Source organism: Ctenopharyngodon idella, chromosome 4, assembly GCF_019924925.1.
Source record: "Ctenopharyngodon idella isolate HZGC_01 chromosome 4, HZGC01, whole genome shotgun sequence".
Classification (NCBI taxonomy): domain Eukaryota; kingdom Metazoa; phylum Chordata; class Actinopteri; order Cypriniformes; family Xenocyprididae; genus Ctenopharyngodon; species Ctenopharyngodon idella.
Genome location: NC_067223.1, coordinates 28,692,255 through 28,764,343, shown reverse-complemented (window position 1 = coordinate 28,764,343; position 72,089 = coordinate 28,692,255). Strand labels below are relative to the sequence as shown.

The window sequence follows — 72,089 nt, the reverse complement described above, 5'->3', positions numbered from 1 at the left end:
GAATTGAAAAATGCATTCTGTGTGAACGGCCTTGTTATATCCACCAGCTGGAGTGCCCATGATCTCCACCAGAGGGCACTCCTCCAGTCTCATTTGCTTTCCCATCATGAACTACACTTCCCATAACCTTTTGGGGGTGGGCCCCCACCATGGTTGCCAGTACATCCAGGTCTGATGGTCGCTAGTCCAGGGCTCTCAGCGCTTTCCAGTCTGGTGGTCCCAAAACCAGAGCCTCTTCATGTCATGGCCGCCACGCCAGAGTCTCCAGCCATCATAGAAGCTGCACCTGAAGCTATTAAAGCAGTCCCTAGGCATTTGAGACTGGCTTCCAGTTTGGTGGACCCACCGTTGATGTCTATGCAAGCAGCTGGCATCTCAGTGGTCCTGACATCGTCTTTGAGTCCCGTGTGAATCTGGTGGTATTGAGTCTGGGGGTTTCAGAGGTTCTTCCACCATCGATTGCACTCCCTGTTACGACAATGGCCATTCTGTGTGTCTGGACCGCGTATGCTTCTTCAGTTTCTCTCGAGGCGGCGGCACCTGATCTAGTTTTTACAACAGAGGTCATCAATTAAATCTCTGCCTGTTCTGTGTTGGCCAAGGAGGCCTTCTCTGAACCCTGTGTTTTCCTTGTGATGGCCAAAGAGTCTGTTTCTGTTACCTCTCTGTTACCACGGTGCTCAGCTCCACCGTGGTGGTTTCTAGCCCCATCTGAACCGCCATGGAGGTCTTCGGTTCCGCCTGATCTGTCCTGGTGGTCTTCTGCTCCGCCGTGGTAGTCACCATCTCTGCCTGCTCCGCTGTGGTGGTCATGACCTCCGACTGTGGTGGTCTTCTGCTTCTGTGCCATGGGGATCTTTAGTCCCGTCTACTCTGTTGTGTTGGTCATCAGTGCTGCTTAGATGGTCTACAGTCCCACAAGCTCTACCCTGGACACCTTTCCTGCCAACTCCATTCTGGCCACCTGCTCAGTTTTCTCTGCCCTGGCTCCCCAATCTGCCTTAATCTCCAGTCCTGCTTCCACTCCACGGACCTCACCCTCTGTCCCAGCCCCCGGGTCCGCCTCCACTCCAACTCTCTCCTGGTTTTCTGTAACTGTTTGTGGAGCATTACATCCGCCAGCTGGAGTGCCCATGATCTCCACTAGAGGGCACTCCTTCCATATCCTTTGCTTTTCCCATCATGCCATACACACTTCCCATAACCCTTTGACTCATTATGCTTCATTACTTTCAGCTGTGTCTCAGAATCATTTAAGAAGCTATAATGCTATATCATCAGTTAGTTGACTAATTATTATTTTAGTGTTGCCAATTGTTATATCCTTTAAATGACTACTATTGATATGTGAGGTAAGGAACTGTGTTGCAATTAAGAATAGATGAGAAGAAATTGGACATCCTTGTCTAACTCCTCAATTTAAAATGAATCTAGGTGAAGTACCATTACTTAGTTTGACTGAGCTATTTCCATTTATGTATAGTATTTTAACCATCCTGCAGAAGTTGCCAAAGCCAATGTTTTGAAAAAGTGTTGATCTAAATCACTCAACTGATTTCTTTTAGGTGAAGATTCAAAGAAATTTGATTCATGTGTTGTTAGGATTATTTAGAATTATACAAATCACTATAAAATTTGGCACAGAACTTTGCAATGTTTTTGGGGTCATGACTAATATTACCATTAATCATGAGTTTTTGAAATTGGTTGTTTTTTGTTTTCTCTTTCCAATCTGAAAAAAAAAAAACGGCAGACAACCTCATTCCATTTTCTGCGTGATCTAATAAATGGCCCTTCATCTTTGTTTATATATGTTGTATAACTTCTGCTTTTTCACAATCAAGTAAATCTACATTTTTAGATAAAAGATTAGTGATTTTGCATATAATGGTATTTTCATCAGTTTTTTTTTTTTTTTTTGCCAAATCACTACTACATTTTGCAAGATATTTGCCAATTTCATATTTAGTAAATTCCAATTTGTTGCTATAACTGTTCTCCTAACTGTTCTCTCTTGCTTTATTTCCATTTTTGTTTGTGAATTATCTTATTGATTTCATCTTTTACTTCACTATAAGAGAGAAAATTGAGTTGTTAGGTTTCCAGTTAGAGGAGAATCCATGCACATTATCAGAAGCTAGAAGATGGGTGCGAATAAAGATGCTCTCATGGTCAGAAAATGGTGATGGCAAAATGTCAGTATAATTCTTTAGAAATAAGCCACAGGTCAATTGACCCTTCGCCGGGTGTTTGATTGACAAGCGATCTAACCAATCATAACGCCGAATCCGCCATTTTGTCCGACAAAGCAGTCAGGAGATAGAAGATTAACCTTGGTGGACATGAACTTGAAAAATGGTGTGTACTGACATCTTTCCGCGTTTGAAACAACATTCCTTCTTATGTTCATTCATGTTTATTTGATGCTAAAAAATTAACTAGTAGGAAGAGATGATCGGTTCATGAACCGCTTGAGCTGAGGCGCTACAGCGATCTGTCACGACACATTAAAGAGCCACAAAACAGTTTTTATTGTTCGAATTTCTTAAAAAATTACACAATTTGAAAGCTGGGACTTTGTTTAATATCATAAGTAACCTGCTCTGTCTTGTCTGTTGACGTGTTGTCAGTGTCCTCTTTGCTCCACAATGTATTTTTCACTCTGTGTGGCAAGACAGCGCCATGGCTTGTCGGTCAAAGCAACAGTAACTAAGGGGGTCGGGTCTTTGTGAAGGGTCAATTCGGGACTGGGAGGAGAGAGAGTTATTGCTCCATGTGAACATCTTTTGAAAGGGATGCAAATCCCTCCAATTATCAGGAGAATATTAAGGAGAATCTTTGCATAAACGTTTTCAAGTATAGACTAGTATTTTCAGGGAATTTTGGAGGCCATCTGTCTATGCTATCTAAAGCCACATTAAAATCTCCACAAATATAGCCTATTATTAGCCTTATTTTCTGGTCAGTTAGAAGAGCTACATGTGCAGATATTGTATGTACATTTATACAAAAAAACAAAACAAAAAAACAACATGTAACTATAAAATACTTGAATAACCACTACACTGAACTAGTGTGATGGTACCAGCACATGTTCAGAGATCTTCCTGTGCCCTTGTTTCTGCTGGCTGTGTTTATAAAGCCCTTGTCACAACACGTTACTGTTCATACCCTGGTGGTCTCGCAATGAATTTCCAGCAGCTGATAAGAGCTATCTCCATATCACATAATACATTTACACCAAAACACACACAAAGCCATTTTTGCTTATCTATAAGACTAAATATGACTCCTTGCCTTTCCACAATTACGTGTGGCTACCTGCTGTAGTGTTGAATCAAACAGCTCACGGTCTAGACTGGCCTCAGAAAGTTTTTGAACATACAAATCAAACAAAGCGGTAGCTGCAAACAGATTAAATAATTCTTAGAACTAACCTCTCTTCTAGGAGCCATTTTTTATGACAAGGCAATGACTTAAGGAAGCAACTGGTTTCAAGGTGATTCTTCTTTTTTTAAATTTTAAACAATAGCCTATATCTATTGTTGTGTTATTTCAAAGCTAAAACAAATTAGTACCTATTTTTTTTGCAAATTATTTTGTTTAAAACTGCGACATTTTGTAATGCATTGTCTTTTAGTTTGTATTTTGCTTTGTTCAAGCCTGTTTCCTTATTGTTCTTTACAGCTTCATTGTCTGGTTTTGTTTTTGATTTTGTGTAACATTTCCTTAAAATAATCTTTAAAACAATTTTTAAAATTACTTTCACCTGCTCAATATTTTGTTTGTAATAAGTAACTGTTTATGTGACAAGTCTCATAAAATAAAATGATGACCACCTAACACCCCAGATTTCTTTATAGGACCTTGTTCAATGTTCATGTTATCAGTCCTGACTTGAGCTACCAATGTTTTATGTTCTGTACTTACACTCACCGGCCACTCTATTAGACACACCTGTTCAACTGCTCGATAACCCAAATATCTAATCAGCCAATCAAATGGCAGCAACTCAATGAATTTAGGCATGTAGACATGGTCAAGGCGATCTGCTGAAGTTCAAACGGAGAATCAATCATCAAAGTTCAAACCCGGAGCGGTGATTTAAGTGACTTTGAACGTGGAATAGTTGTTGCCAGACAGGCTGGTCTGAGTATTTCAGAAACTAGAAAAGAGAAAATATCCAGTGAGCGGCAGTTCTGCAGGCGTAATTCAAATAAGCACTGGTTACAACCGAGGTCTGCAGAAGAGCATCTCTGAATGCACAACAGCAGCAGAAGACCACACCAATGCCACTCCTGTCAGATAAGAACAGGAAACTGAGGCTAAAATTCACAAGCTCACCAAAATTGGACAATTGGGGATTGGAAAAATGTTGCCTGGTCTGATGACTCTTGATTTCTGCTGTGGCATTCAAAGAATTTGGCGTAAACAACATGAAAGCATGGATCCATCCTGTCTTGTATCGGAGGTTCAGGCTGCTGGTGGTGCAATTTTCTTGGCACACTTTGGGCCCCTTTAGTACCATTTAAATGCCACAGCCTATCTGAGTATTTTTGCTGACCATCTCCAACCCTTTATTACCACAGTGTACCCATCTTCTGATGGCTACTTCCAGCAGGATAACATGCCAAGTCACAAAGCTCAAATCATCTCAAACTGGTTTCTTGAACCAGTGAGTTCACTAAACTCAAATAACCTCTACAGTCAGCAGATCACAATCCAGTAGAGCACCTTTTAGGATGTGGTGGAACGGGAGATTCATGGATCTGTAGCCGACAAATCTTCACCAACTGCGTGATGCTATCATGTCAGTATATGGACCAAAATCTCTGAGGAATGTTTCCTGCACCTTGTTGAATCTTTGCCATGAAGAATTAAGGCAGTTCTGAAGGCAAAAGTGGGTCCAATTAGGTACGAAAAAGGTCACTTATAAAGTGGCCAGACTACTTATTTATACTGCTAGTCTGCTACTGATGAATGAATAAGTTGACTTTTCATTTCCCAAGAACAGATAAGCACTATGATAACTGTGATTGAAAAACATACTTTTAGCTTAGAAACCTTAACTTATCTAGAAAAACCTAAATGAGCCACCTGTTTGCTAGTTAAGATATTGGACCAAACAAATAGGTACACTTAAATTAAATGAGTTTGTTTCACTCGAATAATAATGAAAGTTCATTGTACTTAATAGAAAAAAGTTGCGTGAACTTAAAATTTCATTGTAGTAAGCTGAACTTAATATGATTGAGTTGAGTTGCAGCAGATTTCTAATTCCCAGCATGCTTTGCATCATACTATATAAACTGTTGAAATTAAGTGTTATTTTGTGTGTTTTTGCACAAGATTAATATAGGGAGACATACGTTTAATGTTGTGTTATGTTGGGATTTACAGGGGGTTCTGTTATGTTAGTTTTGTAAGGTTACTATTATGGTGAAGAGTAGAGCCTGTGGTTAGGTTGAGGATGGGCTGCAAAACTTTTAAGACCACATATACTGTATGTTGTTTGATTTGTATATAATCAAACAACATACAGTATATGTGGTCTTAAAAGTAAAAGTAAAAGCAAGTATATAATGACAGTCTCTTTGATATATATAATAGCATGTGTTATTTGCTGTCTAACATTTAACCAAGATCTGAATGTAATGTTAATGTAAATTAACTGTATGTAATTAACATTATGATAAGTTGAGCGTTTCTGAGAACTGTGGGAGTGAAGGGATGCCAGTGACGTGATTGTTAATGAGAGACACATGCACCACACTGGCCTTGCTCCGCTTCCACGGCTCTCGGCACCGCCCCACTTTTCACATAAATTTTAGCTTCTACAAACTTAAAAAAATGAGTTAGTTTACTTAAATGTTTTGAGGTAATAATTTTCCTCAAAAGTTTTGAGTATTCTGAGCTTATTTGAGGATTCTGAACTTAACAATCAGTTAACTCATCAAATTGTGGGCCACTTAAAATCCTTCAAGGACCACCAGTTTGAGAACCACTGCGGTAGGATAATTATGTGACAAACTATTTAACATGCTGCATACTTGTAGAGGCTATATTTAAAGACTGAGGAAGTCATGTCAAGTCACTTTTATTTATATAGCACTTTTTACAATGCAGATTGTGTCAAAGCAGCTTTACAGTGATAACTGGCAAATAATTTTGGCTGCACAGCACCTCTAGAAGAAAATGGTGTCATTGTCAAGTAAATTCAGTATTGATTCATTCCATTGTAAAAATTATTAGTTATTATTTTAGTTCATTTATCTATACATCGGCTCTGGAGAAAACAGTGATGTCATCATCCAGCTTAGTTCAGTTCACATACAATCGTGTCAATGCAGGCAGATCAAAAACATTTTCGAATATCAAGTGTCCCCAACTAAGCAAGTCAAAGGCGACAGCGGCAAGGAACCCAAACTCCATCAGGTGACAAAAATGGAGAAAAAAACCTTGGGAGAAACCAGGCTCAGTCAGGGGGCTAGTTTTCCTCTGGCCAACAACGAACAATGCATGATTATGATTCAGGCAGCGTTACAGTTCATAAGTCAAATTGGGATTGCAACAGTCAAAATATTTAATCCAGTTCCATCTGGTTGAAGATCGGATTCATCACGCCGGTATGGAAATGGTTTGTTGGGGATCTGTGCCACTGTCTTGTTGAAATTGTTAACTGTAGCCCAGAGGCTTCTTTTAGCCAAAATTTGTTCACACTTGGATCACATTTCATCTAATAGATCTTATGCACTCATGCACTTCTATTTTAAAAACAAAATGCAATGACATTTTTGGGAGGGAGGAGAGGGGGGTGTTTCTAGCTTGGTGGTGTTTGTGATTGTGATCTTGTCTTGGTGGAAGGCTATTATTGTGCTAGTGATGTGATTTAACTTCCTCCCGCTGCTTGCCACTGAACCATTACAGTCAGGGTACCAGCAACTCTGTTAATTACCAGCTCCTATTCACACGGATGCTGTGAAAGAGCTTTGTTGACACTCTCATTCCTCCTTGACAGAGAGCGTTCTTCCAGCTTTCATGGTTCATTGGTTTTCCCCTTTGCTGGTTTTCTGTCTCTCACTGATTCCTGGTCAGTTACGGTGGTTAAGAGTTTGCTGGTACATTAGCAAGAAAAGGGCATGCATACCACTTCCCCGTGGTTTAGCTAAAGCGTGAAGAATAAGCAGAGATGAAGAGGGTATTTTGTGGCTTGATGTGGTTTATACTTCCTCCATTTCCTTTTGCAAAGTAAAGAATACATTCCAGAACACATTATGGTGAGGGGTTTGCATGTCCACAGAGGGAGTGGGTGTTAAATCTTTGCGTACTTATTGATAGTGAATATGATGTATAATAATATTACATGCTTAAATGAAAGCAATTTCAATCCTTAACCTTATTTAGTACAATGTAGAGAATGACTTATTCTTTTAGAAGATAGTGAAATTAATTTGGCCATAGCATAATAAAAGCAATACAGCATACGCATACAGTATGTGCACAGTATTAAAATTGTACCAATTTCTTCTAGAAGATATTAGAATGAAAGCTGGAAATATACAACCACCTCCCAAAGCATATCATAGCATTAGGAGTGTTGTCTTTCATAAGTAAGGCCCGATATTGTTATGGATATATCCGCATGAGAGTCGTTCACAAGCTTCATGCGGAATACAGAGCTGTCTGATAAAGTATCCCATTTCTATTTCAATGTGAGAAACCCCTGAAAACGATTCAGTGTGTAAATAATCTGTCTGAATGAATCAAACTAAGGGAACGTTTAGACGACAAAGTATGCATTTTTATCATACAGAAGATAATTCCCCATTCACACGGATCCACGAAAAAAAGAGTAAAAATGCTGTATTATGCATGCCAGGCCAGTAGTTGGCGACATCACGGTTTTCACAAATTTGCATTTTTTTGTATTTACACAAAAAATATACATGATAATGGTACTGTTTTCAAAAACTTGCACTTTTGGGGGTGTTTACACAACACTGTTTTCAGAATACTTTTTTTTACGTTTTGGTTTCAAATTGCAAGTTTTTGAAAACAATACTGTTATCATCTCCGTGTAAACTACAACACGCGAATTTGTGAAAACGGTGACGTCATGCGCATGTGTATTATGTGTTCAGCCTATAGGCGTGTTGTTTTTTTACAAAGCACTTTGTTTCTTTACAAAGTGACATCGCCAACTACTGGTCTGGCATGAATAATACAGCGTTTTTAGTCATTTTTGCAGATCAGTATGTCACGTTTTGACAACGTTGTCATCTGTACGCAAAAAACTTTTCTGCTTTTAGTTCATCGTAGTCAGGTAAACATACCTTTTAAAACTCATTGTCAAAAGTTTGCGTTTTCAAGCCCCCAAAACGCCGTTGTCGTGTAAATGAATGGCCAAAATGCATAAAAAGTGTTCCACTTTTAGTTGAAAACGGTGTCGTGCAAACGGCCCCTCAATCATGAAAATTTCTTTTTGCCAACCCATTTGACCAATTAGATCAAAAGAGTAATTTATTTGGAAATCTTGCATCGCTAGATTCAATTCTAAACACAATATTGTCAGGGATAATAACTTTCAGGTAATCTCCTTTGACAGATAAGGATTTATCACTAATATTTTACTGGGCACAGCATTATTATTTCACTGATACTCTTGCCATTGGATAGTATCTTGATAGCATCTTTGCATCTCCCAAGAACTTCAGTCCTTCATTGTGTAAAGGCTGACTCAATGTAAATCCCACTGCCATGACTGCATCACCTGAAGGCCTCAGTCACAACATCAGCTGAAGATGTTATTAGGATTTTGTGGCTATTTCTGCCCATCTTCTCTTTTGTAGTACTGGGTCTTATTGATTGTTTATGTGCACCGCAGATATTTCAGTTGCAGTTGCTATTGATTTAATATTCAATTGCTGTAGATCTCATATACACTACAAGTGAGTAATTTACAACACCATTAGTGAGATTTCAGACTATTCTTGTACTTTAACTGTGGTTTCAAAAAGTTCACTCTGTGCTTGCACTGTAGACTATAATGGGAGCACTGTATTTGTCACATTATGTCGCTAGCAGTGTAGATAGACAATACACTTAAATATATAGTTTCATCAGATGTGAAATTTCAAGTATTCTTTAAGGATATCATTAATTTTTTTATTAACATTTTGGTAACACTCACAATAAGGTCCATTTGTTAACATTAGTTAATGCATTAACTAACATGAATTAACAATGAACAATATGTTTTCACTGCATTTATTAACCTTTCTTAATGTTAGTTAATACAAATGTTCATGTTAGTTCACAGTGCATTAACTAATGTTAACAGATGCAACTTTTGATCTTAAAAATGTATTGGTAAACGCCGAGATCAACATTAACTAAGATTAATAAATGCTGTAGAAGTGTTGCTCCTTTGTTTGTTCACATTAACGAATGAAACCTTATTGTAAAGTGTTACCAACATTTTTTTAAATAATTTGTTTAAAATTGTAGCCTATCCATCCATTGTGTTTAATGAAAATATGACACAGCCGTGAAGTTTTGTGCTAGAACAAAGTATGGAAAAGGAGAAAATAAAATGAAAACTAATTATATGATTAAATGAACAATTATACATTATATTTAGAAACTTCATTTATATATTTAAAATAATTTAATTTATATTTTTTAAAGTGTTTATTTTTAAAAACATATTACATATTTAAACCAGTGTTTTACTTTTAAATTAAACTGTTTAAATACCCTTTTTATCTTTGACATTTTATAACATTTTGTGATGTTTTTGAGCAAAGGACTTCATAATCTCAAAAAGTTAAGATAAACAGATTTAAAATGACGTTAGAGGCATAGTTTTCTAAATGTCAAGAGAGTATAATTAATTTAGGGCCATTTAACCTTTTTTATTTGTTTGTTCCAACATTCACTTACATTTTATGCACACCTGTACATGCTCCTGAGAGGAAACTATGAACATTTTAAGGACCATAACCAGTACGCATACAAACACCTCTAAAACATTGGTTAAAGAGTGTATCATGTGGAAAGCATTACATTTGTTTACAATCATCTCAAGTTTCATCAACTCAATGTTTCAAAAGTGACGAAACAATGAAGAATTTAATGGCAAGTATATAGTATACAATACTTAGTAGCCCAGATCAATGCTGCCACTCACACTAGTCCTTGAGTTCCTCTGCCCTTCTCTGAAGACAGTCCTGTCATTCCCTGAGGTAGACTGACCTCCAGAAGGTTCTGCAGGTGTTTAATGTAGCTTATGGCCGCCCGCAGTGTCTCTACCTTGCTGAGTCTTTTATCCTCAAATTCCTGTGGCAAATGTTCACGGAGTCTCGCATATCCCTCATTGACACATCGGACTCTCTGCCGCTCTCTCTCGTTCCGTTTGTGGATGAACGCAGGTTCCAAGGAGTAGTCGTGCACACTGAAGTTCCCATGGTAGGACAGGTAGGAAAAGCATCCGATGTACCGTTGACTGTTGACTTGCTCTTGGTAATTCTGGGGATTTTTCAGTGCATCTTTGAAGGGGAAATAGTGGTGGTTGAAAGACGAGCCAAACGTCAAGGGATGAGCATATGACACTCGGTCCACGACTCCGTGATCAGATCCCATTTTTCTGGAAAAAACAAAAAACATATAAACATCACATTTCCTTAAGTTTATTAAACTGTTTTGAATTAGGACAAATAAGCTGAGAGTTAGTACTTTGCTGATCACCTTTGAACTGATGTGGTCTGTCTCTGCTCTTGACATTAAACATGGATGTCAAAGCTGAAGTTTATTATTGGGTTCAGTCAGCATATTATCATCTTCATCTTCTTTCTGCAAGTAAATACTTCTTCCTTCCTTCCTTTCTCTTATGAGGGCTGGTAAATGAAGGGATGTAACTTAAGGAGGACGTCCTCAGTTCCTTTAAGCGTCAATCATCTCATGGTAAGTATGCTTCTGGGAGGGACAGAGACACGCCTCTCCTGTTGAATTTGGTTTTGAAGAATAGGGGTAGACCGTGGCGTGTACAGTTGGAACAGAGGGACAGTTGAAACACTAAATAACTTGCAAGTGAATCATACCCGACCAATGATTTTTGCTCCACACATGCATCGTAGTGTCCTCTTCAACTGGGAAAAATTTAAATGATGGTTCTCTAATCTGAAGATATAGAAGTCTTTTTTTCATGGTAAATTTTTCACTTCATTACGTAAGGGATAATGTACATCCATCCGGTTGTTATCGCAGAATAAACCCCGACAGGGTGATCAGGACCCCGACATGAAGCGGGAGGGTCTTGCATCAGCCTGAAGGGGTTTATTCTGCAATAACAACCGGATGGATGTACATTATCCCACTTATTACACGGCAAGCTTACAGTCACACCACTTATTAAACGCCATTTCACCACATAAATAATTATGGGGATAAGAGATATTGATCTGAGATGAAACTGAATTAAAATCGTACCTGTTTGTTATCTTATAATCCATTACAGTGAACAAAATAGTCGCAAAATGGCAGCAGCTGCGTTTGTAAGAGAGAACGAGTCTGCGATATCGGATAATAAATAACTGTAATAACTGTACACAAAATATTGATTTGACTGCGTTTTAATACTTTATTAGCTCACCAACACAAAACTTCCAGGAGGAAAAACTGTTCCTAGCAAGCTTATAGCGCTGTAGATTTCAGTTACCCAGATGAGCCTGTGTTATCTGTTTTCAGCGGTTGTTATCGGGGAATAACATACCACTGGATGGCGCGATTGATCAATCAGAATTAAGTATTCCACGCTACCTGTAAAGCAACAGTTTTTTATGTTCAAAATTTATTTATATAATGAGCAAGTACATCATGAATTCATTTTCCAAACCGTGTTTTTTTTTCTTATCCTGAATCACTACCTTACACCTATAATAAGTGTTTATATTTGGACTATTTCAGACTGGTCGTGTCAGCACCGCTGCGGAGTAGCACAGTACCTGTGTAATGATGGGTCGGCAGAGCGGGGATCCATTTGCAGCTTTTATTAAGAACAGTATTTACACAGGTAGACAGGGGCAAAGGCAGGAACATAAACAAGGACAGGCAATGGTCAAGGCAGGCGGCAGACAAACAGAATCAGGGTACAGGCAAGGATCAGGGCAGGCAGCAAACAATCACAGTCCAGGAAACAGGCAAAGATCAGGGCAGGCAGCAAGGGTCACAGAGAAGAAACAATCCAACGGTAACAGGGTAAACAGTCCACAAGAAAACGCTCAGAGTTGATCACCGGGGCAAATCAAGACTTCGCAATGAGGTGGTGTGTGTGTGAGTCCTTTATAGTCCAGGTAGTGTGCTAAGCTGTATGTGGCAGCTGGTGATTGGTGTGGAGTGTGCATGTGATTGGCAAGGAGGATTATGGGAAATGGAGTCCAGGAACTGACAGGAACAGACAGTGATCGTGACATAACGCCCCCCTTCCGGAAGGCGCGTCCTCGCGGCGTAAATGGCACAGATAGGGAGGGGGGGTGGGTACATTGGAGACCTGTTGGCAGACGGGAACGGGGTCTCCAATGCAGGTCCAGGAACTCGGGCAGCCATGGCGGGTCAGGTGCCATGGGCAGCCACGGCGGGTCAGGTGCCACGGGCGGCCACGGCGGGTCAGGTGCCACGGGCGGCCACGGCGGGTCAGGTGCCACGGGCGGCCACGGCGGGTCAGGAGTGCTCGGGAGGCCACGGCGGGTCAGGTGGCTTGGGCGCCCACGGCAGGTCAGGTGGCTTGGGCAACCACGGCAGGTCAGGTGGCTTGGGCAACCACGGCAGGTCAGGTGGCTTGGGCGGCCACGGTAGGTCAGGTGGCTTGGGCGACCATGGCAGGTCAGGTGGCTTGGGCGACCACGGCAGGTCAGGGTCCGTAGCTGGCCACAGCAGTTCACAGGCGGTTGAAGGCCGTGGGCGTGTAAGGTCCCCACCCGCAAGCTCAAGCAATTCGGAGGCCGCTGATGATCGCGGCCGTGCAGGGTCCCCACCCACAAGCTCCCCACCCTCAGGTATATGGCCCCCCCCCAAAAAGTTCTTGGGGAATTCACCGGAGGCCGTGGCGGTTTCGTGGGTAAGGAGCTCGGGTGGCGCCGGCAGGGCGAGGAGCTCGGGTGGCGCCGGCAGGGCGAGGAGCTCGGGTGGCGCCGGCAGGGCGAGGAGCTCAGTGCCGGCCTCCGTGGCTGTATCAGGAAGAGCGGATTGCTCTGGGACGGCAGCGGACTGCTCTGGAACGGCAGCGGGCTGCTCTGGGACGGCAGCGGGCTGCTCTGGGACGGCCTCTGGGCCTACAGCGGGCTCTGGGAAGGCCTCCGGGCCTTGAGGGCTGGAGGAAGCCTTCTTCTTCCTCCTCCTCCGTTTACGTGGTTGAGGCGGTGGCTCTGTGCCTACCTCCTCTGTGGGCGCTGCAGCGGGCTCACGGGTTGAAGCAGACTCACGGGCTGGAGCTGGTTCTGGTTCTGGAGTGGACTCACTGGCTGGAACGACCCCTATGTTGCCAGACACTGGCGGGGCGGCCATCTTGCCCGTGGGCACTGGCAAAGCGGCCATCTTGTCCATAGCATCCAGAGAGTTTGAGTGCGTAGCAACCGGCGAGCTTGAGTGCGTAGCATGAGTGCGTAGCAACCGGCGAGCTTGAGTGCGTAGCAACCGGCGAGCTTGAGGGCGTAGCAACCGGCGAGCTTGAGGGCGTAGCAACCGGCGAGCTTGAGGGCGTAGCGGCCGGCGAGCTTGAGGGCGTAGCGGCCGGCGGGCTTGAGTGTGAAGCGGCCGGCGGAGGCTTAGGAATGCCAGCCGCTCGTACTGAAGTCAGCGCTGGATCAGCCACACTGGAACGCAACCCACTCCGCTCCCAAACAGATCCAGAGACGTGATGTAATTCTAGAAGATCAACGGAGACTTGACTTGGCTCTGGAAGATCAGCGGAGACATGATGTGATGATGTTGTGGCCGCCATTTTGTGAATGCTCTCTTTAGAGGCAGCCATTACATGGGGGGACGAGGTGTCGCGTTCCTCCGCGACACCCACAGTAAAAAGTGAACCAACAGTGAGCAGGGCAAAGTCCAGAAATTCCACGAACGACCCTCGGGGACCATTAATAAGTAAGTAGTCCTTCAATGGTTCGTTTAATCCATAGCCAAAGAAGTCAATGAGGGCACAGTCAGGCAGGTCAGATAAATAGGCAATGTCTAGAAACTTCTGAATGTGGTCCTCGAGTGTACAATTACCTTGCCGAAGGCGGACGAGACGTATTGCTGGGTCCATGCTAAGGCTGGAAGCGCTCGTAGAAGCTGCTGGATCTTGATATGGCGAAGTCTTCTGTAATGATGGGTCGGCAGAGTGGGGATCCATTTGCAACTTTTATTAAGAACAGTATTTACACAGGTAGACAGGGGCAAAGGCAGGAACATAAACAAGGACAGGCAATGGTCAAGGCAGGCGGCAGACAAACAGAATCAGGGTACAGGCAAGGATCAGGGCAGGCAGCAAACAATCACAGTCCAGGAAACAGGCAAAGATCAGGGCAGGCAGCAAGGGTCACAGAGAAGAAACAATCCAACGGTAACAGGGTAAACAGTCCACAAGAAAACGCTCAGAGTTGATCACCGGGGCAAATCAAGACTTCGCAATGAGGTGGTGTGTGTGTGAGTCCTTTATAGTCCAGGTAGTGTGCTAAGCTGTATGTGGCAGCTGGTGATTGGTGTGGAGTGTGCATGTGATTGGCAAGGAGGATTATGGGAAATGGAGTCCAGGAACTGACAGGAACAGACAGTGATCGTGACAACCTGCATGATTCGTCATAGACATAAACAGAGAGAAGTATCTCCGGCTACAGTGTTCTTCCGCAAGACGCATGCAGTTCTGTTTATTAACCGATAGAGTGCCAAAAGTTCCATGGTGTTGCTTTAACATTTAATAGTTAAATTTATGATTGTAAAACATTGATATTTGTGATCTTTAGTCTGTCCTCTAAAAACAGCACATAATTCATAACCAGTGTTGGGGGTAACGCATCACACGTAATTTAATCAGTAAAGTAATGTAATCAGATTACTTTTCTCAAGTAACTAGTAAAATTAAAACATTACTTTTAATTACAACAAAATATTGAAGTTAGTTACTTTTTAAAATAAGTTACCTAAGTTACTTATGGATTTCGGTAAGTTGTTCTGTATCTTTTTACATACCTTTAGGTGTTCATTCATGTTTATTTTGCACTGTAACTGGTTTTAAAGCGGAGGAGAGGATCAGTTCACGTACCCGTCAGGCTGCCGCTTCCCTTTAACTGAGGCAACAGCGATCTGTCACGACACATTAAAGAGCGCCAGATCCTCAACGCTTTTTTAAGTGGATATATCCCCATGTTCAGAGAAAGTGGGAGTAAGTGCAGAGGCATCTACATCCCCTCCAGACGCCTGCGGTCAGTAAATGAGCGTTCGATTCGTTCACTGTTCCTTGCTGGTGGAATGATCTTCCCAACCCCATCCAGACAGCTGAAAACTCATCTCTTAACTTCTGCTAAACAAAACAAAAAAACTTTTCACAATTTCCTTTGTCTATGCTCTCATTGTTCCTTAATCCCTCCCTTATACTATCTTGACCGATGACTGAAACTTTGTATTACTGGCACTTCTCGTATTTATTGCCTTCTTAAAATGAATCGCTTGTTGTATTCCTTAACTGTAAGTTGCTTTGGATAAAAGAATAAATGCAAATGTAATTGCGCTGTGTAAACATTTGCATTTACTCATTTCACTTGTACAAAAACAGAATTGATATTCCTCAAAAATAATAAAATCAGTGAAATGCAAACTCAGAATATTATGCAAACCTGCAATAATTAAGTATGTTAAATACCACAAATATACTTTATATATTTAATCTCACTTTATTAAATGTCTTTGCTGCTGGCCTTCGATGCTCCAATTTATTAATTCATAAGGAAAAAAACTGTAAATAATAAATCAGCTCCATATCCGATTCCAAGTGATCAAGGGCTTAGGGTGTTCCATTTAAACACATTACAGCTGTTCCGCCAATAGTGGGTACTCGTGCAAAGTAAGCAATTACGTACATCCGGAGTTTTCGAGGGAAGGGCATAAAAAATTGGACTTAAAGGATTAGTTCACTTTCAAATGAAAATTACCCCAAGCTTTACTCAGCCTTAAGCCATCCTAGGTGTATATGACTTTCTTCTTTCAGATGAACACAATCTGAGTTATATTAATAAATATCATGATGCATCTGAGCTTTATAGTGGCGGTGAATGGGACCAATGAGTTTGAAGCTCAAGAAAGTGCATCCATCCATCATAAACATACTCCACACGGCTCCAGGGGGTTAATAAAGGCTTTCTGAAGCGATGCGTTTGTGTAAGAAAAATATCCATATTTAACAAGTTATTAAGTAAAATATCTAGTTTCCGCCAGACCGCCTTCCATATTCAACTTACGAAGAAAGTGTAATTATGTCTATATCTTGTGTGCACAAAGTCCAAACTTCTCAAAACTTTGTACATACGGAGAACAAGTCATTCTGAGCAAACATGCTTAGTTTCATGAATTTATGATGCTCTCAGGAGGCTAACAACAAATTCTAAACTATCAGCCATTTCAACTGAAAGATGAAGTCTGTGATATTAATGTTGTCCACCAGAGGGAGCCACAGAATCTTTTAAGATAATTTTTTTTACTATCGGTTTCCATCCCTTTGAACGGAAATAAATGTATTGATCTAGTATAACTATGGTGTGACAGTATAGTTTTATATAATTAGTGTGCATAGAAATCTGTGAAATGCTTATTGTTCATTAAATGTTTAACTTTTTAGACCCCAATAAAACACATTTTCAAGTTGCCAGACACGATTAAATATATTGCTGTTCATTAAAAATGAAGAGACAATTTTATGTTTTTTACTAACGATATTATGTTTTTATTAGATTTTTATTAGACAAAATTATGTTTTTATTAACGATAATATACTATACAATTTCTACAAAGACCTTTATTGTTGTGGTATGAATAATAAAACAAACTCTTATGTGTTAAACAGCAAGCATAAGGTTAGGAGGCAACAGAGAAATAAATGATAAAAATGTAAAGGACCTTAAGATAAATGCTTCAGATAAACAAGAGTTTGAGCTGCAAACGATATCTTCACATTCATCTGAAATTGTACATCTTATGATCCTCATTCATCTAAATTTAAATGTTGAATATGAGTCCACACATACAACATATTATGATCAAACTTTCAGTGAAGATTCGAGATGGACTTTGCTATAAAAACCACATCATTAGAACCTAGAAAACAGTGTCTAAACTATTGTTAGCTATGTTTAATTGAATATAAAACAAATTGTATTGCAGCATATTTGCAGTCTATGGTGTCACATATTTTCCTTCATGAATTTTTTTTTTAGTATAATCAGTTCATTTCTTTTTAAAAGAATCTTTGTTGATGACCACATTTAAATATAATTGTACAAATTAAGGGGTACTACAAATTTCAAAGCTATCAAAAGAAATACTGCTCTAAAGGAAAGCTGTTTAGTTTTAGCTCTCCCATATAAGCCGAGCAGAATCCAATTCTTCCCAGGTCTTAGTGGAAACACAGTCGCCTGGACTGGATTGTGGATTGTGGATTGAAGCAGTGATTGGAGGATATGTTGGGAATGAGGACTGAAGGAGGATGGGAAACAAACAGGGAGTGTTAAGAGAGGCCGCAGTGTTCATATTAAACGCAACCATATCACAAAATTGATCGAATAAACGGCGCGTTTTACGGAATGTGAGGTGTAACTCGCGTGCAGGGAAGCAGAAGACAATATTTCCAGCAGATTTTTTACTAAAAACACACCGCATCTATCAAATCCAGCATGCGGCATTTTCACGCGCTAATCTTGGATCTGAAATGGACACAAATGCGTCCTGAGACACTGACATATCTGTGATATCTCCTCACGGTGATTCTGACTGGATTGGTGAAGACGATTGGCATAAAGCCGTTAGCTCTTCATTCATGCACATATCATACGGATACTGAAGATCGTTTGTTCTTCTTTTTTTGGGTTTATTTTATTGACAATAAAGGACTAGTCCAGTCACAGTGATTTCAGCATCACAGGTGAGATGGCATGTATATAACAGCCCTACAATTTGTCACCATAATTAGCTACAGTTAGCCTAGTGTTTCAACTGTAAAATCATAATACATCAATGGTTGTTTCTTCATGCCACTTTGGCCTTTATGCTCAATAAGTCTCTTAAAACACTTCTCACACTCTCGTTAGTTAATTTTTTTTAACAATGTTCAACAACATAATTACGTGCGTCATTTTCCCTGAACCGTAAAAAGCAAATGTAATTTCCATCACACCTCAAATCACCATTAATTATGCAAATGAACTGATATTTTAAACATTTTTGTAATAAAATGGCCGGCTCCTTTATCTTGCTACGGCTAATTTCACTGTCATACCTGAGCGAGGGACATTGTCTAAATTTTATGTCAATACATAAAAGTCATTTGATAAAAAGTATAGCCCGTTTTAATGCGACCTTCATATAACAAAAGAAAATGTTAAGTAGAAAATAAGGGCTGTCATTCAAACGGTGTCAGAAGTTTTCAAAATATTTGTTTATTACAGTGATAATACTAATTTACCACAGCTTTACTGCACTAACAATTAGTATCTGTGGTATTTACAGTGAAACTATCGTTACTATAGACTTTTTTTTTTTTTTTTTAGTTCAAGACACCGTGGGTATCATGTTAATTCTTTAGATTGTAATTAAAGTCAGTCACCTGCGCTATTCATGCTTATTTTCATTGATTTATGATAGTTTAATTACCCACAGAAGTCTGTTGGTGTCACTGTAAATGTTTGCATTGAAGGGCTCTTCAAACTGTCAACTCTGAGAGGGCTTTACGGAGCCAGCCATGTCTGATTTTTTAGCAAAGTATATCTAAGGAATTCAATTGCTTTATTAATTTATTATATAAGATGCTTCTTCTAATTATATATATAGGTCTATAATTTTGCTATATAATGTATCACAGATTTAACTTTTCAATGAAAATATAAGGCACATAGACTTTTAAACTGAATTGCATACTTTGGTCAAAAAATAATAAATATGGGTCAATGACATGACAGGTTTTTTTTTTTTTTTTCTCCAAAGGCCTAAATAATATTAATAAAAAACAAAGATATGACATCCAAAGTATGCAAGGTTGTACAACTAGATCTCTTTTATTGAATCTCAAAGGTTTTAATTATATTTTCCTACATATAAAGGTATTTTAAGGATTTTGAAGTGTCAAAAGGTCATTCGGTTTAACCGTCCAAAGGCCAATACAGCCATTTCATTTGTGATTAAAATATATACATTTATTACATTTTAAGATTTTTTTTATCCTGGCATGATATTATAACATCATATATCAACATAGTGCAAAATGGTATTAAAATTATGTGTAGAAGTCGCTTTGTTATGAGAAAGAATGTCTGGAAAAATGAATTTCATTGATGTCATTCGGTGTAACCAATGTAAAGGGACGATTTTGGATCAAGTCATGCGGTCAATATCATATGACAGGATGTGACATCATTCAGACGCCTGCAAAGGACCACATGGTCATGAAGCAAAGTAACTAACTCTCTCTTAACTATTTAAAAAATGTATGTTTTCACTTGCTCATACGCATGTCCCGAAACATCAGGTCATTCGGTACAACCGCTATAAAACATGGAAAATGTTGTAATATTTAAAAAAACTTGTGCTAAAATAAAATGTTTGATTGTCCTTTTGCTAGTTAGCTAGCAAGCTAGCTAGATATCAGCCTGTTAGCATTGTTTGAAAATATCGTCAGTCGGTATAATCAAAAGTGTCATTCGGTAAAACTGAAATTTTAGTTAAACTGAATGACTTTTTTGGTGACAAATTTTGTCCATCTTGTAAAAAATAACAAAAGCAGTGTTAATTGATTATAAAAACCACATAATCTCATTGTTAACACTTAATAAAACTTCAAAATCAATTATCTCCATTATGTCTTTTACACTTTTAAAAACTTTATTTGTCAATGACCCATATATTTAATTCTTGAAAACACTGTTTAATATAGGGTAATAATTGTTAAAGTTAATTTAGATGCCAAAATTTAGGTTCCCTTGACATTATTTTGATAAAAAGTATTGCTAAAATAAAAGCTAAAATTGCTAAAAAAGTGTTAAAAGCTGATTATTGTCATAATAAACTACCGTAGGCCGAGTTACTGAGTAACTTTACGGTGTTCATTAGTGGTATATGGGCATATTGGAAGGAAAGATGCCATCAGTAACAGCATTGATCTGTATTTCTGTTCTTAAAGGGACAGTTCACCTAAAAATGAAAATTCTGTCATCATTTACTCACCCTCATGTTGTTCCAGACTAGTATAAATTTCTTTGTTCTGTTGAAAACAAAGGAAGATATTTTGAATAAAGTTTGTAACCAGGCTGCTTTGGGCCACCATTAACTTCCATAGTATTTTTTTTCCTACTATGGTAGTCAAAGGTGCCTCAAAGCGGCCTGGTTACAAACTTTCTGTAAAATATCTTCTTTTGCGTTCAGCAGTTTAAAGAAATTTATACTGGTCTGCAACAACCTGAGGGTGAGTAAATGATGACAGAATTTTTATTTTTGGGTGAACTATCCCTTTAAGTGGGGAATATGAAGATCTGAATGTAGTCAGATTATTCTGACTACCTGACTTATTTCTGACTTATGATCATATGATGCTTTGCATTGCCACAGCTTGATTGTTGTCTTAAGTGCTGACACAGCAGCTGCTGAATCTGAGGCAAAACCAACCTCATGATGAATGTTCCAGCCTGATGTTTAGCACTGCAGTAAGAGATCTGAACATACACTTGAGACGGTGCTGTGGTGTAGTGGTACAGATCTTGGCTAGTGACTGAAAGGTTTTAGGTTTGAATTTTGTAAAGGTAACCTGAGTGGCTTTTATCACAGTATGAGTAATTTTATATCACAATAACTTTTTTTTTTTTCTCTGGAAATGCATTAAAACTTGATTTGTATATTAAATATGTGGCAACCATGTGGTAATACATGTTGTTGGATAATACAATGAATAAATTACTTGACAAATGATAGGTGCTTCATCTCATTTGATTATTTTCTCTTTTATTTGGAACCTGTCCCAAATGACACACTTCATGTGCACTTAGTCTTACAATGGCTTGACAAAAAATCTTCACATTATCAAATACTTGAGCTCAAAGGAAAAGATGCAAAACAGTCAAATTAATATAATGCTGATAGTTCAGACTCTAAAATCTATTTGGGTTGCCAATATTTGAAGTCTTTTTGGTGTTTTATGCTGGTAGATGAGCATTATCAATAAATTCATGCTATGGCTAACAATTGTTCTTTTTTTTTTTGTTGTATTTTTACTGATCAGTGCCATGTACCCTCCAACCAAACAGCTGATGCCCACATAGAGGTCTCTGAACAGACACCCTCTGGCTGCAGAGGATGCTGGGAATGTGTCGTGGGCGCAGGAAGTTTGTGGCTGCCTCCCTCGCCCTGATCTTTATTCCGGCCCTCACCTGGCTCTATCTGTCATCCGCAAACTTCACAGGTACGACACCACACAGCACAGACGGATTCTCTCTGACTGGGCTCTCAAACTCAAATGACCTGAAACAAATATTACAGTATATAGTAATCATTTCACACATGATTTTTTGTAATAAAATTATATTACCAAACTGAATCAACACTGAACTGACTTAAGCTGACCAATGACATGACTGTCTTTTTAGAGCTGCTTTAATCTGTATTGTATAAAGTGCTATATAAATAAAAATGGCTTGATTTGACTGTTAGATGAATGGGCAGAATAATGAGGGAATTCATGACCATGAACCTTGGTGGTGAGAACTTCTAAAGAAAAATTTCTGGTTAATTTGTCATTACTAACATGTCCAGCTGTAAGAAAAATTGCTTTTAACTCTTAAATGTAATATAAAAATAAATACAAATTACATTCCAAACGTCATTATCTGTAAATCATTTTATTTTTTGTGAAATAAAGAGTTATTTTGTCATGATATATGCACAAGATACATTTTTAAATACCCAAATGTGGGGCGGGATTTGGTTTTGTCCTTGGCGAATCAGGGGTGGGCAATATGACCACATTCTTATTTCATGATATGAGAAATTTTGTTTCACGATATATATCACAATGTAGTTATTTTGTTTTATTTGATCTAATTTCTGTTATTAAAAATAAGAAAAAAGAAGCCAATTACAAACAAGAGGACAAATACAAAATAGCAAAAATATGAATTAAACAAATTAAAGGGTTAGTTCACTCAAAAACGAAAATAATGTCATTTATTACTCACCCTCATGTCGTTCCACACCCGCAAGACCTTCGTTCATCTTCGGAACACAAATTAAGATATTTTTGATTAAATCCAATGTCTCAGTGAGGCCTGCATTCACAGCAATGACATTTCTTCTCTCAAGATCCATAAAGGTACTAAAAACATATTTAAAACAGTTCATTCAGTGGTTTTACCTTAATATTATAACGACGAGAATACTTTTTGTGCGCCAAAAAAAACAAAATAACGACTTTTCAACAATATAGTGATGGGCCGATTTCAAAATTGATGGGAGATCCGAATCACTGATTCGATTCGTAAAGCTCCAAAGCAGTGTTTTGAAATCGGCCTATCACTATATTGTTAAAGTCATAATTTTGTTTTTTTGGCGCACAAAAAATATTCTTGTCGCTTTATAATATTAAGGTAGAACTACTGAAATGTCATTGCTTTGAATGCAGGCCTCACTGAGCCATCGGATTTAATCAAAATATCTTAATTTGTGTTCTGAAGATGAACGAAGGTCTTACGAGTGTAGAACGACATGAGGGTGAGTAATAAATGACATTATTTTCATTTTTGGGTGAACTAACCCTTTAAGTTTTTCAGGTACAATAGATTTGTTTAACATGTAGTTAGAATTAGAACAGAAATTATACACTGATAAAGAAAAGCACAACTAAATGTTGACATGTAATCTGTTAGCATCTCAGATTTTGTCCAACTTTTTGTGTAATGTGTCGCAAAGTGTGGTGATGTAAAAATGCACAGAATTTTCTTGTTCTAGTTCATTCCGCTCGTCTTGTACTTTATAAGTTCAGCGCAGTAAAAACTCCAGGCCTGTTGAAGTGTATTTTCACTGTGTGCTGAATGGAGTCACTGTAGCCTGTCTAAAACTGATGATTTACTCCAGTGGCTTTTAATGACTTTTTGGCTGAAAGTTAAATGTTTTTCTGTCACTTTATTAACTGTGAATTTAATTATTATGCTCACTGATGTTGAACAGCTCAGATAATGTGTTGAAATCTGACGTGAATGTGTTCTTGCAAAACATTCTACATCTTCGCTGCTCAAGGGATAGTTCACCCAAAAATGAAAATTCTGTCATCATTTACTCACCCTCAGGTTGTTCCAAACTTGTATACATTTTTTTGTTATGTTGAACACAAAGTTGCGGTAGTCTTTTCTTATCTATTGTAGCGTGTATATATGCAAGTGAAATGGCTTCTTGATCAATAAAATAAAATAAAATATAAATATTAGATGAAAAACCTATAAATGTTGCTTTGGAAACTAACTGAAGTGAGTTTGTGTACAGTAGAAGACTAAAATTATTAATGGGAAATAAATAAAAACTAAAACTGAAATAAAAATAAATAGTAATATTTAAAAACTGAAAACGTATTTAAAAACTGAAAATATAAAAATAAAAGCAAATTCAAAATATTAATTAAAACTATAATAGTATAAACAATACTAAAATAGTGTGAAAAAAGGTTGAAAAATAGTTAAAATAGGTTGTCCCGCTCTCGTGCCTAAGACAGGATAAATTATTATTATTATTATTATTACATTATGGTTTCTCCCAAGGTTTTTTGCTCCATTTTAACACCTGTTTGCCACCTGATGTCACCTGTTGGAGTTTGGGTTCCTTGCTCCTGTCGCCTTTGGCTTGCTTAGTTGGGGACACTTGACATTTGATATTCAACAGTGTTTTGATCTGCCTGCATTGACACCATTGTATGCAAACTGAACTGAGCTGGATGTTGACATCACTGTTTACTCCAGTACTGATATAGATAAATTAACTAAATTAATAACTATTGATTCTTACATTGGAATGAATCAATACTGAATTTACTTAAGATGGATAATGACACCATTTTCTTTAAGAGCTGCTGTGCAGCCAAAATTATATACCAGTTATCACAGTAAAGCTGCTTTGACACAATCTGCATTGTTAAAAGTGCTATATAAATAAAGGTGACTTGACTTGACTTGACATCTGTTAGTGTTTAATGTTATTTTGGCATTTATAGAGGATTCGGCAACACAACTTGACATTTGACATGATATAAAAGTTTGTCAAAACCATTTGAAACCAACACAAATTAGAGCTGTACAATTCTAGATAAACTGAGTCACCATTTTTTGTTTAAAATAGAGATCGATTCTGAACAGACAACAAAACAACATAACATGCAATTTACTAAAGGTTCTGACAAAATGTTAATAGTCTATTTAAAGGGTTAGTTCACCCAAAAATGAAAATAATGTCATTTATTACTCACCCTCATGTCGTTCCACACCCGTAAGACCTTCGTTAATCTTCGGAACACAAATTAAGATATTTTGATTAAATCCGATGGCTCAGTGAGGCCTGCATTCACAGCAGTGACATTTCCTCTCTCAAGATCCATAAAGCAGTGTTTTGAAATAGGCCCATCACTATATTGTTGAAAAGTCGTTATTTTGTTTTTTTGGTGCACAAAAATATTCTCGTCGCTTTATACTATTAAGGTAGAACTACTGAACTCGCATGAACTGATTTAAATATATTTTTAGTACCTTTATGGATCTCGAGAGAGGAAATCATTGCTTTGAATGCAGGCCCCACTGAGCCATCGGATTTAATCAAAATATCTTAAATTGTGTTCCAAAGATGAATGAAGGTCTTACGGGTGTGGAACAACATGAGGGTGAGTAAATAAATGACATTATTTTCATTTTTGGGTGAACTAACCCTTTAAGAAATATTTCATTAAGTTGAATTTATTTTTATTGGTTTGAATGAATGATTCATTGACTCACTCAAAGACTTCACTTGTTTCATTACTGGCTGAATCAGCATTTTTGAATGAATCTCTTGAATTAATTATTCAACGAATACATTTTTTAACACTTGTCGCCACCTACTGGTGTAATGATGTAATTGATACAATCTTTATTTGAAGCATCAAGTTACTTTCAGAAGGTCATTTACTCATGTCTAGAAGACGTGAAAGAGAATTCAGTTTGGTACTCACATGCTCTCCTAGAGGTGGCTTTCTGTGTGTTCGCACAGAAATGGTCTATCACAGTGTGTGAGTACAGCATTAAGTTCTCTTTCACAGTGTCTTGCGCTTGATTGGCTTAAAATCACTTGAATGTTTAATCATTTAATCGTTCAGATTGTTCAGGTAATTTTAGAGTTTTAGTTATAGTTTGATATGAGGCTCCGCCTTCTTTGGCGTGGAAATCTTCTCCGGTTCATTTCTTCTGTTGAGTCTTGTCAAGATCAGACGACTGCGACATGCTTTATAGTAGAAATTTAAGTTGTAATTCTAATTGAACGGGACAAACGTTTTTGTTTAATACTATAAAACTGCTTGTTTTATATCAATCTATTGTATAAAGTGCTTTATACCATGGTCTGTCTGAATACTCTATTGGCTGGAAGGTGTGCAATAAAATCGTTTCATGCACAGATAGTTAGTTACAAGTCAGTTTAATCACTGTTCTATATTAATGCGCTGTTTTCTTTGAAGCACACATAGAAACATTCAGGAGCACAGAAACTTATCAACTTGAGTCTTTTGGAGTGACTCATTAAAAGAACCTGCTCATCTAATTAAGAGCCATTCATTTTTAATCAGACTACACACTGTATGCCTTTTTTTCCACATTCAATTCAGACTCCTTAGAAAAAGTGACATCTTCTGCACTCATAATTTGGACAAGCAGTAGTGTGGGTTGATGGACAGATCTTAAACAAGTCTCTGTGTTTCCTCCTCAGTCAAACCGCTGCCTCTGTCGCCGTTGGATCCTCAGTCATCTCTGCTGATCGGTGCGGCCGCTGAGCATCAGGCTTTGGAGCTGCGGCTACGAGACGTGGAGGAACATAACCATGCACTGCGGAGAGAGATTAGCCTGCCGCCCAGGGTCCCGACCCATAGCAGCCATCATAGCAATGGTCGCCAAGGCAACCAGTTACACACCCATTCCACTGAAGAGGGAACAGGTGATAGCGAGGCTAAAAAAGGAGTTGCCTCAGGCAACAGCTCGGACTGTGTGCCTCAGCCTGTGGTGAACAAATGTGAGGTTAGTATGCTGAATCAAGACCTTACACTGAACAGATTCAGACATTATCAAAACCAAGACCCTGTCCTCAAATCATATATTTTGTTGAGGAGAGGTCAGGGTGTGTTGTTACTTAACTTAAGGGTTAGTTCACCCAAAAGTGAAAATTATCCCATAATTTGCTCACTCTCATTTTAGGTGTCACTTAGCCATCTTAGGTGTATATGACTTTCTTTTTTCAGCCGAACACAATCTGAGTTATATTAAAAAATATCCTGGTTCTTCCAAGCTTTATAATGGGAGTGAATGGGGTTTGAGTTTTTGAAGAAAAAAAAGCACATCCATTAAACATAAAAGTATTCCACATGGCTCCAGGGGGTTAATACAGTCCTTCTGAAGCAAAGCGATGGGTTTTTGTAAGAAAAATATCCATATTTAAAACTTTCTTAACTATAATAACTAGTTTCTGGCAGACGGTTGTACGCGAGTCTAGTTCCGGCGGAAGAGTGACCTCTGACCCGATGCATGATGTACTGATGAACATGGAAGCGCATTAGAAGTCTAAAACAAGATTTTTTTTAAAAGAGAAATGTCAGAGGACTTCGATATAAGAGAAGAAAAGCTTGAGTTTGTTGCCCAGCGCTATTTGTTTGAACAGCAAGAGACTAAGCTTACAATACTCCTACATCCTGCGTCATACGTCGGGTCACTCTTCCGCTGGAACTTGACTCGCATATGGTCATTAAATATGGATATTTACAAACACCCATCACTTCTCTTCAGAAGGCCATTATTAACCCCCTGGAGCCAAATGGATTAGTTTTATGATGGATGGAAGCGCTATTTTGGGCTTCAAAATCTATGGCACCATTCACTCCCATTATAAAGCTTGGAAGACCCAGGATATTTTTTTTAATATAACTCTTTAATATAACTGTGTTTGACTGAAAGAATAAAGTCATATACACATAGGATGGCTTGAGGGTGAGTAAATTAATTGATAATTTTTGTTTTTGGCAGACCTAAAAGAGGGACGGATGGAAACTTGCTTGTGATGACAAATTTGTATCAGAAACTGGTCAGAAAGATCACTTTAGCAACCGCATGGAAAGGCCCTAGAAACCAGGAATACTATTGCAACTAGGGCTGGGTATTGACACAATTTTCACGATTCGCTTCAATTTCTATTCACATGCTTTCGATTCGATTCGATTCGATATCGATTATTTTGGATGTGGTATATCAGTTACAGTACATGGCAAATTTTCTAGAGGAAAAAAATCTCTCAACTAATGCTGTAAACTACACATGGGAGTCAGTTGGTACTACTTTACTATAATATTGAAGGTTAAAATTAACTTATTTATATACAAACAATTAAATTACACTCAATTATGTTTTTTTATAATAAATAAAGTTTAGAATTACATAATCATATTTCTACTCCAATTTTTTTTTTTTTTTTTTTAAATATAAACATTTAAATCGTGGCTGTCATAACTGATTTATTCAAACATGCATTAAGTATTGAAGATTATAATGAATATGTAACGGTGCATGGCTATATTTATCAGAATGCTGCTTTCTAGAGTTCATTTTTCTAGCTGACTAATGAGTTTATGGTCACTAAATATGTTTTTCTGAGGTAAATGTGATGTTACGTGACATTGTTTACAAGCTGTTTTATTGACGGCTTTCCACGGTTGAAACCATTGATTGAGCTATTACACGAGACATGATGAAATGTATTTATTTTTTTAATCTCATAATAAGATGGACGTCATTTGAAATCTGAGACTTTGCTTCATATCAAAAGTAACAAAGCACAAAGATTATTGCGATTTTATTTGATGGGAGGTGCGCTACATGTTCTGTTCATTCATCAACTGAAAACAGACTAGACTAATCGATTCTTGGGATTTAAGAATCGATATCGGTTCGTAAAAATGAGAATCAATTAAAATCAAGAAATCGATATTGTTTACCCAGCCCTAATTGCAACTGTATGCCAACAACCTAGAAATCACAGAAAACACTCTAGTAAGCGCATTTCAACACCCTAGATACCACCCACAATGCTCTAGCAACTGCATAGCAACGCCCTAGAAACCACTTTAGCAAGCACCCAGAACAACCTAACAACTATGCAGCAATGCTCTAGAAACCAAGAACACTCTTGAAACTGTATGTCAGCACCCTGTAAGCCATCCGGAACACTCTAGCAACAGCATAGCAACACCCTAGGAACCGCATAGCAGTACCCTAGCATAACCTTGAAAACTCTAGCAACCGCATATCAGCACCCTAGAAACCATCCAGAACATTGTAGTAACCACATATCAATGCCCTTGAAATCATTCAGAACACTTATGGCGGTGTTTTTTTACATTTTATAAAATTTGTTAGAAGTTTGTAAGAAGTTGTAGTGTCATACTTTAAAACATTTATTCATTGTATCAGTGCTGCTTTAGACTGTTCTGAACTACTTGTCTTTCTCGTCACAGACCATCCATATTGCCATCGTGTGTGCGGGGTACAATGCGAGCAGAGATGTCGTCACTTTGGTCAAGTCAGTTCTGTTTCACAGGTAAGTTTAGCGTTGTTGTCCACATTCAGAGGATATTCATGGCTCCTTACAATATTCAGTTAGGATGCTATCTTAAAGGGTTAGTTCACCCAAAAATGATGTCATTAAATGTCATTAATCACTCACCCTCATCTCGTTCCACACCCGTAAGACCTTCGTTCATCTTCGGAACACAAATTAAGACATTTTTCATAAAATCCGATGACTCAGTGAGGCCTCCATTGCCAGCAAGTTAATGAACACTTTCAGATGCCCAGAAAGTTAATAAAGACATATTTAAAACAGTTCATGTGAGTACAGTGGTTCAACCTTAATGTTATAAAGTGACGAGAATAATTTTTGTGCGCCAAAAAAACAAAATAACGACTTTATTCAACAATATCTAGTGATGGGCGATTTCAAAACACTGCTTCATGAAGCTTCGAAGCTTTATGAATCTTTTGTTTTGAATCAGTGGTTCGGAGCGTGTATCAAACTGCCAAAGTTACGTGAACCATTGAAATTTCGAAACACTTATGACGTAACAAAGCCTTGTTTACTGAAATCATGTGACTTTGCCGCTCCAAACCACTGATTTGAAACAAAAGATTCGTAAAGCTTTGAAGCTTCATGAAGCAGTGTTTTGAAGTCGCCCATCACTAGATATTGTTGAATAAAGTCGTTATTTTGTTTTTTTTGGAGCCATCGGATTTTATCAAAAATATCTTAATTTGTGTTCTGAAGATGAACGAAGATCTTACGGATGTGGAACGACATGAGGGTGAGTAATTAATGACAGAATTTTCATTTTTGGGTGAACTAACCCTTTAGGGTTATAGCTTATATAGTCAGCAAGGCTGCTCAGTAAGTTTTTGAACAGAGCTTGAGTGTCCAAATGCATCAAAAGTGTCGATGACCAGACTGGAATTACCAGTCACTCTTTCACTTTTTTCATCATAGATATTAGTCCTTTGTACTAAACATACATTGATATATTAATTGTAAAGCCTTTTTATTAGGCTTTTAAGCTAGGCATGGGGTAATAAAAAAGTAAGAATGATGAAAACCATTCATCAAACATGTAAAATGTGAAAGTAAAGCTAGAAACAGTTCTCATCATCAGCATACACGATATGCTGCCCTCTGCTAAAACAACATTTTATCACATGCAGTCAAACATCTTTCCTTTGCTGTTATGATTTTACGGTAGTGATAATATTACACTCATCTTTAGTTTATAAGGATTAAAGAAAGAGTTCATCCTGAAATAAAAATTATAACTTTTATTCCTAATGCTATTCTAAATCAACAATCTTACTCTGTGGCACACAAAAGGCGAATTTCTGACTTTTTGTATATAATAAAAAGAAATGAAAGTTTAGTAGGTGATGTTTTTCATTTTTGGGTGACAACAAATGTTTGTTCTCCCTCTATGTGTCAGACGGAACCCACTTCACTTCCATTTTATCACGGACTCCATCGCTCGGAAGATCCTGGCCGATCTCTTTCACACTTGGATGGTTCCGGCCGTTCATGTCAACTTCTATGACGCTGATGAGCTGAAGGTTTGTGTGGCTTCTTCTTTTGTTAGTAGAGCTCAACGGTGATGCACTCTTTTTCTGCATCCTTGATGCGGCAAGTATTTTTCCCTATTCATTTTTTTTCTTTTTAGAGATTTATGTTTAATGCTATAAAAAAATGTAATAAAGATTCTGATTCATGAACTACTGTAAATCAACCAGGTCTGCGTTTCTCAAAAGCATCGTAAGCCTAAGTAGATCGCAGAACCGTTGCCACCAATGGTCTCTACGATAAACTTAGCTGACGATGCTTTTGAGAAATGCAGCCCAGCTCTGAAATAAATCACAACTTTGATTTAAAGCATTGTTTATTAATGAATAAACTACTTGTAATTATAATACTGTCATAAATGACAGGCCAATATAAAAATATTAACTTCTAATTCAAATTTCACATTTTCTGGCCCTGGCACAATATAACCAGCTAACATTCACTAATCATATCATCAGCACATGGGAAAGTCTGAATGTGTAGTAGTTAGGTGAAATCACTCTTTCATTCTAATTGGATTATAAGAGCAGACCGAGTACAATAAAAGGAGGAAATAAGTGCTTCCAATCATTGTATTCTTGTGTTAGAACAAGGACGCACAGACCAAGGGGGACCAAATACCCCCACATACAGCGCCCCCCCCCCAAACCTCAGGAATGTGATTGTGAACTGACCGAGGGGGTCTTGCAGTTTTTTAATTCATTTCATGTTTTTAATTTGCTCTGTTTGTTTGTCAGTCTGAGGTGTCTTGGATCCCTAACAAGCATTATTCTGGCATCTATGGCCTGATGAAGCTGGTGCTGACCAAAACGCTGCCCTCCGACCTACAGAAGGTCATCGTCCTGGATACTGACATCACCTTTGCCACGGACATCGCTGAGCTGTGGGTCGTCTTCCACAAGTTCAAAGGTACTTTTGAATAAGATTGAATTGAAATGATAGCTGTTTTGTCATTTGCACTTTACTGTAACGATTTAACGAATTAGCTCAAATTATGGGTGAAATATAATTAATCCAGGGTGTCCGCGGGGTCTTAAAAAGTATTAAAAGTTGATGAATCAATTTAGAGAAAATTAAGGCCCTTAAAAAGTATTAAAAAGTCTTAAAAGCCATTTCCAAGGTATTACATTTTGTATAATCTTCATTATGTATATTTGTCCAAAGAGGTTGTATGCTAAAGTTGACCTGAATTTAATCATTGCGTAGGCGAATAGTGTGATTCTGTGTAGTTTATTTATAGAATCCCGCTAGATTTGATGTCATCTGTTACCAAGCTCACTGACTGACTGATAGCACAGGTCCTTTCACGCTCGGTTGTTAAGCAACATCGTTGACTAATGGGAAAATAGAAGTTTTCGTGCAAATGGTTGGAGGATGAGTTGGAACTAGGGGTGTAACGGTTCTCAGTAAAAAATCCAACCGTGCCGTTCTCCACACACGTTTCGGCACACACTTGCACCTCGGTTCATCTCATATCTGACGACGCATACGCATCTATAATATGGTTTGTTGAAAATAAATAAAACAGACAGAGTTAGGCTAATGTATGTTTCTGTCGATGGATACGCATTCTGGCTTCCCCTAAACTTTGTTCAATGCGAGTGCTGTATGCTCTATATAAGCAGTCATTTACGCCGTCATCATCCGAGTGTTGATAGCGCGCGAGCACAGGTGAGACCTGAACAGAACACATTGCTATCTGCGTTTAAACTAAACTCATTTAAGCCTGGCTAATTGAAACATTCGAGCGCAAGGCGTGAAAGAGAACTTACACGCACGCTGTGAGAAGATTTGTGCACTCATCCGAAGTGCACACGTGGAAGCGCGTGTTCAGTGTGCAAACATTGAGTTCTCTTTCAAGTCTTGCGCTTGAATGGATAAATTCACACAAAAATTGTCAACATGCCCGTCTTGGCGAGTATCCTAGCAAACATAGTCGGCTTATACACTCGAGAAAGAACGCATGTGTTCAGTGTCAGTGTACTGATCCATGCATTATGTCTTAAAGAGACAGGAGCCCTTGCATTCCTGTTGTCTGTGTGTTTTTAATGTTAATCAAACAACAAAAGACAAGGAAATCACTCGCTGCTCTTGATGAAATAGCTTTTGTAACTTAATTAATAATTAATAATGATTAATCTTGTGAACATTATGCAGTGTTGTTTTAATAGCTAATGTTACTTCATTCAGTTTCTGTATTCCTGAAAACTACTGATACCAGAAAAACCTGAAACCTTTGTATCTTTGCTCTATTGTATTTATTTGTGCTGTTGCTTGCAGTTTGATTTTTATTTTCTTTATTTTTATTTGACCATAGTCCTTTTTTCCCTGAACATAGCACATACCGAACCGTACCCTAACAGTGACCCTAAAACCGCGATAAAAACTGAACCGTTGCACCCCTAGTTGGAACCATGGGTGAGGGCCGTCTCTGAGAATAACCGTGAGGCATACTGCTCTGTGTGTCGGAAGGCAATTAGCGTAGCCTCGATGAGGATCAACGCTGTCCACTCCCACATGCTAAGTGCTAGCCACAAAGCCGCTATGGGACGCAAAATGCAGGTCTCTATGCAGGTCGTTTGAGAGCCAGCAAGGAAACTCAAAACTTATACATGGAAGCTTAAAGTGCATCAAAAGAAATGGTTCTGTACTTGCATAGGTTTAGGTGCTGTGGTTACTTCGCCTTTCTGCAGGAGTTTCAGCGATTGGTCCTTTTCCCGAGGAAGGGTCTTCGGCGGGATTTTCAAACAAGGTTTTAACTTAAGAGTAAGATGGCCAGAAAATAAGAAAGAAAGAGTCCGTCTCGTAGGTAATGAAGCGTGAAGACTTTGAGTGAAGGCGACGGATGAAGAAGACTTGAAGAAGACAACCGGTGAGGACGGCGGGTGAGGATATAGAAAAGCACAACTACACTCCTCCGGGGTTGGACTGGCCAATAGCCAGTGTGAATTCTGAAGTGGGAAAAAGCTTCTTTGTCTTGTTTTATGGCTTAATTTGCATAACTTATGGAGGTGTCAGATCTGGGTACGCTTTCCCCAAAAGTACTTTAAATTAGAATAAAACATTTAACATAACATACATAGTTGATTCTGACAATTGGAGAGGAACATTTTGAATCCAAGAAGTAAATGTTTGGAAAACATTAAAGCCGCAATACATTTTTATCCAATAATATAAACGTTTTAGGGTAAAACTAACACAACTACAGTCGTAACTTATGCTCATATAATAGGGAGAAATACATGCATACAGGGTTACATAGATACACTTCTGGAGTATATTGAATACATTTCTGGAATTTAACTTATGTGTTAAAGAGAGTCCTTCTATGATTCTGTGCGTGTATTGGGTCATCTGGGATTTAGGCCTGGTTTAGGGTAATTTGATCTGAGTTGATAAAGATCTTTGTGAAGTCAAGGAGGGAGAGTTTTATGGATATCTGAGTTGTCTCACACCTCACAGCCAAGCTGTCGGGTGAGCCATAAACTTCAGCCAAGCCAGAGCCTAAGTGAGATATACATGAGAAGTTCGAAAGGTTAAAAGCTTTTCGAATTCAAAATTAGTTTGATGATCTTGATCCTCTCCAGACGCTACATTACTAATGTATTTTATAGTGCTGTCAATCGATTAAAACTAATTAATCATACTTTTTTCTGTGATTAATCACGATTAATGGCATTTAAAACATTATTAAACTTTTAGACAACAATGGGCGCTTTCAAAACACTGCTTTATGAAGCTTTGAAACATTTATGAATCTTTTTGTTTTGAATCACTGGTTGGAGCTTGTATCATATACTCTCCTTTGTGTGACTTTAACTGCGCACACAAAATTATGTTATCAATAGAGCAATAGCTCGTTACTCGCATATACTGTACTCGCATCATGGGTGGGCAGCCTGTACCAGATTGAACTTTGACATGAAATCCTGTTGCTTGGAAACAACGACATGCTTTTGTTGAATACATTTGATCGTGTCTTGAAGAACAGATGAAAGAAATGCTAGAGGTGGGCATGTCTTATTGACGATTTGTTTGGATCTTCAGTCTGTTACTTGACACACAAATAAATTTATGCATTTATTTTGTCTTGAAAAAAATTCTTGAAAAGAAAAACATAAGTATCTGCATAATTTAATTATTTTTTGCTGCTTATTAATTTTGATGCACAATTCACTGTGGTGGTGTTTGTGTGTTTCAGGTCAGCAGGTTCTTGGTTTAGTGGAGAATCAGAGCGATTGGTACCTGGGCAACCTGTGGAAGAACCATCGGCCATGGCCAGCTTTGGGCAGAGGCTTTAACACCGGTACGTCAGCCAGATTTCTGATTATCAGACATGAAGGGAAGACCAGTTCTAGAACAAATACCAAAGATCCTGATGAATTATGTTTTTGAGATTATACAACATGCAACTAGAAAATTCCGCTGTAAGTGCTAATTAGTGAAATGACATGCAAATGATGGTGTGTGTGTGTTAAAGGTGTGATTCTGCTGTTGTTGGATCGTTTGAGGAAGTTGAAGTGGGAACAGATGTGGCGGCTGACAGCAGAGAGAGAGCTCATGAGCATGCTGTCTACATCACTCGCTGATCAGGTACACACATGGGCTCTGTTTCAATCCATAGTGAGCTGCCCTGCTGTCTACTTAGTATAACATCAGAAGTGGCTAACTTTCTACTCACTAGGGACATTTGTATGATGAAAATAAAAAGCACATGGGAGACCCTCAATTGATTTCAATAGAGTCTGATGTTAGCATGTTGCTAAGCTAAACTGGGAACGTTTTATCAATATGAAGTAGACAGGGATTAAAGTTCTCCGTCGCTACAACAGATTTCCATCAGTTGGATTGTAGAGAGGCCATATACAGTGCAGTGCAGATCAGGGTCGGAAATGAACAGACTTGGGGCAAAAAATGGCACCAAAATGCCCCACAAATTGAAGATGCAAGGGCAAGAAATTGCCCATACACAAACTACATCGATGACTGTCGCAATTAAAGTAAAATGTGAAAAAGAGTGAAAATTGTTGAATGCTGCACGTTACATCAAAGATTTCTTTTTATACATTGTTTTTGCAGTGTTGAGCATAAGAAATCACGTTTTTGTTGAGTATATGAATGCAATGACCAATCAGAGGCACCAGAGTTTGTTTCTGTGTAAACTCACTGAATGAATTTTGCACTCTCGTAAATTCTGTTATCATGAACAACAAAGTGCAGATACAATTTTATTTGAGAGTAGAGCTGCTTTAGAAAATACATTTTATTTTTTGCTGAAAGAGCTTGTAAACATGCAGCCTTAGAATCAATTTTATTAGTCATATTAAATAATATTGTGCCTGCAGGATATCTTCAACGCTGTTATCAAGCAGAACCCGTTCCTGGTGCACCAGCTGCCCTGCTTCTGGAACGTTCAGCTGTCAGATCACACCCGCTCTGAGAAGTGCTACAAAGATGTGTCCGACCTCAAGGTGACATCATTGTGGAGCTGACACAAGGGGGAGCTCACACTTATGCTAGATAACAAACAACAATTTCTTGACATGTATCCACTTTTTTTGCAACGCTATATTCTGTGAATGTGCGAGATTTATGTATAATCTACATAATTTTCCGCATTTCTCAACTCCAGGTGATTCACTGGAACTCTCCGAAGAAACTGCGTGTTAAGAACAAACACGTGGAGTTCTTCAGGAATCTCTATCTGACATTCCTGGAGTATGATGGGAATCTGCTGAGGCGTGAGCTCTTTGGCTGTCCCAGTGAAACAGACCACAACTCGGAGAATGTGAGTTTTATCTCGCTGTGCTACATGTTGGCAACTGTAGCTTTTAAAGGTCTGCAATGATTTCTTTGTTCAGGCAGCATGAAAGAATAACACTTGTTTTCCTAATATTCCTGCAGCTCCAAAAGACCCTATCCGAGCTGGATGAAGATGATCCATGTTATGAGTTTCGTCGGGAGCGCTTTACTGTGCACCGCACACACGTCTATTTCCTGCACTATGAGTATGAACCAACCTTAGATAACACTGACGTGACGCTGGTGGCACAGCTTTCTATGGACAGGTAAGAAAATACAGGCCTACTTAGAACACCTCCTCACCTACGGATATTTCATACATGATGCCAATATAGGGCACATTAAATCAAATTCATCAAAACTTCCTGAAAGATGATGCCAGTTAAGGATCTTTTAAAGGAATATTTTTGGTTCAATACAAAGAAAACGCAATCGACAGCATCTGTGGCATAATGTTGATTACCAAAAAAAGTCTTTTGTCCCTCGTTTTCTTTAAAGAAAAAAAAGAAAAAACCAAGATTACAGTGAGACACTTGGACACAATGGAAGTGAATTCTGGAGAATTTAAAAGCAGAAATGTGAAGCTTATCATTTTATTAAAGCACTTATTAATTATTTTAAGACTTGTGCATTATTTAAGCTGTAAAGTTGCTAGAAAATACTTTTATTCAGAAAACATGTTTTCATGGAATATTTCAAAATGTATCACCCGAATGTTTTTATTTTTTGATATTGATTTTATTTATGATATTGACCTTTGTGTTTGCCATGTAAATAGCCATGATGCTAACATGGCTAAAAAACTAAACAAACAAACAAACAATAAGCTGTAAAGTAAGGCTGCAACAAACAATTATTTTGATTAACCTAACAATTATTAGAACGATTAATCGACTAATTGCAGATTAATCACTTGGGGTTTGATTGATTATTCAGCTTTTGCAATTAGTTAAAATATTGAGTTATACCTATTCTAACTAATAAATAAATCAAGGAAACCACTTCAGCTTTTGAAAATGGCTTTTTTTAATTGGGCCAACTGAATAGACCAATCTCCTTCAGGCGTTCTGTCCTCCTCAAGTCATCAATAGGCCAATTGCTACAACGACTGGTACTGTGTTTTCATTAGGGCTGGGCATTGACACAAATTTCACAATTAAATTTTTAATTCATAAGCTTGCAATTCAATATAGATTCAGTTTGATTCAAGCTCTGCAAATCTGAAGTATACTGTGGTTTTAAAGGGTTAGTTCACCCAAAAATGAAAATCCTGTCATTAATTACTCACCCTCATGTCGTTCCACACCTGTAAGACCTTCGTTCATCTTCGAAACACAAATTAAGATATTTTTGATAAAATCCGATGGCTCAGTGAGGCCTGCATTGCCAGCAAGACAATTAACACTTTCAAATGCCCAGAAAGCTACTAAAGACACATTTAAAACAGTTCATGTGACTACAGTGGTTCAACCTTAATATTATAAAGCGACGAGAATACTTTTTGTGCGGCAAAAAAACAAAATAACGACTTTATTCAACAATATCTAGTGATGGGAGATTTCAAAACACTGCTTCATGAAGCTTCGATGCTTTACGAATCTTTTGTTTCGAATCAGTGGTTCGGAGCGTGTATCAAACTGCCAGTCACGTGAATTATTGAAATTTTGAAACACTTATGACGTAACGAAGCCTCGTTTACTGAAATCACGTGACTTTGGTAGTTTGATAAATGCTCCGAACCACTGATTCGAAACAAAAGATTCATGAAGCTTCGAAGCTTCATGAAGCAGTGTTTTGAAATCGCATGGGAAATAAACAGCGGTGTTGACCATCTCCTGACCCGGGTAAACTCCGCCTCTGTTCATGACCACTTCTCAAAAGACCCACGTTAGACCAACCCCTGGCCGTTGGCCCCGAGAAAGCCTCGTCAGGGCCCGATCAAGCCCCGGAAGTGACAGTGAAAATGCGACTGGCCCTGCCATGCACTAGCATGCTCGCCTTTGGCCCAACAGTGGAAACACGGCTGTTGACAAATGTCACTTTAGGGGCTCCATCTTATCCTCCTACGTCCTACGTTTTTTTTTTTTTTTTTTTGCTGCGAAAGAAAACGAGTCTATTCTGTGAACTGAATAAACATGTAACTGTAACAGTGGTTGTTAATGTTGTAAATGAACACCAAAGTGATTTTCTTTTTCTGAATGAACAACACTGTATCCTATACTCTACTCCTGATTATATGCAGTGACATTCACGCTTTGGCCTGAACTCAATTAAAATTATTTGCCTTGTCATCATTCATCACACTGTTGACATTAACTGGCAAACTGCTGCTGGAAATTAACAATGTTTTGAGTCAAAGCTTCACGGCTTTTGTGATCAGTGTAATAAAGGATGGCTCTGGTTAGTCAGACAGATAGCCAACTCATCAGTCAGTGCCAGTGGCGGAGGGTTATCATCCTTGTCAACAGTGACGGATGCAATTCGTTGTGGTCTTGGAGGGCATGACCTCTTTGACGGCCAAGTATAGCACTCAAGAGCAATAAGGCTGTCAGAGTAGATGCCACATCTAGTTGGACTTGAATGAAAGGACAGAATTGCAGTCTGTTCAGTTTGTCATGTCATTCAACCATTGATATATTGTTTTTTTTTGTTGTTTTTTTTGTCACTAATCAGTAAGCAATTTAGGCTTTTAGTGTATACATCATCTTGTATATATTAAAATATTCAGGGTTCCCATAGTCTTGAAAAAAAAACTGGAAATAGAGTATGATCAGGTTTGTAAAATCTATAGTGATTCATATTTTTCTAGTTATGCTCAGTTCTAAAGTATTTATTTGACTAAACCAGCACTATAGGAACTATCAGTGACGTGAGTGTACGTTGATTGGTTAAGCGCATGTCAAACACCGGCACCCAGCATTTTTAAAAAGTCGTGTAAACATATTTACTTCACGAACATGGAAAACAGTGATAACGGCATTTACCTGTTGTCTGCAGGGTTGTGTTCTTTCTCTGCCTCAATGATATGTAATACTGAAAGTTGTCATAGGAGATTTCATCTCTAAGCCCCACTTTTTGCTCTTTCAGTCACGTAAATTGTGTGTTTACATTCCATCTCCGTTATCACGAAACCCACGACACAAAACAAACACAGCTCTGTTCACGGCATCCTCCATCCACCGTTTTTTAGCGTTTGTAAATGACGCGCTTAAAGACGCCGCTGTCGGCCGTTTCAGAGTTCCTATTCCCGGTGCAAATGCAACCAGGAACATGGCCTGCGGGAGAAATTAGTTCTCCGGGAACTATTCTAGTGGCTAGTTCCTATAACTAAGTTCCTAGAACTATTTGGTGCGAAAGCCCCTATTGTAGCAAAATATGCTTTTTGGATCATCAAATCATGCTAGAGATCACGTCAGCTCCAGTGCTTTTGTCATTAAGGCAAAAGGAGACAAGCCAAATGCTAAGTAAATTTCAAAATAATGCAAAAATAGAAGAAATTTCACCTATGGTCTCAGGCCCACTGTATCAAATTGAATGTTCTTATGTTTTGGCCAGTTACTGGAGTGTTTCTTTGTTCCAGACTGCAGATGCTAGAGGCGATCTGTAAGCACTGGGAAGGGCCCATCAGTCTGGCTCTCTACCTCTCAGATGCCGAAGCCCAGCAGTTCCTGCGATACGCTCAAGGCTCTGAGGTCCTGATGAGTAGGAGCAACGTGGGATACCACATAGTCTATAAAGAAGGCCAGTTCTACCCTGTTAACCTGCTGCGTAATGTTGCTATGGGGCAGGTCAATACACCCTACATGTTCCTGTCGGATATTGACTTTTTGCCCATGTATGGACTCTATGAGTACCTCAGGTGAGACAAACACAAATATGGAATGGTAAAACAATGTTGGTCCATTTTGGTTCTCAACTATACATCTCAACTACTAACCACAATCCTAAATCTGTGGTTACAGCCTTGCTCAGTATCATTATTTATCATTAAAAACCCTAAAACTAAGCCCATGTGCTACTTTATTCAACCCTGTCACAGTACATTTTAAATTCATACACTTATAATTTGAGTAGGAAACTGAGTAAATGTAAATTCTCTATATATTGTTTTCTCTTTTGGAAAGCTATTAGAACAAATGCAAATACAAAAAAAAAAAATGTTGTCTCCTGCTCACTTCTATAGAAATTTACCCATCTGTGATGACTTCTGCTTCTGAGAACCCTAGAAATGTGAAAAGTAGGGATGTCCCGAGTCGATCTCGATCAGTATTGGGGCCGATTAAGTTTTTATTTTTTTTATTTTTACTGATCGGTATCAGCTATGCTAAGCCCGATCCTTTGTTATGTCAGCTGTCATGCAGGTGTCATGCAGTAGGTGGCAGTATGCACTTTGAAGTGGGTTTGCCAACTGCCATTAAAAGGAAAAGAAGAAGCTCAAATGTGTGTGACACGCGAGAACCAGTGAGATCTCTTCTAGCGTGTTATACACGCATGTTCGTGCCTCTGTGTTTAGCATATTTGATGCGCACTTGTAACGAATCAGTCGAAATTCATTTATTTAACGTTACCCATCAGACTGAGACGTTGTTGCCATAATGCGTTGATATGGGTTGCGTCCTGCTTTGGACTTGTGTATAGATTTGTATCACCACATTATACAGTATCTCACAGAAGTGAGTACACCCCTCACATTTTTGTAAATATTTTATTATATCTTTTCATGTGACAACACTGAAGAAATGACACTTTGCTACAATGTAAAGTAGTGAGTGTACAGCTTGTATAACAGTGTAAATTTGCTGTCCCCTCAAAATAACTCAACACACAGTCATTAATGTCTAAACCGCTGGCCACAAAAGTGAGTACACCCCTAAGTAAAAATGTCCAAATTGGGCCCAATTAGCCATTTTCTCTCCCCGGTGTCATGTGACTCGTTAGTGTTAAAAGGTCTCAGGTGTGAATGGGAAGCAGGTGTGTTAAATTTGGTGTTATCGCTCTCACTCTCTCATACTGGTCACTGGAAGTTCAACATGGCACCTGATGGCAAAGAACTCTCTGAGGATCTGAAAAAAAGAATTGTTGCTCTACATAAAGATGGCGTAGGCTATAAGAAGATGGCCAAGACCCTGAAACTGAGCTGCAGCACGGTGGCCAAGACCATACAGTGGTTTAACAGGACAGGTTCCACTCAGAACAGGCCTCGCCATGGTCGACCAAAGAAGTTGAGTACACATGCTCAGCGTCATGTCCAGAGGTTGTGTTTGGGAAATAGACGTATGAGTGCTGCCAGCACTGCTGCAGAGGTTAAAGGGGTGGGGGGTCAGCCTGTCAGTGCTCAGACCATACGCCGCACACTGCATCAAATTGGTCTGCATGGCTGTCGTCCCAGAAGGAAGCCTCTTCTAAAGATGATGCACAAGAAAGCCCGCAAACAGTTTGCTGAAGACAAGCAGACTAAGGAACCATGTCCTGTGGTCTGATGAGAACAAGATAAACTTATTTGGTTCAGATGGTGTCAAGCGTGTGTGGCGGCAACCAGGTGAGGAGTACAAAGACTAGTGTGTCTTGCCTACAGTCAAGCATGGTGGTGGGAGTGTCATGGTCTGGGGCTGCATGAGTGCTGCTGGCACTGGGGAGCTACAGTTCATTGAGGGAACCATGAATGCCAACATGTACTATGACATACTGAAGCAGAGCATGATCCCCTCCCTTCGGAGACTGGGCCGCAGGGCAGTATTCCAACATGATAACGACCCCAAACACACCTCCAAGACGACCACTGCCTTGCTAAAGAATGTCTCCAGACCTAAACCCTATTGAGCATCTGTGGGGCATCCTCAAACGGAAGGTAGAGGAGCGCAAGGTCTCTAACATCCACCAGCTCCGTGATGTTGTCATGGAGGAGTGGAAGAGGACTCCAGTGGCAACCTGTGAAGCTCTGGTGAACTCCATGCCCAAGAGGGTTAAGGCACTGCTGGAAAATAATGGTGGCCACACAAAATATTGACACCTTGGGCCCAATTTGGACATTTTCACTTAGGGGTGTACTCACTTTTGTGGCCAGCGGTTTAGACATTAATAGCTGTGTGTTGAGTTATTTTGAGGGGACAGCAGATTAACACTGTTATACAAGCTGAACACTCACTACTTTACATTGTAGCAAAGTGTCATTTCTTCAGTGTTGTCACATGAAAAGATATAATAAAATATTTACAAAAATTATAAGGGAAAAACGTCATAGCATAACAGGGTTGAAACTTCAGGGAGAAAGAAATTGCACACATGTCTGTAACTGAAAAACTCTGGTGTGCTTGTTTGCTTCGGACAAAGACAAGTAAGATACTAGACGAATACCAATGTAACTATTGAGAGCTTAAAGCAAAACTCATTTTGCTCTGAAATCAGAAGAAATACAAGAGTGTCGACCCATATGTATTAAACTAAGCAAGTTTTACATTATTGGTGTCAGCAAAATGTTCCCAGCTTGTGAATGGGATTTGTACGAGAGATCCGTTCTACAAGTAATCCATCTTGTTTCTGTCTTAGGAAATCAGTTGTTCAGCTTGATATGGCGAACACTAAAAAGGCTCTTGTGGTTCCAGCGTTTGAAACGCTGCGCTATCGACTGTCCTTTCCCAAATCTAAAGCAGAGCTCCTGTCACAGCTCGATATGGGCACTCTGTTCACATTCAGGTAAAAACAATACTTTTTTTTTTTAAATAAAAATTTTCATAAATGTTCAAAGTTTATAGCAGATGAGATTTTCTTTGATTTGTGATTGAATCTTTCATGATTCTTTTGAATTTCAGTTAATCGATTTAACCAACCTATCACAAACTTATCTGAGTAGTATATATTTATTATTGTTATTTATTTTTTTGTAATTTCTTGACCGTTTCACAATGACTTATTAAAGTTAATAATAATTTTCTTGTCCACAGATACCATGTCTGGACAAAAGGTCACGCTCCAACAGACTTTGCCAAATGGAGAACCGCTACAACACCGTACCGAGTTCAGTGGGAGGCCGACTTTGAGCCGTATGTGATGGTCAGACGAGAAAGTCCCGAGTACGACCGGCGCTTTGTGGGGTTTGGGTGGAATAAAGTAGCTCACATCATGGAGCTGGACGCTCAGGTAACACTTGTATACATTAATACAATTTAAAATTAATTAAAAGCTTTTTTGGATTTCATATTAGTCTCTGACTAGACAGATGATGTGATAGATTAGCAATTTTTTTAAACAGTAGAACCCATGATTTTAATGTCATCTGGTTAAAGGTGCAGCAAGTGATTTCTGAGAAACACTAGGTGTGTTCGACTTCATGCAGCGCTGCACAGACCTGATTGGCTACAAGAGTGTTATGGCGCTCGCAGAAATCGCTGCACCTTTAAACGGTTCTTGAACATCTGAATTATTCCATAGGTGCAGACAAAAGTACCTTGTGACGCTACTGAATCTACAGCAAAATAAATGTTTTGTGTGAGTGTTTGAGTTGTGAGCTATAAAAAAGTAAAGCAACAGTCCTGAACAAATCCTCAGTGGAACTGATTGAAATCCTGACTCTAATCTTATTTTCTGGGAATAAACTGATCTTTCATTATGTAATGTTATTTGTTGTGTATTTTCAGGAGTACGAGTTTGTGGTTCTGCCCAACGCCTACATGATCCACATGCCACACGCGCCCAGTTTTGACATCACCAAGTTTCGCTCAAACAAACAGTACCGTGCTTGTCTGAAGACGCTGAAGGAGGAGTTTCAGCAGAACATGTCCCGGCGCTACGGTTTCGCCGCGCTCAAATACATGACAGTGGATAACAACAGCTAGCCGAGCACATTATCCGAGGAAGCGATAAAATAACTGCCATGAGCTGATCCAGGAGCGCTGTCTGACAGCACCTTTATGGATGTGTTCAGTGAAACTGAGAAAGCAGGGTCATTAGGAGGCACGGCTCGTGATCATCCATTCATTCAGGGATCTGATGAGACGTTTATCAGTGGTGTTTGACACCGGTGCCGAGAATTAAACTCTTGATTCGAAGTCACTTTTGTGAGAAGGCGAGCAGATTCTACCAATGGAAACTTCTAGAAAAAAAATGATGTCTGTTTTTCTTATTAAAAATGGACAACAACACTGATGCACTTCAGATTAAAGCCTTGAATCCGTCTATCAACCTATCTTTCATTCTGCCTGTCTGTCAGTCTTTTTGTCTGTCTCTGCTTCTGTTTCTAACCATCTCTGAAAGTCTATCTATTGGTTTGTTTACCTATCAACCTTATGTATTCCTATATAGTTGTCTGCCTCTATCTCTGTCTCTTTTCTTCTCTACAATCAATCCTTCTGTCTGTGCCTCTAATAATTTCTTTATCTCTCTAACAAACTGTTTATCTTTCTGTCTAACTATGCCTTTTTCTGTCTGTCTGACAGAAATCTATTTAACAATCTGTTTATATCTTTCTCTCTCTAACAGTTTGTCTGTATCTCTTTATATCTGTCTGTTCGTCTCTCTATATATAATTTTCCTAACAATCTGTCTACATCTCTGCCTATATCGCTCCAACAATTGGTTTGTATCTTGTCTAACAATGTCTGTTTATTTAAAGGGTTAGTTCACCCAAAAATGAAAATTCTCATTTATTACTCACCCTCATGTCGTTCCACACCCGTAAGACCTTCGTTAATCTTCGGAATGCAAATTGAGATATTTTTGTTGAAATCCGATGGCTCCGTGAGGCCTGCGTAGGGAGCAATGACATTTCCTGTCTCAAGATCCATAAAGGTACTAAAAACATATTTAAATCTGTTCATGTGAGTACAGTGGTTCAATATTAATATTATAAAGCGACAAAAATATTTTTGGTGTGCCAAAAAAAACAAAATAACGACTTATATAGTGATGGCCGATTTCAAAACACTGCTTCAGGAAGTTTCGGAGTGTTATGAATCAACGTGTCGAATCATGATTCGGATCGTGTGTCAAACCTCCAAACTTCTGAAATCACGTGACTTTGGCGCTCCAAAGTGCTGATTCGACACGCTGATTCATTATGCTCCGAAGCTTCCTGAAGCAGTGTTTTGAAATCACCCATCACTATATAAGTCGTTATTTTGTATTTTTTGGCGCACCAAAAATATTCTCGTCGCTTTATAATATTAAGGTAGAACCACTGTACTCACATGAACTGATTTAAATATGTTTTTAGTACCTTTATGGATCTTGAGAGAGGAAATGTCATTGCTCCCTATGCAGGCCTCACTGAGCCATCGGATTTCATCAAAAATATCTCAATTTGCATTCCGAAGATTAACGAAGGTCTTACGGGTGTGGAACGGCATGAGGGTGAGCAATAAATGACAGAATTTTCATTTTTGGGTGAACTAACCCTTTAACATTCTGTCTATATCTCTGTTTAACAATGTCTATATTTGTCTATATCTTTATATTTGTCTGCCTCTCTCCCTGACTGACTGTCTCTCTTTATATCATCTGCCTGTCTAAAACTCTTTGTCCATATCTCTCTATAACAGTTTGTTTAATCTGTCAATATTTCTTTATATCTGTCTGTCTAATTATCTATCTCTCTTTATATCACCAATTTCTCTAAGGCTAAGTTCACACTGCAAGCCTTCCGATTTTTGCTCAGATCTGATTTTTTTTGTATAGCTGTTCACATTGTTGTTTTAAATGTGGCCAATATCAGATTTCCAGTGTGAACAGATCATGATTCTGAACTGATTTGTATGTGCAAAAGACAGCTAGAAAAAAATGACTACTCAGTCCTGTCTTTCTTGGGAGTATCCCGGACGAGCCCCCAGCTGTTCTTTTACCACAAAATCTACTCAATTGCTTCTCAAAACTAGCCCAATCATGTTCCGTGGGGTATTCCAGTAAAAATCGCATTCTGTGGGTTAAATATCACATTAGTGTGATCACTTCAACCCACAGAGTTGCAAAACAACCCGCGGCAACAGTGGAAAAAGTAACCCAATTCTGCGGGAAAATCACAGACTTGGCAACACATCAGCACGCTGTCATACGGAAGTAAAAGCAGAGGGCATTAAAGTAAGCGATTACGCATTTATTACTTAAGAGTTCTGACACATCACTGCCCTTCTACTGACCACGTATGTAAAATCTTTGAATAGACTCCCATGAGCGCAGAATTGTGATGAATGTTGATTTCAAGTGAACATCACATGAACTCCGATATGACTGTTCACACTGCGGTCGCATTACAAAACATCTAACCTGTATCAGATTTAGTACCACATATGGAAGTGGCACAAATCGGAATTGAAAAGATCAGATTCCATGTGGTTTGTACTGTTCACACTGTCATGGGGAAACAGATATGAGTCACATGTGGGCAAAAAAAAAAAAAAAAAATCAGATTTCAGCCACATTTACCTGCAGTGTGAACGTAGCCTAACAATCTGTTTTCTCTCTTGATTCAAGGTTTCAGTCTCAGTGTTGATTCAGTTGTTGTGTGTTGTGAAGTAGTTGGAAATGTTCATTCTCACTGCAGATGTGAACAGTGTAATAAACAGGGATCTTCATTCATCGGACTGGCAATAATACGTAACGAGAGGCCAAAGTGAACACTTCATTGACACATTAGTGATGGTTATTTAAATGTTACTGACTGTCATTCTCCATCAGAGGGCGTCACACCACACTAACAGACTTATGCACTTGATTGAAGGCTTAATTAACAGACTTAATTATTTTCTTCATTATTTGTAAAAGATAGTGTAGTTGATGCTGCTGCGGCAGTGAATGTGTCATGAGTGTGTGGTGGTTATTCTCTACTCAGATTATCAGCAAACAACATGTCTGACTCAGGCTCGTGTTCACACAGAATTATCAGCTGATATTTTGCCTTTTTTGCCACTCTGACAGCACACAAACTCAACGTCAACGAGACCTCTGTGTAGTTTTCATCTGCCATACGTCTCTAAAACGTCTCTTGTCTGATGTTATACAGACATTCAGCAGTTTACCACCTATATGATTGTGAATTTTTGTGAGTCAGATATTTTCAAGATGTTTGTATAATTAGAACTTCAACCGACTTCTCGGCAGCATAAGTGTGTTTACTGCGGTATCAATGAAGTGCTTTTAATCGGCTACAGTCTGTGCCGTGTGTTACAGTATGCCTGCGAGATCATCCACAGGACTGCTGCTTTATTTCATGTTACTTTATTGGATGTTAATGTCCTATAGAGCCCCTTGTGGCAAAGCTGAGAACGCACTCGCACTTGTGTTAACAATTGCATTGTGACAAATTTTGAAAGATGAGTTTGTGTTTACATACTTGCTTGGAGTATGTTTTGGAACTAATATGAGCAGATACAAAGAATCTGTGAAAACAACATGAATGTGATGATGATTGTGTGCTGCTTATATTCAAGACAGGTTCATTAGAGCAGACCTGGGCTAGTTGTGACATTTTATTATATTTTTTTTACTTTAGTGAATATTTCTCAGGGTGGGTTTATCTTTGAAAGTCAGTTTCTGTATAGAAACAAACCATAAAGTGTTGAAGAAAGCTATTGAGATTTTTTCACTGGTATTGTCCAGAAAAAAAAAAGATAATCTAATACGGGGGCATGTTGTCACAATGAGTGGAATAATATGTCATAATGAGAATTTGCATACAATGCAAACATAGGCTGTTGAATGCTAAATTTCAACTGTAAAACATTAAAAAAACAGCTGAAAATGTAAGATGTATGTCATATTGCTATTATTACGTTCAATGTGTATTACAAAAATTCAATGGCAAATTTTAGGCAATAATTAACATTTTAAACCACTTGTGACTTCAGTATGTGACAACCAGTGTTGGGGAAAGTTACTTTTAAAAGTAACGTGTTACAATATCCCTAAAAAAGTAACTAATTGCGTTACTTTTTACGTAAAGTAATGCATTGTTATTTTTGCGTTACGTTACTTCCCTGAGAAAGTAATTGCGTTACTTAGTCACCGTTTATGTAATGTTATGTTACTTTTGCGTTACTTTTTTTCTCACCGGGGCAGGGCTTGTTTGTTTGTTTGTTTGTTTTTTTTAATAACAAAAAAGTTCTATTTTTGTCAAATGTTAAGGCCCTTTCGCACCAAAAGTGAAATGAATAAACCTCAGGCTGAAGGAAATGCAAATTCACTCCTGTACTGTAGAGGGCGCAGCTCAAACAAACCAGCTGTTCTGCCATTCTGGATCGCAGGAGAAGAAAGTTCAACACACTTCAGCAATAAAAACAAACAAATCAAACAAATGTGATTTTTATCTAAAGTCATTTTTGCTTTAGTATGGTTGAATTTGATCATTGAAGGTCAATAAAGTGAGATTAAATACATAAAGTATACTTGTGTTAACATTTAATTACTGCAGGTTTGCGTAATATTCTTAGTTTGCATTTCACTGTTTTTATTCATTTTGAGGGATACTGAGTCTGTTTTTGCGAAAGTGAGATGAGTAAATGGAAATGCTCACACGACGCCTTTGCACTTCAAATTTCTCAACATGGGGACAGGAAAGGTGTCACTTCCGTTACTTATATTTACTTTATTTTGTTGTAAATTTAAAAGTAATGTGCTACTTTACTAGTTACTTGAAAAAGTAATCTGATTACATAACTCTTGTTACTTGTAATGTGTTACCCCCAACACTGGTGACAACTAGCCCCCGTCTCCTGTATTTGCTACATAAGAAGTAAAACCAGCAAATGAAGTTATTAATGGACAGCGCATATGTGTTTAAAATCTTAAGAAGGATACTAGGTTCCACCCATCCAGTTTATTTTGCATTCATTTGGAAACCGTCCACGTCACTGTACTGACTAAAGTGCTGAAATGTTCTGATGTGGAAGCCTTACGTCCATATCCTTCTGTGGATATACTTGTTTCATAAGTTGCAGTGTTACTACTGATGTTCTGATCGCTCATTGATATATTTGCTTTGGAGCTGTGTCATTTTTTCAGTATTTTCTGAGGTTGTACGTGAGTTCTGATGTGCTGAGCTGTATGTGCACACTAGCTGATTGATGTGTGTGTTTAATATGAATATAAACAGCCACATGTCCAGGATAACACTGATAAAACTGCTTCTGAATAAAATCACATCATGTGGTCTTATCCTGCTTATTTTACTGTTACGTACAGTCACCATTTGAGTATTTCATTCATTCATTACATTATCTTTATGAATCTCCTCCTAACTACATAAAATAATTTACAATTTCATTGCATTTAATTAATGTGGGATCAATTTATATTAAAATATTAAACCGAGACAGCTGTCATTTTGCCTTTTGGAGGTTGTATTAAATATCAGCATGGTAATCATTTTTAAACAAACCAAAATGCTGCAACAATATATAAATTAGAATGGAAGTCTGCTTTTGAAGGAATATTATAAACAATTCTAATGCGCTTTAGAGAGAAAATGTTAGAGACTGAATTTAATAGAATAGACCGGGCATTCCAATATAATTAACCTAATATATAATGACTAAATGCAGTTACCATGTGATAATGAAAGAGGACGCTGTGGTTTAAATGATTCAACAACAATAAAAGCTTATAGTATGTGAGACAAAGGAATTGATTCCTCTTTATCATAATAAACTTTATTAATTATTACTTTTATTATTAGTAATAGTAATAGGCAACAATAATTTTTTTACGTATTAATATTATTTATTAAAAGGTTAGTTCACCCAGAAATGAAAATTCTGTCATTAATTACTCATCCTCATGTCGTTCCACACCCGTAAGACCTTCGTTCATCTTCAGAACACAAATTAAGATATTTTTAATGAAATCAGAGAGGTATTTGATTCGTCCATAGACAGCAATATAACCACCACTTTCAAGGTCCAGAAAGGTACTAAAGACATCGTTAAAACTGTCGACGTGACTGCAGTGGGTCAGCCTTAATTTTATGAAGCGACGAGAATACTTCTTGTGCGCAAAAACAAAAATGACTTTATTCAACAATCTCTTCTCTTCCCTGTCATTATCCTTACGCAGTTGCCGCAGTAAGCACAGTGAAGGCTTCCGTGTTTACGTCCGAATGCCAGCTCAGTATTGGCCAAAGCTGATCATGTGAGCAGCACGACGCATGCTTGTGATGCTGTCTATGGATGAGTAACCTCTGGGATTTCATCAAAAAATTCTTAATTTGTGTTCCAAAGATGAACGAAGGTCTTACGGTGTGGAATGACATGAGGGTGAGTAAATAATGACATTATTTTCATTTTTGGGTGAACTATAAAAATTTCAAAACACTGCTTCCTGAAGCTTCACAAATCTTTTGTTTCGAATCAGTGGTTCGGAGCGCCAAAGTCACATGATTTCAGTAAACAAGGCTTCATAAGGCGTTTCTCAATGTCAAGGATACTTCCTTGGCAGGACTGGTCCTTCCAAGTCACTTCCTTCAGAGGCTAGGAGAGGCTCCTCTTTAGCATTCGGAGAACACGTAAATGGAACAGACTAGCAAGTGCATGTCATTGCGTCATTACGTCAGTGAAAAGGCAACCAAGCTAACACGGTCCGGTTCAGTTAGCCATCAATAACGTAATTTGTATTTGTATAATAATATCAATACGGTAGTAATTTGTACTGGCATTTAAACGTTAAACTTTATTTATCTGACATATTTACTACAGTTATAACAAATGTTTGGTAATGTAAATATACTTACATTTGAAAGCATATTGCCCGCTAACGTCCGACATTTTTAAAAAAAAATTTTTGAACAAGATCGCAAAGCTGCGCGCATAGGATTGTGGGTGATTTGAGAGCGCGAAGAGCGCGAAGGCTACACATATGCATCCTTTCCTGTATATGGGATATTTTTCGAACGAAGGACTCAGTCCTTGTTTGAAATTCCAAGGATCCTCGACATTGGAACAGTCCTTCGACGGATGTCGATGACGTAGCATCCTCGAAATTCTGGCTTCCGAGGATCCTTCCTTGACATTGAGAAACGTTTATAGTGTTTCGAAACGAAATGAACTGTTTTAAATATGTCTTTAGTAGCTTTCTGGGCATTTAAAAGTAAATTAACTTGCTGTCAATGGAGGCCTCACTGAGCCATCGGATTTTATCAAAAATATCTTAATTTGTGTTCCGAAGATGAACGAAGGTCGTACAGGTGTAGAACGACATGATTAATGACAGAATTTTCGCTTTTTGGATGAACTAACCCTTTAAGTCTGTATAGCCTACCAAACACACTCAATAGATCCAGCAAACTACTAATGTAATGCGAGATTCAGACACAAGAGGGAAGCACAGAGAAAAATACATATCTAAATATAAATATGAAGGAAATTGCATGTTTAAATTGCCTTTTGTGAAAATGTTAATTATGAATGTGAAGTTTAGCCAATACAAACATGGTTTTTCATATAGGCTATAACGTTACATGAATTGAAAAGACCGTGTTGTTAAAAAATTAAATTAAAGAAAGCGAAATTATACTGTACAACACCTACAGAAGAACATTAAAGAGCATCAACAGAAAATTTTACATGTAAGAGGAAAATAAAACGGGAACAATTATAAGCAGATGAAAAGCAAACTAAACCTCATCAATAAAATCATCCAAAAATGCTTATATTGTTTCAAAAATCTGTCACATTTTATTACAAGTTTTTTAGCGATATTAGTAGAAGTGGCATGCCCTCTTTATAAATGACGCCTACGGCATGACGTCAAGGCAAGAGCATGGGGTGTTCCCGACGCGAGTCACGCGACGCGTCGCAGCTGACGGAAGTGCAGGGCGCTTGTGTTGTTGTGCTCGGCTTGTGTCATGTACAGCGGTCTGTGATGTTGCCGTGAGATGATCGTGTCATGACAACCGCGCGCATCATGGCAGCTCTATCGGGTCAGAGCGATGATCCCGCCGAACCGGACCAGTCCCTGCAGCACATGCTGAAGGCCATCGCGGACGAGCGGAACCGCCTGAACGTCAAGCAGGACCTTAGCGGACTGGGTCAGTACATTCAGCCGTAAACACTCACAGCCTTTCTGTCCTTCATTAACGCTGCTGACACGTCAATAACTTGATTTTATCATGACGGTCAAACGCGAAAACAGGCCGCGGTCATCCGCTATTGTTTCAGCTGGTGCTCCTTTATGGCATCCTAATTCACGAGGCGCGCCGCCGCTATCTCCAGCCTGTGATGTCATAGTGCTGTCTTCTCACTCCAGCGTCCAATTCGACATCTATCTATCATCTATCTATCTATCTAATCAGTTGACATGTCAAGGTTTAAATTTCCTACTTTTATGGTTTGTGAAATCACAATACAACTCCCTCATAGCTAACACCTGTTGAAAATGACATTACTCAGTAATGTACGGCTATATATACCAAATATTTGTAATATTGCTTTGTGAAACTACGTTGTGGCTAATTGATTTCATTGACTGTCCCTGTGGCTTTTTCCGTCAACACAGCAAAAGGGTTGTGATGAATTTTTGGATGTTAGGTGCTTTCTGCAGGAAAGCTGCTCTCATATTTCAGTGTCGTGTTGTTGTCAGGGTCAGAGTTCGAGTGATTATTGAGTAACTCAAGTCACGTACAAATTCATCATCAAAGATCACAAACATAAACACTTTAGAGTGACTCGCTCTTATTCTGAGTGAGTCAGATAGATATTTCGGTTCACCTCACTCAACTAAGCCAAATTCCACAGAAGAAAGACATTTTAGACATTTTCCAGAACATCTTTTCCCTCATCATGTTTGATTATGGTGATGGTCTTTGTGCTTCTCTGTCTCTCTCCCTGTCGTCTTTCTTTGATGTTTTGTCCCTTTTAAATATTTCATTCTCTGTGCGACACACTGTTAATGTTTTGCGTTTTGCACGGCTCTTCACTTCTGCTTCTGTGAACATCCTCTGGTTGACATGTCTGTTAAGGTGTTATATTTTTACTTTACTGTAATATTCAGTTTGTTAACTTTAGCTAATGCATCAAACTAATAATGAATAGATTAACTTACATAATATTTTTTTCATTGTTATTTCATGTTTTGTTCATAAATAATTTACTTTAAATGTTAAAAATGTAAAATGGTAAAAAGAAATGCTGTAACCTACTCTATTAACCTTATTCTAAAATGTTTTTAAGAAAATCCCTCAATCCTGTTATTTAAGCATAGGTTAGGTGGATCATTTGCAGGATCTGTTAATAAACCAGGGATTTTCTGTGCTTCAAAGCATTAGAAACTTTATCCAGCTGTGTTACCAGAGAAAGATATCATGCTCATGAAACCTGCTTGCTGGTTACTGAAGAAATAGCAGTATAGAAGTAGATATTGCCAAGTTATTCTGAAATTATGGCGTTAAAGGAATAGTTCATCCAAAAATGAAAAATATCCCATGATTTACTCACCCTCAAGCCATCCTAGGCGTATATGACTGTCTTCTTTCAGACGAACACAATCAGTTATATTAATAAATATCCTGGCTGGAATGGGGTTTGAGATTTTGAAGCTCCAAAAAGCGCATCAATCCATCATAAAAGTAATCCATACAGCTCCAGTGGGTTAAGTGAAGTGAAGCGATGAGTTTTTGTTGGAAAATTTTCTATATTTAAAACTTTATAAACTATAATCACAGGCTTCCGGCAAAGGCCATACACGCGTTCATGAGAGAGTCGAGTCCCGGCGGAAGAGTGACCTCTGACCTGAAGTAGGACGTAGGCGTAGCGAAAGCTTAGGTGGGAATTGACAAACTAGGAAGCACAGAGGATAGAGCAAAAGAAAATGCTGGTCACGAAAATGAGAAGCTTTAATATTTCAATAAAAGAGAAGAGGAGGTTCATCATAAGTCGAGGTCACTCTTCCGCTGGAACTCGAGTCATCCCGTTGCCGGAAGCCAGTGATTATAAAGTTTTAAATAGGTATATTTTTCTTAAAAAAAAAAAAAAAAACCATCGCTTCTCTTCAGAAGGCCTTTATTAAAGGATTAGTTCACTTCTGAATGAAAATTTCCTGATAATTTACTCACCCCCATGTCATCCAAGATGTTCATGTTTTTCTTTCTTCAGTCGAAAAGAAATGAAGGTCTTTGATGAAAACATTCCAGGATTATTCACCTTATAGTGGACTTCAATGGACTCCACTGTTGAAGGTCAAAATTACAGTTTCAGTGCAGCTTCAAAGGGCTTTAAACAATACCAGACGAGGAATAAGGGTCTTATCTAGCGAAACGATCGGTCATTTTCTTAAAAATTCAAATGTATATGCTTTATAAACACAAATGATCACCTTGCGAGTACTTCCGTATTCTTCAAAAAGCTTACGCTGTATGTCCTACGCCTTTCCTATTCTACTTACTGAAAAACGGAACTGGCGCCGCGTTCGTTCCATAAGTTGAATAGGGAATAGGGGAGCGATCATTTGTGTCTATAAAGCATATACATTAGAATTTTTTAGAAAATGGCCGATCGTTTTGCTAGATAAGACCCTTATTCCTCGTCTGGTATCGTTTAAAGCCCTTTGAAGCTGCACTGAAACTGTAATTTTGACCTTCAACCGTTTGGAGACCATTGAAGTTCACTATAAGGAGAATAATCCTGGAATGTTTTCATCAAAAACCTTAATTTCTTTTCGACTGAAGAAAGAAAGACATGAACATCTTGGATGACATGGGGGTGAGTAAATTATCAGGAAAATTGAATTTCAAAGTGGACTAATCCTTTAACCCACTGATGTCATATGGATTACTTTTATGATGGATGGATGCACTTTTGGAGCTTCAAAAACTCAGGCACTATGCCATTACGAAGCTGGGAAGAGCCAGGATATTTTTTTAATATAACTCCGATTGTGTTCGTCTGAAAGAAGAAAGTCATATACATCTAGAATGGCTTGAGGGTGAGTAAATTATGGGATCATTTTCATTTTTGGGTGAACTATCCCTTTAACCAAGGAAGCTCCATTTGAAGAACAGATCTGGGATGTCATTGAAACCTTTCAATCAAAAAAGCTTCCGTTTTGGTGAATCATGGAGACTAAACAAAAAATTTACACAGATTTCCAGTGGGCAAAAGTTCCAAAAAACTTTAAAATGAGACCTTAAGGCCCTTAAGAAAGTATGACAAATTGTCAAATGAATTATACTGTCTGCTCTGACTAAATTCTATTGAAATTGCCATTGGTTTCTAGCTGTAGAAGAACTGAAAAGTTTCAGTAGCTCCAGTGGAACTGAGGAGAAGAAAGAAGTAGGCTGTTGTGCTGGCAGACAGTGCTTTAGATGGTGTGTGTGTGTGAGTGTGTTGAGTTGGCTTGTGTGTTGCTGTTGATCTACTACAGCATGGCCAGAGGCCAGAGATACTGCTGAAGCTAAAGCTTGTTAAGTGGTAGATCTTCAAGCAGAACTGAACCTCTTCCTCTTTCTCTTTCCAAATGGGGATATGAGAGTCCAGGTCATATGATCATTTCTCTTTTTGGTTGCTTGAGATCCATGGAAGTAAATGTCATGTTAGGAGCTACTGAGGCACTACTTTACAGCACTTTCCATTGGCAGGGTGCTTGTGCCAGAGCTGGAACAGTTCCGGACAAAACTAAATGGCTCATTAACGGCAATAAAGATGTCACCTGTGGACAACATCCAATGTGATGTGTTTGGCAGCTCCTGCCACTTTTTGTTCCCTGCTTTTCTGAAACTAAACTATTTTATTTACATATTGAAATGTTAGATGTTTCTCAAAAGGAAGGCTGCATCCTACCGAGGCTGTGTCCTTTATAGTCCAGTTCTTTAGAGGCTTGAGGGCTCGTGTCCTCCTCAGCATTAAATGCTAGAATGAGTCGGTCTAGTAAGTGTGCATGCCTACGTCACGAAAATACTAATAAAGCTTAATTTTGGAAAGAATCGTTTTCCATCAGTTTATTTTTGTGCATTGGAATGTGTACAAAGGATTGAAGATAGCCAAGGATACATCCCATCCCATCCCATCCCATCCCTTCAAATTCAGCTGAACGAAGGACGTGAAATGAAGGCTACCTTTTAAGGATCCTTTCGATTGAGATGGCCTTCAGCGACGTTTGATGACATGACAGCTGAGATATGCAGCCTTCGTTTTGAGAAGCACCCATAATTGAATTGATTGCTAGTAATTCAATTTTTTTATATATATATTTAACTTTAGGTTGCTTCAGAAGCAGCTCATGATGACATAGACACTGAATTAAATTACTTTTGAATATGTTTTAAATATGTTTTCAGACCTTGTAAGGCCACGTACACAAAGCAGCTAAATTCGGTTGTCAGTTCACCTTTTAGTGCTTAATCGTGTTCTGTACACACACAGTTCAGAAAAATACGGGAGTGACAACCGCATTCTACAACCGAATTAACTCCCGAAAAATACAGTTAGTGACAACCGCATTTACAGAAATTCTATGCAGTGTATACGTGCGGTATAGATGTGCGGTGAATCACAGGGAAAAAGCACGAGCCTTTTCTCAATCGAGTTGCCAGATCTTGCTAGAAAAATCGGCGAACAAGAATAAGCCCATAATAAACCTAAATGAATCCAAATGCTTTGCTGAAAATAAGACCAAAATATCGCGATTCATGTCTGCTCACTTTAATAACTCAATAAACCCATTCGCTTTATGAGACGAGCTTAAACAACAAGCCCAAAAACGTTTATAATGAGTGATCATGGCAACACACAAAGAGCACACTGTGTGAAACAGGCTGTACAAGCATAAACAAAACATGACGCCTCCGTCTAATGTGTTAGTGTGTTTAGTTAAATTGCTGAAAATAACGAGTGTTTTGTCACTGTAATATTACTTTGGTGACAATAACGGATACCAAACACGAGAGCCGCCAGAACGTCGCTATGGTTTCCAAGCTGTCAATCTTGTTTAGTCATTCATTTACACAACAATGACGTTTTTGGGGCCTGAAAACGCAAACTTTTGAAAACAAGTGAAAGTTTTTGAAAACGATACCGTTACCGTCTCTATGTAAACTACAAAAACACAAATTTGTGAAAACAGTGATGTCATGCGCATGTGTTTTACATGTTTAGTCTGTAGGCGCAGTTTTATTTACAAAGTGACATCGCGAACTACTGGCCTGGCATGAATATTACAGCATTTCTAGTCATTTAAAGGAACACTTTTTTTGAAAATAGGCTCATTTTCCAACTCCCCTAGAGTTAAACAGTTGAGTTTTACCGTTTTCGAATCCATTCAGCCGATCTCCGGGTCTGGCGGTACCACTTTTAGCATAGCTTAGCATAGTTAACGGATGCTAACGGTCTAATCAGATTCAATGAACTATGCTAAGCTATGCTAAAAGTGGTACCGCCAGACCCAGAGATCGGCTGAATGGATTCGAAAACGGTAAAACTCAACTGTTTAACTCTAAGGCTCATTTTCCAACTCCCCATTTTCAAAAAAAGTGGAGTGTTCCTTTAACTTGTATATGTGTGAACGGGATTGTTTTGACAACGTTTTCATCTGTATGTGAAACTTTTCAAAAACGCGAAGTTTTTAGTACATTGTTATTGTGTAAATGTACCCTAGAACTGAATGCAAATGACTAATTTACCGTTGGTTAATTAATATTATCCATGCAGTGAAAAAGGTAAATCATTCCAGAGGTGGAGCAACTCATTAAAATTTTGGTTAAAGATTATGAAAATTTAGAACAATATTCATTAATGAATGTGTATTAGGCAAGTAAATAGGATAAATTATTTTATATTGACTACAATATCTTCAAAACTGTCAAGTTTACACTAACATTTAATATCAACAATAGTCAGAATTTTTCTTACACTGAAATCTGTCTACAAAACTGTATTTTTTGCAGTCTGTCCACTTATTGTGTATGTGTGTACTTAAAAAAAAAAAAAAAAAAAAAACATGGCTGAATTATTGTACATTTACTTTTTTTTTATTGCATTTAAATAAAAACACTTGAATCATTAGTGAATGAGTCCCATTGCACCCGATTCTTGTTTCTCGTAATAGACTCTTGTTTTTTGTTTTGTTTAGGGTGCTTCAAGGATGACCGCATAGTGTTCTGGACATGGATGTTCTCCACATACTTCATGGAGAAATGGTCGCCCCGTCAGGATGATATGCTCTTCTATGTGCGACGCAAGCTCTCGTATGTCAGTGCAGATGAAACCGAAGGGAAAAAGGTGAGATGAACCTATTAATTTTCACTGAGTGAAACATACAGGTTAGTGCAGAGATAATGGATCCAAATATTTCACACCCAATTAGAAAATTTCATACATGCCCTTAGGGCTGGGTATTGACACAATTTTCACGATTCGATTCAATTTCTATTCACATGCTTTCGATTCGATTCGATATCGATTATTTTGGATGTGGTATATTAGTTACAGTACATGGCAAATTTTCTAGAGGAAAAAAATCTCTCAACTAATGCTGTAAACTACACATGGGAGTCAGTTGGTACTACTTTACTATAATATTGAAGGTTAAAATTAACTTATTTATAAACAAACAATTAAATTACACTCAATTATGTTTTTTTTTTTTACAATAAATAAAGTTTAGAATTACATAATCATATTTCTACTCCCAATTCGTTTTTTTTTTTTTTTTTTTTAAATATAAACATTTAAATCTTAGCTATCATAACTGATTTATTCAAACATGCATTAAATATTGAAGAACATTATAATGAATATGTAACAGTGCATGGCTATATTTATCAGAATGCTGCTTTCTAGAGTTAATTTTTCTAGCTGACTAATGAGTTTACAGCCACTGAATATGTTTTTCTGAGCTAAATGTGACGTTACATGACATTGTTTACAAGCTGTTTTATTGACGTCTTTCCGAGGTTGAAACACTGATTGAGCTTTTAAACGAGACATGATACGGATTTCGGTAAGTTGTTCTGTATATTTTAACATACCTTCAGATGTTTAGTCATGTTTATTTCGCACTGGTATTAAAGCGGAGGAGAGGATGTTCACACGCGCTCCGTGCTGCCACTTCTCTTTAACTGAGGTGCTAAAGCGATCTGTCACGCCACATTAAACAGCGCCAAAACGGTATTTATCTTTTGAATCTCATAATAGGATGGACGTCATTTGAAATCTGAGACTTTGCTTCATATCAAAAGTAACAAAGCACAAAGATTATTGCGATTTATTGGATGTTCATTCATCAACTGAAAACAGACTAGACTAATCGATTCTTGGGATTTAAGAATCGATATCGGTTCGTAAAAATGAGAATCGATTAAAATCAAGAAATCGATATTGTTTACCCAGCCCTACATGCCCTAGGTTTTTTCTTTTTCTTTTCTGTGAGCACTGCAACTTACAAACAGTAGTCATACATGTTTGGAAGGACATGAGTGTGAGTAAATGATGAATTTTTATTTTTAGGTAAACTCTCTTTAACCGCCAGTATGTCCCGTCTTCTATACTCTGTACTCTGTTACTCTGTTATCACCTTCTCCCAAACAGGAAAGAATTAAAAAATAAGTCACAAACATCCGTAGTAATTGCTAAGATAACAGAGAAAATTGCTTTATAATCAATCATCTGGACATTCGTTGAGATGGAGAACTTCTCAGATGTCATTTTGGATGCAGCTGGCAGAGCTAATTTATAAAACGTGAAACCATAGTTGGCATTTAAAAGTACCTGATAAGGATGTTAAATCTTACCTACATTAATAATGCCATGTTACGCCAATCAGAGCTCACCAAAAATGATTTGAAATAAGTGTCTGAGAACAGACGTTTTGAAATGTCCAGGCACTAACCAGACAGAGAATCAAATGTTCCACCAAAAACTCAAATGCGGAGCATCTGAAGTCAGATTTGATGTAACAGTGACTTGCTTTGGTTTCAGGTGGAGGTCGAGGTTTACAGAAGAGACTCTAAAAAGCTGCCTGGGCTCGGTGATCCTGACATCGACTGGGAAGAGAGCGTCTATCTCAATCTCATCCTGCAGAAGGTAAACCCAATCTCTCTGCGTCATTGATGTTTTCATACTGCTGTTTTGGTATGGTTTTGCCCATGAAGTCTTTTTATCCCACAGCTGGATTATGTGGTCACATGTGCAGTTTGCACACGTTCAGATGCAGGAGACATCCACATCCACAAAAAGAAATCACAGGTAAGACAACATTTGTGCAGTTTGTGTATTGGGATATACAGAAAGGTAACAAGGATGGACAGTCTCATAGTTCAATTAGACGTTTTTAGTCTAAGCTCAAGGTTATGATACTAGAAGGTGTTTATTATAAAAGGAATTGAATAGAATTTTCAAAAAGTCAGTTATTTACTAAAAAAATAAAAGAAACAGGGTTGACAGTCTTACAATTCAGTCAGCCTTTATTAACTTCAAGGTTGACGCTGCAAGTTATTACAAAGAAAGGTGAATGAACTGTTCAAAAATCTGTCGTTTACACAAGACCATAGTAACAGGCTTACTGTTCTTTTAGCTGTTATTAGCCAAATCATAAGAATATGAAACTACAGATTGTTTGTAGTTTAATACATAAAGAAAGCTTCATGCATTTTTCAAAAATAGTTGTTTACTCATAGTAACAGGGTTGACAGTCTTACTGTTGCTATTACTCAGTTGTTATTAGAAAAGTTATAGGGTTACAGCTACAAGCTGTTTATCATAAACAGAATTTAAAGTACTTTTCAAAAATCACTTCACAAAATCATAGCAACACTGTTGACATTTTCAGCTTGATTCCTACTGAAACACCCAGACAGCACACATACATCTCCAAAACGTCTGATAAACATCTTTGAAGGGGCTAGATGTAGAATTCAGAAACCCTTGTTTTTAGCGACACCGGTGGCCATTAAATGAACTGCAGCCAGTTACTCATTGCTTGAACGTGATTCAAGGCCCTGATATACTCACGGCGACGTTCTTTTTCTTTCTTCTTCGCTTAGAAGTAAAAAGAAGTTTTTACTGTGACATTACAGTACAGAATGGCTCTTTCGGCATTATCCTGAACATTGTATAAGTATTCGTTTCATGTGTCATAGAACGGAAGAGAGGCTCTCGAGAGCGCACGTAAATGGCACATCCTTTAGATTTTCCCAGCGAAACTGGACGTAAAAGTTCTTCACATAAAAATCAGTCTATAGGCTTTCATAGGCAACCTAGGAAGTCTGGGAAGGTCTCGTTTTTTAAGTTTCGCTACAAGCTGTTCACACACCGACAATAAAAAATTGATTTATACATGGAAATTCTTACATATAGCCCCAAAAGTTTAAACTTTTAAACATCTGACAGGAAGCATTTTAGAGACATACTGCAGATGGCCTAAAAACATCTTCCAAAACACCAAATAGACATCTCCAATGATATATGTGTGCTATCAGGAAATTGGATCTAAACAAAGTGATAACAGAGACATTTACTAGTCCTCTTTTACTTCCTTAAAGCGTGATGACATGTCTGTTATAGTACTGGGCGAATAATCATTCAGCAGTGTTTTACCATTTGAATATTTAATCTCTTATTTTAATGTTATTTCTGCATATATGTTAACGAAAACGGTGGATCTCTTTATTTTTTTCAGCAAGTGTTTGCCTCTCCAAGCAAACACCCAATGGACAGCAAAGGGGAAGAATCCAAAATGAGCTACCCCAACATCTTCTTCATGATTGACAACTTTGAGGAGGTAACTCTCAAATGTGGTGGTGGTGGAACAACGATGCTAGAACAAAACTGCTAGTATTCTCAAGAGCTGTGTACTGCACCATCATGAGGTTAATCAAAGGTGTGTGTCCTCTAAAATCAGGAAATGAAATACGGTGGTTTTGAGCTCATATCGCAGTGATCGCTTTCTGAGGTGTGTATGAACAGGTTGGACAGGTTTATGTGCTTTTGCTGATGTGGTTGCCACACTAGCACATCATTTTTCCGGCAGGTTACAAACATTTGAAACAATTGAAAAAACTTGTATACCGAAGATTGTGATTTTCATTTCGGTTACGTCATACTGTAACATAAAGAAGTATATATATAGTTGTCAGGTGAGGTCTTGAGTCATAAATGCTCGAGGAGAGAAAACTAACATTTAATATCATCATATATCTGTTGTAACAAGTGAACTGAATTAAATCACATGACATACATTCATACGAGATTCGCTGTATAATAAATGTAGATTTAAACTGAAACATTGAAACTTTAGACATAAATGTCAGATCGGACAAGCTGTCACATGATTTAGGTTTAATTTTATGCAGCTACAATTTCTGTTGGCCAAAACAGTCATTCCACATTTTTGTGTTTCATAATTGTTTCACTGCTTAAATGTCATTAAATAATCTAAGGCCCGGTTTCACAGATAGGGCTTAGATTAAGCCAGGATTAGGCCTTAGTTAAATTAGGACAATTAAGTAGCTTTTATAAACGTGCCTTAGAAAAAAACATTTCGGGTGTGCATCTTGAGTAACATATTTTAAGATACACTTCCCAGCAAAACAAAAAGGTCACTTTTTGGATTTAAATAGGCAGATGCTTAAGAGTCTATGACTGGATCATTATTGCAGTGATTATTATGTTTCTAGCATGTTTTATGTTTGGCAGCGGTTCTTCTAACCCTAATTGATGGAGTGTGTAGCTTTTCATTTCTTAAACAACCATGTAGGAAGACACATCTTGGCCATATTCAAGGATGACAATGGCAAGCTTCATCAGGCTCAAATTGTGAAAGAATGGTTCAGAGAGCATGAAGAATCATTTTCTCACATGACTTGGCACCTCTGAAAAATATTTATAGTTTATTGTAAAGCAAATTACTGAACTAAACATTTTATCTTATGCAAAATATATATTTTACAACATAATTTGGACTCTAAGATTACTATAAAATCAAAGCCATAACCACACACACGAGTTGTGTTCCAAATTTGAAGCTGATATGTCACAGAAATGGAGCCCACTAAAATGTCCAATTTCAAACCTTTTTGTGTTTAAAGGTGCGGTAAGTAGATTTTGAAAAACGCTGTTGGACATAAACCCAAACAAACCCACCCCTCTCTTCATTGCTCCACCTCCAAAACTCACTCCAATCCTAACCACCCTGCTCCGAGTCGGTCTCGAACCCCAGCCCGTCCGCTGCTGGCATGCAAGGCGACTGCACTAACAATGACGCTAAACACCTCATTCTCTAGATATCGTCAGCTCACAGTGGTTTACCTGCAGAACTCTCACAAGCTGGCCACTGTTACACACAATGTGAGTGGATGTCTGTTTATCACAGTTGACGCGCAACAAAATGCTTCATGAAAAATAAAGCGCAGTTGATGAACGAACGACAAGGAAGCACAAAAAATGAACGTACAGTACACAAGAGTAAATACAAAGTGTTCGTTGTTAGTCACAAACAGCACAGCAGCTCCAGACAATCAAAACCATATTACTCACATGAGAAGCGGAATCAAAGCAGTTTTCAGGCCTTCCCACTTAGCTCTCTCCAGCGCTGGAAAATATAATTCTAATATAAACACGAGTCCTAAAGCGCTTGCCCAGCCATACACCTTCATTCCAGTGATATTCTTTTGAGCTTTTTTGTATTGTGTCCCATCTCTCGTTCTGCAGGGTTTTTTTTTTCTTCTTATTTTCAAATCTCCCTCTTGCTCGTTCTGTCTCCTCGACCGTCATACGCCCACTAATGCCGTTTGTTGTTGGTCTCGGCCCGACTAACTTCCAAACAGTGTTGTTGAAATTCTACCTTCCACCTTTAAGCTTTTGAATGATACCTAATTTATGATGATTATATACTGAATAATGAGTAATTCTGAATGAGCAGTGGTGTAACTGTCATGATTGGCTGTGATTGGTGTGTGTATGTTGGGCAGGTGTTCAGTGATATGACTGTTGGAGAAGGTGAGATGGTCTGTGTGGAGCTGGTGGCCAGTGACAAAAGCAACACATTCCAGGGCGTCATCTTCCAGGGCTCCATCCGCTACGAGGCCCTCAAGAAGGTCTATGACAACCGGGTACGCTTCCATGTGTGCTTGTTTTTATTATCTCTTATATGCTTCCTGTGTGCATTTTATGGTATGTGGTATCTTTCTAGGTAAGTGTGGCCGCTAAGATGGCCCAGCGGATGTCGTTCGGCTTCTACAAGTACAACAACATGGAGTTTGTGCGGATGAAGGGTCCTCAGGGCAAAGGTCACGCTGAGATGGCTGTGAGTCGAGTGCCCACTGGAGACACCTCACCCTGCGGCACTGAAGAGGACCAAGACTCCCCCCTCCATGAAAGGGTCGGTTCAACCCCTTTTCAGTTCCGAAATCATTCGAGGTTTTCGCAAATACATGCTGCAATTTAATTTACTGCACAAATATTGAGTTTGCATTTGTTCTCTGCATTGAAAATACGTAATTATTGTATTCTGTGATTAAATAAGGTCATCAGACTCTGAAGTATTGCACACACACATACAGTACGGCTTGCACGCTCCCCTTTAAATCACGAAATATGCGTTGGAATATTATGACACCTTTTTTCTTTGTTTCACAATACTCAATTAATGATCATAAACTGAGGTTGGTGTCTATAGAAGAAGTTTCTGTGCTGAATTTTACATAAATAAATCTCAACAATCCTGTGCACAGCCATTGATACAGGCTGCAGCGGAAGATTTTTATGCTCCTTTTTGAAGCTTCCACTTTTTTGTAATGTGGAAGTGTGATAACGCCCTGTAACTGCAGATTCTGCAGCTCGGACAGAGCTTTATGATTGGCCCAAAGCAGACTTATTACATCAGCACGTTCTGACCTCGTACATGCTCATACCGGTAATCTTCATTCTTTCTTCACACACAGCATCATACTGGTAATTTACTGGTAATGTTACAGCTTCTCAGAATTTATGGGTAATTTACCAGTAAAGACTGTATGTGTGAAAGGGGCTAGTGTCTCAAACATCATGTGATATTGATCAATATTCATTTTAAACCCAGAGGATTTGTAAAATAGCCCAAAAAATTCTTAAATTAACTAAAATTCCTACATTTTTCTATAATGTGGAACACATGCAAACCTGGTAACATAAGTTTGTGTTTAACAACCCTTTAAAAAGTTTTCTAACTTGATGTTAAGTGACATAATGTAAATTTTCATTAGAAGTAGGGACCATAATATAATAAAAATTACTCAAATTAGTCTAGCTTATAGTAAGAAGCTTAGAAACTTAGTGTGATTATAAAACAACATATATACAATATATTGATTTTTCATAGCAACTTGTGTCATGTAATTCATTCATTTAGATTTTTAAATGAATTGACAGCTCTGTTTTCATTATAGGTGACATCATTCAGCACTCCCCCTACCCCGGAGAGAAACAGACCCTCCTTCTTCTCACCATCACTCCGCCGGAAAGTGCCCCGAAACCGAATCGCCGAGATGAAGAAATCGCATTCGGCGAACGACAGTGAGGAGTTTTTCAGAGAGGAGGATGATGAAGGTACACAAACACACTGGAACAGTAGTGACATTCAACAACAATGAACAGTTTTAGTGGCGTATCTTATAGATTTATATTTTCAAACATTCATTTTGTTCTGATTTTTTTTTTTTTTTTTTTAAGGTGAAATTAGCTGTAAATATTCTAATTATAAAATGACAAGTTTTGAGCATCAGTGTGTGAAAAATCTATTGGCGATCTCCTGCAGTCTTAAACTGCGAATTCGAAGTATGATTGGCCAAAACACACAGTTCAACTATTCTGATGACCTCTATTTTTTCCTGTGGGACACTTGGCCTTTAGCCTAGTTTTTGTACGATCTGAAAATAAATTTTACAACCAAACAAAATTTCTTCATCTGAAAACTGTAACTTTATATTATTTTGTGTATTTGCAGCTAATTGTAACTCTAAAAAATCAGAACACACAAATTCTCTGTAAAAATATATATATTTTAAAAATCTATAAAATGCACCACGAAAACACTAATATTTTAATATAGCCACAAGCTGCGATTATCGGGGTCCAAGCTCCAATAGCTCATGTAGACAATGATACAGCTGCCATCTTGTGTGTTTGTCCTGCAAAGACAGCAGTGTAGGATCTCCACTAACACTTCGATGAACCCGCTTTACAAAAATACATGACCGTTCTAAAAGAGGCAACTGACTTCAAAAAGGAAATGAGGAAATATTCAGGAATTTAAATTGATGAAAAGAGATTATATATTCTTATCCAGTGGCTTCCTCTAGTGGACAACATTAGTATTAAATCCCTCATCTGTCATTTACGTTGAGAAAATGCTGAAATATGATTGGCTGCTGGCGGCCATGTTTGTTGATTTGTCAGAGTGATGTATTGTACCTTCATGGATCATACAGTTGTAGAGTTATAGTGGGTTTTAAGCACTCATTATGGGAGGAATTTAACAAAACTTGGTGTGCAGCCTCAGAATATCCTCTTGTTTATGTCTATCAAGTTTTAACATTGTGGACATTGTGTTAATATATATTGATCAATAGAGCAGATAGAGGTCAGTTTGTGCAAATGAGTGTCTCTGGGCTAATTAAATAACTTATGTCTTTGCAACACATGACAAATCAAAATTCTTTTAAAAACTTTTTGTTATGAGCGTCTGGGCCCAGTTGTTCAAAAAGTTTCATCTGGTTTTTCAAAGCAAAATAGGATTGGATCACCCTAATCCAGATAGACACTTTTCCAGATTACCATATCTGGATTACGAGTGCTCCAAATAGGGTTAGATTTCACATCTATGTAGGCTGCTAGCTATGTAAAGAACAACAAGTAGCGAGCCGTACCGTTCCGTACCGAGCCGTCCCATGCAGTGGAAAAGCGCCAAAAAGTGAGCTGTACCGAGCCGTACCTAACTGTACCATGCAGTGGAAAAGCGCCAGTAGAAGAGTCACTGTGGGGTCACTTTATTTGAAGGGAAAGAAAACCACAAAAAACAAACAAACATCCTCTTCCATTTTCAATTTCCTTCAAACAATCAGACCTCAATGAAGGCACTAAAGGGACATGGTGATGGAAAAAAAAATATGAAATGGGAGAAAAATTATATATTTTAATGCTTTTGCATTCCCCCAAGAAATTTTGTGTTCGCAAAGAAGTCAAAAGTTTTGAGAGTGAATGCACAGTTTCTTGGGGAAACGTATTTTTTATCCCATCACCATTTCCATTTAGAGCTTCCATAGCCCCTCATGTGACCCACAACACAAATATACTTAATAAGGTAAGTATAATAAGGGAAGCAAATATGCATACAATTTTGTGGAGGGAAAAAAAAACATTACTTTTTTTTTTTTTTTGGCAATGGTGAAGGTCTCAGGGTTTTTTCCCATCTAAAGTAAAATGGACGGTTCTTTCCTCTCTCCTCAGACCTGTGCAACACTACAAACCTACGCTCCCGCTCTTTATCAGGGACTGGCCGCTCGCTGGTGGGTTCTTGGCTCAAGCTGAACAGAAAAGAGGAGTATTTTCTGCTGTATTCTCATCTCACCTATGTGACTCTTCCTTTGCATCGAATCACCACAGGTACATCACACCTGCCCTGCATACATATGGCAAGCCATTTTAGCTTAAAATGTTCCCAGCATAACTCGACATTATTACATTTTTACTTGTAACAATTTAGTTTGAGAGCTCTACAACTCAATTCTTGCTAGTAACAATTACAATTACAGAGCTCTGTATTTCAATTGTTACTAGTAAGAACTGAGTTGTAGAGCTCTGTAATTGCATTCGTTCTAGTAAAGTCATAATTGTAGAGGTCTATTCAGCACATTCATTATGATAAATCGCACCTCATGTATGTATATGTTGATTTAAATCATACAATTATGGTTTATAGAGAAGAAATATACATAGGCTATGCACTGTAAGCTGTTTTTAAAGGTGAATTCACACTCGCACAGAAAAGATGCATATAAATGTATACCTAGTTATATGCATATTTATTTATGGGTTGTAAAATATCTGGTTATAAAATACCTATTTTGTTCAGCATTGCAAGGGTTTTATTCACATTGTCCACTCACAAAATAATGCTGAGGCTGGGTCCTGTTACATCACTGATGGTCATTTGGGATAGGGGTCAGGGGTGTGCGATATTTATCATCTACGATATGCAAGCTGACATTATCAAGTATGTCACTCACTTTGCAAAAAAACAAAACAAACAAAAACATGTCTTGAGAGTCCAAAAGCATTCACTGCGTGATGAAGCGTATTAGAGTGCAGTTAAAAGGCCCCTATAATTCAAGTTATGAGGGCAAAAATATCCCTGTATGAGTTTTTGTTTTTTTATATTTATATATATGATATGGCTAAGTACTATCACACAAGCAAGAGTGCCGTTTTCCCGAATATCAGCGCATAGTGCAGTCGTGAATGTGATATTGATTTTATACAACAGTTCAACAAACAAGTTAATATTGAGTGAGTTACATTTTGGACACAATATTGGTGTTTTGCCAACAAAAATAGTTCTAAACAAAGTCGGAGCAGAACTTCGAGTAACACTGGAATGTTTTGTACTTTAATTTATCTGTTTTTAAACTAATTATTTGATTCAATGACCCATTCATAAAGACATTCATTTGCTTTGTTTCTAAATGAATCATCCGTTTTGAACGAATCATCTGAATTAATAATTCAATGAATCTCTCATTAAAGGATTAGTTTACTTTAAAATGTAAATTACCCCACAAGCTTTACTCACCCTCAAGCCATCCTAGATGTATTTGACTTTCTTCTTTTTGATGAACACAGAGTTATATTAATAAATATCCTGACGCATCTGAGCATTATAATGGCAGTGAGCGAGACAAACGAGTATGAAGCTGAAGAAAGTGCCTCTATCCACATCCATCCATCATAAACATACTCCACATGGCTCTGGGGGGTAAGTAAAGGCCTTCTGAAGTGAAGCGATGCGTTTGTGTAAAAAAAAAAAAAAAAAATTATATTTAACAAGTTTTAAAGGAAAATATATAGCTTCCGCCAGACTGCCGTCCGTATTTAAATTACGAAGAAAGTGTAATGACTCTCGTAGTTCAAAACACTGTGTCCTACGCCTTCCCTATTCAACTTACGAAAAAGTCGTAACTGATGCGACATCAGTTACGCTTTTTTCATAAGTTGAATACGGAAGGCGGATATTTTTCTTGCACAAACGCATCGCTTTGCTTCAGAAGTCCTTTTTTAACCCCCGGAGCTATGTGGAGTATTTATTAATATAACTCCAATTGTGGTAAATTCAATCATTACCAGACATGTTGACTGGCACCAAGTTTTCTTAGATGAAACGCTTGTGTGTTTTCTTTGCTCTTAAGTATTTTATATAAAGTATAAAGATGTGAATGAATGTAGTGATTAAATATTTTTTACTAGTAAGAATACAATTGTAAAGCTTTGTAATTGGAATTCTTACTAATAAGAATTGAACTGGAGAGCTCAAATGTTACTAGTAAGAATTGAATTTGAGAGCTCTCTAACTGAATTGTTACTAGTAAGAATCGAACTGGAGAGCTCAAATGTTACTAGTAAGAATTGAATTGGAGAGCTCAAATGTTACTAATAAGAATTGAATTTGAGAGCTCAAATGTTACTAGTAAGAATTGAATTTGAGAGCTCAAATGTTACTAGTAAGAATTGAATTTGAGAGCTCAAATGTTATTAGTAAGAATTGAACTGGAGAGCTCAAATGTTACTAGTAAAAATTGAATTTGAGAGCTCTCTAACTGAATTGTTACTAGTAAGAATGCAATTACGACTAGCAATGCTGGGAACATTTTATGCTAAAATGGCTTGCCATACACACAAACAAGCTTATTTTCTGTACGTTTGCCTTGACCCATAATTGCAATGGCTAATGGCCCTCTAATGTTTCCTTTTTAGATATTCTGGAAGTGAGACAAAAGCCCATTTTGATGACATAGCATTTCCAGACTCCTCAAAAACAGTTACCAAGTGCCTCCTCACATCAGGCCCTCGAGGAACCGCCATCTGGCATCTGGACAGATAACCAAAAAAACTACGAACAGTACACAACGGTGACCGAGAAGAGGAAAAGGGAACATCTCCATCAAGAAGTGCCTCTTCCACCTGTTCTTCAGTGAGACACCCTCCAGAGCGGCTCGAGACCTGGAACTAAAGTGGCACTAGACCATGATAAGCGAAAGGGAAATGAAACACAATAAACGAATGTCGTTCTTGTAAATACACTGCTGCTTAGATACTCAGTGAAATGTACCGACCACAGCCGTCTCCCTTCCTCCCTCCCTCAAGAGACACTCGTAGGTTTCACGATTTTGCTGATTTTGTGTATAGTATATTTTCCAAAGGACATTTCCTCACAGCTCTAGGCCTTAATACATCGCTAACCAGCTAATATATAACACACGCCATCCTTTTGATACCCATTGCTAATGAATCACAGATGTCCAGCAAACGTCCTCCTTTACTTACACGATTGTCTGTTACTCGATGTGTTCGAGGGGATTTGATATCCAAATACTAGTGAACATGACGTATCTCCTTGAGAGGACTCTGGCACGTTTCGGGTGCCATTTTAGGACTTGGTAGAAGGATGACGACACCACCTGAGCACAGTTCTTGGAAACATCTCCGTCCACAAAGACACTTAAATGTCCTTAAATGTGACACTGCTTTTTTTTTCCTTCGCTGTGATTTCTTCGAGTTTGGTGACGGTCGTCTTCGAGTTTCAGTTTTGAAAACTCTTTTGCACTAAAGGGCTTTTGGAGTTGAACATGTTTAGCCAACCCAAAGTGTCAGTATTACTTTGTTTTGTATGTGTGTGTGTGTGTGTGTCAGCTGAATGTAATAACTGATCCGACAGCTTTAATATCCATTTGATATTTAATAGGGAGATTTGCCAGCAGCATTTTGAAGATGTTGTTCAAACTATTTTAAGACCTTAGTCCTCTGTTTTATTTCTTTTTTGCTGTAGGTGTGAAGCTTCAGTGGAAAGCTGTTTTTAAGGAAGTCCAAGTTTGTTAAACGCTTTACATGCGCTTTTGTATTAAGTGGTAATTCAGCAGTAAATGTGCATGTTGTCATATTTATGTTGGTAATATATATACACACACCTTTTCTGTACATCTTTATGAAAATACACATAAAAAAGCTCTTGTTGAATATTTTTGCTCAAAAGTGTTTTGTCGGATAGCACACAAATTCTTAGAAAATGCGAAATGTGAAGGGATAATAATATGGTGGGCAAATCAATAATTAGTTTTCCCTCAAATTATTACCTTTCATCAATTAACAAATAATTTACTACAACTAAAACTTAAAGGGTTAATTCACCCAAAAATGAAAATAATGTCATTTATTTATTTTATCAGTGGTTCGGAGCGCCAAAGTCACGTGATTTCAGTAAACGATAAAGCTTCAAAGCAGTGTTTTGAAATCAGCCATCACTAGATATTGCTGAAAAGTTGCTTTATAACATTAGTAGTCACATGAACTGATTTAAATATGTCTTTAGTAGCTTTCTGGATTTTGAGAGTTTCAGTGACATTGCTGGCAATGCAGGCCTCACTAAGCCATCAGATTTCATCAAATATATCTTAATTTGTGTTTCGAAGATGAACGAATATGATGAATGAGATG

The 72,089-nt window shown here is 38.1% G+C and overlaps 2 protein-coding genes across 3 annotated transcripts; both read left to right on the top strand.

Annotated features, from left to right (window-relative positions):
- The first annotated feature begins 17,695 nt into the window (after positions 1 to 17,695).
- On the top strand, positions 17,696 to 45,111 carry large1 (LARGE xylosyl- and glucuronyltransferase 1). 2 transcript variants are annotated; one of them, XM_051891025.1, is made up of 15 exons: positions 17,696 to 18,169; positions 21,537 to 21,691; positions 26,221 to 26,525; positions 29,009 to 29,091; positions 30,512 to 30,635; positions 31,380 to 31,551; positions 34,844 to 34,948; positions 35,123 to 35,235; positions 35,988 to 36,113; positions 36,275 to 36,430; positions 36,547 to 36,710; positions 40,025 to 40,303; positions 42,991 to 43,137; positions 43,386 to 43,581; positions 44,079 to 45,111. In XM_051891025.1, exons 2-15 carry the CDS (start codon positions 21,586 to 21,588, stop codon positions 44,274 to 44,276), a joined length of 2,274 nt encoding a protein of 757 aa, XP_051746985.1. In that variant the 5' UTR covers positions 17,696 to 18,169; positions 21,537 to 21,585; the 3' UTR covers positions 44,277 to 45,111. The 2 variants fall into 2 exon arrangements, with proteins under 2 accessions (XP_051746985.1, XP_051746984.1); XM_051891024.1 differs by having other exon boundaries at positions 17,697 to 18,169; positions 21,512 to 21,691.
- A 7,075-nt stretch (positions 45,112 to 52,186) lies between these two features.
- Positions 52,187 to 71,612, top strand: kiaa0930. The gene is made up of 10 exons (XM_051891043.1): positions 52,187 to 52,450; positions 58,483 to 58,631; positions 60,330 to 60,434; positions 60,519 to 60,596; positions 62,029 to 62,130; positions 64,319 to 64,459; positions 64,540 to 64,728; positions 65,774 to 65,933; positions 67,833 to 67,988; positions 70,353 to 71,612. The coding sequence occupies exons 1-10, from the start codon at positions 52,309 to 52,311 to the stop codon at positions 70,391 to 70,393; spliced, it is 1,263 nt and encodes a 420-aa protein (XP_051747003.1). The 5' UTR covers positions 52,187 to 52,308; the 3' UTR covers positions 70,394 to 71,612.
- Positions 71,613 to 72,089: the final 477 nt, after the last annotated feature.

Coding starts and splice junctions, on each gene's coding strand:
- large1 (XM_051891025.1), top strand. CDS start 21,586: ATGCTGGGAATGTGTCGTGGGCGCAGGAAGTTTGTGGCTGCCTCCCTC. Junction 29,092..30,511: donor AAGTCAGTTCTGTTTCACAG/GTAAGTTTAGCG, acceptor TCTATGTGTCAG/ACGGAACCCACTTCACTTCC. Junction 43,138..43,385: donor GGCACTCTGTTCACATTCAG/GTAAAAACAATA, acceptor TCTTGTCCACAG/ATACCATGTCTGGACAAAAG.
- kiaa0930 (XM_051891043.1), top strand. CDS start 52,309: ATGACAACCGCGCGCATCATGGCAGCTCTATCGGGTCAGAGCGATGAT. Junction 62,131..64,318: donor TGATTGACAACTTTGAGGAG/GTAACTCTCAAA, acceptor TATGTTGGGCAG/GTGTTCAGTGATATGACTGT. Junction 64,460..64,539: donor AGAAGGTCTATGACAACCGG/GTACGCTTCCAT, acceptor GTATCTTTCTAG/GTAAGTGTGGCCGCTAAGAT.